This window comes from Zosterops lateralis (assembly GCF_965231275.1).
Source record: "Zosterops lateralis genome assembly, chromosome: 1".
NCBI lineage: Eukaryota > Metazoa > Chordata > Aves > Passeriformes > Zosteropidae > Zosterops > Zosterops lateralis.
In genome coordinates, this window is record NC_139762.1 from 48265086 (window position 1) to 48326033 (window position 60948).

At 40.6% G+C, this 60948-nt stretch overlaps 1 protein-coding gene and 1 long non-coding RNA gene across 4 annotated transcripts; one reads left to right on the top strand and one right to left on the bottom strand.

Annotated features, from left to right (window-relative positions):
• Positions 1-31618: 31618 nt before the first annotated feature.
• Positions 31619-52783, bottom strand: HERPUD2 (HERPUD family member 2). Of its 3 annotated transcripts, none has more exons than XM_083880803.1 (8): positions 52582-52783; positions 46717-46794; positions 43169-43282; positions 41030-41184; positions 35346-35468; positions 34721-35044; positions 33420-33507; positions 31623-33094 (listed from the first exon to the last, which is right to left on the bottom strand). In XM_083880803.1, exons 1-8 carry the CDS (start codon positions 52726-52728, stop codon positions 32933-32935), a joined length of 1191 nt encoding a protein of 396 aa, XP_083736929.1. In that variant the 5' UTR covers positions 52729-52783; the 3' UTR covers positions 31623-32932. The 3 variants fall into 3 exon arrangements, with proteins under 3 accessions (XP_083736930.1, XP_083736929.1, XP_083736928.1); XM_083880802.1 differs by having other exon boundaries at positions 31627-33094; positions 33420-33534; positions 52582-52782; XM_083880804.1 differs by lacking the exons at positions 43169-43282; positions 46717-46794 and having other exon boundaries at positions 31619-33094; positions 33420-33534.
• A 294-nt stretch (positions 52784-53077) lies between these two features.
• LOC310920768 lies at positions 53078-59928 on the top strand. Its single transcript, XR_014592031.1, has 4 exons — positions 53078-53411; positions 53764-53909; positions 56181-56292; positions 57873-59928. It is a non-coding gene; the product is annotated as an uncharacterized lncRNA (long non-coding RNA).
• Positions 59929-60948: the final 1020 nt, after the last annotated feature.

Below are 60948 nucleotides of genomic sequence, written 5' to 3' on the forward strand. Positions count from 1 at the left end.
GATGTACAGCTTTGTTACTGCCTCTTTGACACTGGCCCATCCTGGTTGAACAGGGGTATTTTTTTCACTCAGAAACTTGGTTTTTTTGCACATTGTTCCCACCTACACAGTCATGGGAGGTACCACAGAGATCTCTCCACTGTGGAGAGGGCTGGAGCAAGGGCTGCACTTTCTCTGGGATGTGCCACTATTTCTTTTGGCTCCTGGTCCCCTCCATCATCCCGAGCAAGAACTTTTCAGAGGATGCATCAGCTGTGGCTTCTGGGATGTGCTTAGGTTTCCTTGCCATTAAAGAAAACAGGGAGGAGAGGGGATCCCTGCTCTACACAAGTGGTTGCAGCCACTATGTACCTCCAAATATGGAAGCATCTAGTAGCTTAAAGGCTGCAAGAGAGAAGCATATGTTTTATAACAATTTAGACATGAATGCAGAAATTTGGCTTTTTAGAAACACTATAAACACTATTCTGTGCTCAGTTGTATTGCTGCATGCAGCCTTATAGACAAGGAAGCTCTTTAGTGTCTGATAGAGTAAGAAACTGGAAGTGTTGTTAGCCAGTTAAAAGTAGGTTGGAATTTCATCCATCCCTAGTTTTCTTGAAGGCAACATGAGTTGTAAATAACTATAGTTTGGGAAACATCAATATTTCTATCAACTGCTACTGACCAAGAATTCAAACCAAACACAGATATTCCTAATTTCCTGCTACAAGAGGTGAGTGGACTGTCTGTGTCACAGATCAATAATCAGCAGAGACATCTTTAAAAGCAGTAGTGCTAAGTGAATCTTCCCCTGCTACACTTGGTGTCTTGACAACAGTTTTGTGGTAGTCTGGCATTTGCTGAAGGTTGGGTAATTCCCCTCCCCCTTGCCCTGAACAGATTTCAGTCTTCTTTGATTTTCCATGCACGAGTGGCCAGGCTGAATGAGCAGATCTGTTATCAGCTGCAAGGAGTCTGGGCTTACAGCTGTTGACTGATAACTCTCTGCAAGCCCCCCTCCTGTGCACCAGGTCTTGCTTCTCTTTGCTTATGCTCCTCAGGGATCCCAGGCTGAAGTTTTGCTTGAAGGAGCCTCTACCCTGGCACTTGCTCCTTTCAGCTGCTTCCCCTCTCCTGTGCAACAGAGACAGGGTTCAATGATGCACAAAGCACTGGGCTGCAGGGCTGGATTCTGCCAGGTGAAGACATGGAAGAGCTATGTGTCCTAAGGTAAAACCATCAAAATATTTTTTGCCTTTTTTTAGCAAGAACAGTCACTACACACAACTAATAAAGCAATCAATAATACAGCTTACACTGCTAACATCTCTAGCAGAAGAGCAATGTGTTTCAGATGTGCAGCCCGTGACTTCTCCAAGACAATGCATTGCCTTGGTGGTTTGATTTCCCAGATTCAAAAGTCATATTTCCAAAACAAAGATCAACAGAACAATTCTCTGAGAGAAAGTGCAGTGGTAAAAAGCATCTTACTCACACACACAAAGCCAAACCATTTGTTTTTTATCAGGGGAATAGTTGTCAGCAGAGACCCTAGAGATGGTAAATTGAATTTTCTGTTCTGCATATACTTATTAATGGGAACTCAGTGTTAAGTCAAATAGTGCCCCAAGATGGCATGAAGTTGAAAAGCAAGTTGTTAACAGGGAGAGGGGCTGAGGGTGCTTTCCCATTCGGAACATGCTTTTGCATTGCTTTTTCTTCAGACTTGGAGGATTAGGGTGATAAAGAGATAGGATTTGCTAGGAGTATTTTAGCTGACTAATGCATGGAAACAATGCAGATTGCTCTTATCCTATTCATGAATTAATCACCAAGGTTTCTTCTTATTTTTCTTTATTTCCCTATAAAATGGTTGGGAACTGTGCTGGTAAAGAAAAATATACCAAAAATTTTCCCAGAACTGAAGTTACCTATATAACTTTTATACTCAACTTTTGACACAAAGAAGGACAAATCCCCACGTGGCCTTTGGCATACTTGAAAACTTTGTATTTCAATGTCACCATTTTAACTGCATGTTAGTAGTCAAGGTTACAATGAAAACTGAAGTAGTAAATTGCACAACATATCCTATAGACAGACAGTAAGTCATAGAAAGGCTATGTATATATTTCAAAATATTTCTTTGAAAACAAGAAGTGAAAGTAATATGATGACATTTTAGTCTAAATTTAAATTGCATACTACAGGTAGCAAGTGTTCACGATAAAAATAATTTTGACCTGGTCTTACTGAATCCAGTAAAATTTCCATAAGATTCAGGAGGAATAGAAGAATTCTCTTAGCTGTTCCCCTCTATAAGTTTGATTGTCTTTGATAAGTGGATTAGAGCTGATGGTTTGCACTTCGTTTCTCCTTTATTTCAGGTACCATCTCTGAAGCACAAAACATTGCTGCTGTATCAGAGTTGGCAATTATTTACTTCATAAGGAAAAACCCACACTGATTGTCCAAAATGAAAGCATCATCAACCTTGTATAAACCTCTTCTGCAATCAGTGAAGGTAAAAATACTTCTCTTTAAATGCTGTTCCACAAGGGATCAGGTGTGTCACACATTGCCACAGAGATGAGACAGGATGAGCAGGGACCCTGCATGTGGTGGGCATGAGCTGCTTCCCAAGCTGCAGCCAGGTCTTCTCACCATCCAGTCTGCGTTGTGCTGCTCTGAAGATCATGCCTTGAGGAAAGCTTCCCATGCTGGTTTAGCAGCATTTCTTGGACTGTTCACCCATCATAAATCCCTAACTTGCTTGTCAGGAGAAAGGCAACTGAAATTAGAGGAACACTGAGAGCCTCAGACCACCTACACTGCAATCAGCAATGCCTGCACAACTAGGGTGATGCAGCTTCTGAGACCCTGCACAGCCACCAATACCAGTGAAAAAGTTTTCTGATTTACAATCTTCATTCCAACCCTGGAGCTTTGCCAATGGCCATCATATCCAAGAAGTTTTCTTCCAGCCAGGTGTTCATTTCACAGCTCTCCTGTGCTGCAAGAGCTGTCTAGTGCAAAGCTGACTGCACATTTTTTATTTCTTTATAGATAAAGCTTTCCACTCCAGCAATATTTATATCATGATCTTCTTGCTTTTCTATTTACAGCCTTGTGCTTTGTTCTTACATAGCATCTGCAAGGCATTGACATCCAGAGCTTTGCACAGGAAAGACCCCTCATGATCCATCTGTCTCTTGGGTGCTGTCCTGCTCCACTGGAGCTTAATGGGGCCTTTGTGGGTAACATCATCTGGAGACTACCAGAGAGCCTTGGACTGCAGTATTTAACACATCACAGTCCAGAGGACAGCTTTTTCTAGTTCACTCTGAGCCAGCAATGATTTCTATGAACAAAAAAATGCTTCTCTGCATAGCAGAGGTTGCTCCAGTTTCCACTATTGTGTTCAGATTTGTGACAACTGCTCTGCTGCCCACCATCAGTGCTGGAAGTGACATACATTTTGGGGTTGTCATTGAACACCAGGTGACACACACTTAAAGAGTGGGAAGAATACTTGTTTTCTCTATCCTCTGACCCTTGACTCTCACTAAAAGAATCATAAGCGGCAAATAAATTCACCCAATGTGTTACACTCAAGCCAGAAGCAGCATCACAGATATCAGATGAGCACTGCTCGTGAATAAGATATCCATGATATTCAACCTCATGCTGCTGTGGCTAGATATAAATAATGGACCTAAAAGCAGTTTCCTTTACATTGCTCTAGTTCATGTACCAAACCTGTTTCCTTCTTGTCTTGACCATTGTTTAATCAATTCAATCTTTACATAGAAGTTTTTACATATTTTACAAAGGCACACCCCATAGGTATACCATGAAAACATATGGGTCTCTGAAGTCGAACCCCTCAATTCTATCTGCTCTTAGGATATCTTTTCTTCATGTTTCAAATTCTTCAAACTCTTCCCCTAATATCTCCTATCCATGAACCTTGCAGGTGCTAACAACAGCTGGGCAGCCACCAAAGGCATATTTCACATCAGTCATCACTGTTCCAAACGTTTTCAGAGGGGATTGTTGATGAGGCTGCAAGTCCTTTTCAAGATGACCAAGAAATATGATGGCCCTCTTTGTATCTTTCAGCCTCAAGGAACCTCTTTGGTGAGAGCTCAGCTATGGGGAGGTCTGCAGTCCCTGAGAAAGCCTTGAAAGCCTTAGTCTGGGAAGGTTTAAGAAAGCAATATTGTTTCCAAAAGAAAGTGCAAGCACATAGCTGGCTGATGCCTTTGTGGCATCATTGCCCTAAAAAAAGAGACACCACAGATCACTCAGCATTTCTGTTCCTTGCAAACACTGACATTCTGAGGGTGTTTTTTTCCTCTGGGCTGAAAATTAATGACTTTGATATACTATGCCAAAGGAAGAGACTGCTTGTTTTTCATGTGAGAAACATTTTATTTCTGCATAATGCAGGATCTTACCATGACTCCTGGAGTTCCCAAACACCTCAGGAAACCCTGCAATACCCCAGCTGCTCACATGCAGCCCCTCAAAGCCAGAGGAGATTCACAGCAGTCTCTGCCCCAGAGTAGGCACCCCACAAGCATGCCACCCCATCCCTTACTGGGAACAGAGGTCTTGAAGAGCAGTTTTTCCAATCTAGAGAGTCCATAGAAATTTTGATATAGCAAATAGTCCAGCCCAAAGGATGGAGAGGCCTCTGGCTTTCTGACATCCCAGAGAGGCTTCAAGAGCAGAGCAGAGAGGTGTTCATACCCTGTTGATTCAGGGCCACAGAAGGCAAGGGCTGCCACGGGATGTCTCTGCTTCACCCCACACAGAATTGATACCCAAAGAGTCATAACTCCCTACAGTAATAGAAAATAGGATCTCAAAGCTGCATGTCCAGAAAAACAAACTTCCTTCTTTGGAAGACACAGGCTGTATTGATGGTTCTGTCCTCATGGATGTATGAAAGGGCTCAAAAGGCATTTCTGTATTCCTCTCCTTGTGCCTCAACAGTAACTGGAATTTGTTCCACAGGGCTGCACCTGCAGCACAGGTACACCTCTCAGGGGGGGGTTCTGCCAGGCTTCGCATCCTGTTGGTGCTAACAAGAAGATAGTAACTTTCTCTTCAGCAGCAGATTGGATGATGACTGTTAAAGATATGTTGGGGCAGGGGGAATTCAAAGCCAGTGTCACACTGGCTCGGTGTATGAGGGCTAAATTAAAGTTATCAGCCACATACTATTCTAACTCTTAAGAAATTATGAGATTTTTTCAGCAGGCCACTTCATTATATGTTTTGGGGTCAATTTAAATCTTATTTTTGACACTAGTGGCAGACCAGATAGATCAAGTACCAGTCTCCTGTTAGCAGAATCAAGGACTATACATTCTGTTTCCCAAACAGAGCACTGAACTTTCCCCCTAGACCTCCATGGTTCAGTTAAATGGAATAAACAAATAAGGACCTTTTAGCTGACTAACTGGAAAGTATTTTTTTCTTTGTAATAAAAATATGCTGAGCAAATAGTGGAGACATAAAGGAAGTCTTTCCAGAGCAAGCTCTACATACTTATTTCATCTTTTGTTTGACAGAGATAAGCAATTTAAAAGATCCTATGGCAGAGCAGCATAAAACAGAGGACCCGTCATTGATCTCAGCTGTCTATCCTTGCACCTCTGTCATCAGTCACAGTGCTCACACCACAGGGGTAAACACCCATAGACTTGGCTCAACCTTCGTCCTGCCCCATGACCTGCTCTATGCTAATGTTTTCCTCCTGCTAATTCAATTATCTCATTCTCTGTGCCAGGAAAGGCCCATTATTCTGTGCTCAGAGTACTAACTTCATAGTGTCTACAAACCCAGTCAAACATTGCTGGAGGAGGCCAGCTGCTTTCAAGAGCCAAGAACTCACATGGGAACAATTTTGCTTCAAACAACAGAGACCAAGGTTATGCTCACCTGAGTGCTGGGGAACAAATGGTTTGGGATAAGGAGGAAGGATTGGGAAAACACTATTCTTGCTCGTGCCACCAAGTCATGTGTCCCAGCACAGGCAGGCTGCAAAGCAGCAAGGATTGATGTGGTCCAACAAGGAGACCAGACTCTGACTCTCGTACTATGCTAAAATCACCCTTTGCACATTCCAGGGAGTTTTGTATGCGCCTTGAACATAGAGGCATTTTGACACACTCCTTTCTGTTGTTTACAGGATCACATGAGCCTCACAAGCTCTTGACATTTTACTGTGAATCCTGTTGAAGTCAGCATCTTCACACATGTGCCGTACAGAGCAAGGGACCCCTGCTACAACTCTGCCATGTAAAAAGCAAAGCTATTTAATAGGCACAGGGGATAAAGCCTTGCAAACATACTGGTCTTTATTCCAGCTTTAGAAAGAAAAAAAGCTGCTTCAGATACCACTGAATTCTTGATGAATGAGCTAACAGGCTGCAGGAAAACATCTCCTCATCAATTTTCGATTTTTTAATTTAAATGTCTGTACCTACTTGTAGGCATAAAACCAAAGAAGAAGTTAGTACATTCAAAAATAAGACTAGTTTTCTAGTTAAGTCACAATAACATCAAAAACCTGAAAACAAGCTTCAAAGCAAGTAAGGAAAATACAGTCCAGAAGTGAGAAGTACCACAAAATGCCAAGTTATATCTTACAAAGCACTAACCAGAAGTCTTTAAACCTTCAGACGCCAGCTTATCCAATGTACCATTCTGCTCTTCCCAACTCAGGATATGTGAGGATACTTAAGGAATGCAACCCAGATGTTTATGTGTTTTTCATATTTAAGCCTTTCTGAAACACTAAACCAGTCAGATGGGTAGAGATTTTCAGACACCAGATACCAGCCTGTTAATTACAAAACAGATAGGCTTGTCTGGCTGAGCTGGGAAAAGTGGGGAGCAACCACTCATGCTAAAGAATACTGAAATAGAAGATTCAGAAGGTAGAAGTACTTGACAATATTTTTTCCTTCTGTGCTTGACTTTTAAATTGGATTGCAGTCCTCCATCCCCCGATCCAGGGAAGATCCTGTTCCCAAGTTAATTCTGGTAAGGTAAGTTCTGCTGCAGTTCCCAACTGGTGCGGTCCAGAGAGGAACCACAAAGTCCATCAGCCATTGGGGCAAACGTGTAGCCAGGGGGGATGCCGAGAAGGTGGTTAATCTGAAATTCATATTCCAACACATTTGACTTATTTCTGGGCTCACAGATGTGGACAAGCCAAAAAAAATAAAAAGCCAGTGAAAATAATTACTGTCATTATTTCTTGGCAACCACTCTCCAATGTATATAATTTGGCACATTTTTGTATGGTACATGCCTGCAGATAGCTTTAGAGGTATTACTGGTGTTTGGACATGTGGAAGTAAACCAGATGCCTTGGCTTGGCCCCAGGTTCAGGTTTTTCCCCAAGTTGCCCATTTCTAGTAAACGTTGTTACCAAAAGGGTGTTGGTGATCTTACTGTGACAAGCACAAGAGAAACAGACTACACTCCAAAATACAGAAACCTCCTTAGGACAATGTTCTCCACTGACTGAAGCTGTAGATTCACCTCAGTGTTGCTTTGGATCCATTTCTGTCACAATTGATGGGTACAGAAGCCGAGCACAGAGTCTGACCCTTTTCTTTCATCTGTCAAGAGGCTCCACTCCAGCGCAATCCTTCCTGATGGAAGCACGCTGGAGCCAGCTCTCCTCCAGAGTCCAGTCCCTGCCTTCCCTCCCAGTGCATGGAAGGAGACAGACACTGCATGGCTGTGTGTATGCTTTCAGACTGGGAGTCCAGAACCTCCCTTTCCAGTGTTAAATTAATTTTATATAGCTACTGAACACCCAAGATACTCAAATTACTGCTCTATCCCACAGTTTTCCCTCCCTCCTTTCATCTCAGCTCTCTACTTCTTGTGGGATCACAGTTCCTGCTAGAGGCTCTATATGCTCAGATAATGCAAAAACAGAACAAAACAAACCCCAAACTAAGCTGGAAAAAAAAATCAAACCAAAATACAACAATAACAAAAAGAAAAAAAAAAGAAAGATTAAACCACAGAAAAGTTCCAGGATTTCCATTCCATTTTCCATTACCTCTCTTATTGTCCTTAAAAGTAAAGTCCTTATCCCACTAGGCAGGTAATCCACAGCAAGGTAACTAAGAATACAAAGTGCTAACACATGTAGTTAGTGCATGAATTTGGGGGGGTTGGGTGGTGGGGATTTTTTTTACTTGATTTTTGGGGGGCTTTCTTTTTTGGAAAGGCTAAAACCACACAATTATTTTTCTTTCTCATAATAATCACTGTAATAAGAGCACAGCTCAGAAAATACTGAATTGGCATTTCTAAAGCCGCTTGGCTGCCCCGTTTTGCACTATCTCCTTGGCACTGGCCTAGACAGCCCAAAGACATAGTATGTGTTGCATCACATGCTAATAGCCAGAAGAGCAACATTTATACTACTTTATATGAATGAGACATGAAGAAAAATAAAGTGTCTTATGGATAACTCAACAAGCTATTCATCTAACTGGGCCTAATTTATTTGATCTCTAATAACAAAATATTTCCTCCTTTATAATTTCATTCTTTAAATTCGCCAGATGACAGAAGAATATTGTAAGCAGAAATTCTGTACTAGAAACCACATTCCAGTGGTATTGAGAAATCACTTTCTTGTGGTGGAACTAGAAGCCTGTTCTTGGAGCTGCAAGGATTTCTATTTCTCTGTGATAGTTTTCTGTGTGGTTGAGATGTAGTGTACACTACAGAACAGGCCTTATTTTGGATGCCAATGAACCTCATGGGTAGTAAATCTTTTTTCTTAAGCAATTAAATTTCTGACTTTAATCTTTCATTCTCTTGATAGAAGTGGTTTCCTGGATCAGGCTGAATGCCAGAAAATAATCTGCAAAACAAAGGTTGCCCCCAGCTCTAAACTACATTTAATATTTCTTTTTCACTGCAATCATCTCTGCTGCTTTCTTTTTAAAAACTTTGTTTTTTGTTTCTTCACTGTAATGTAAGAGATCAACTCTCACAGCTGGGAAAGAGTGAGCAAGTTTTGGGACATGCTGTCTTAAGAGACCTGAAGCATCTACACACAACAAATCTTGCCCTTTCTACTATTCACTGAGGCAAAAGTGTGAAAGCTGGAAGAGATATCCCCAGTCCTCAATGCCTTACAGCTGCCCTCAAAATCTGTCACAAACAACATTAATCTAGAAGTCCACATCCATCACTACTTCACCCTGTCTAGCCTCTCCTTGCATATCTAGGGGGAAAACCCACCAAATGCTGGCATTCCAGTTTATCCCTTCTATGTGTAAATGAAAGATTATTTTTAAAAAAGAAAAATACTAACTGCAAAAGTAATAGTATCTCTATTAACTAGAGGGTCCTGAAACATTTTATTTAAGCAGTGAAATGACCTAGAAAGTATTTGTCCAGTAAGATACCAGTGTTCCCTATTAAGCCTACATTCTTTATCTGTAATGAGGCTACTGAGCAGGGGCAGGCGTGCATTACCAGTGGTCTTGCCACCAACAGGGTGGGCTCTTTCCCTTAGGAGGTGTCTAAAAGGACCATACTTTGAAGTAACACAGAAGACTGGACTGGATTGAGACATGCATAAAACTGTGAACCTGAAACCTGCCAGAGAGTTTGGATGTCCAACAGTACATTTTGCACCAGCTTGGGCATCTCTGCCTATCAACATGGAAAAGACCTTCTGGTTATGGTGATTGGTTCTTAGCTGGACAGCTTCAGAGACAGCAATGAGACTTAATGGAGGGCATCAAAGCACTCGAGCTCTCTAGTATAAGTTGAAAAGGAATATTACACATACCATAAAATGCATTATCTATTCCAATCATGTCTTGCACAAAATAAATACTTATTTCTTAATAGAGTTCTCCATCATTTTAAGAAACACCTAGAATGTTATGGGACTTGCCATTTGGAAAGTTTTCACTTAAAACACCACCTGTGAGATACAACTGCTCTCAGATTGAATGTAGCTTCTACCCCTTAATACAGTTACAGGTTGGATTTTTCCAGGTCAGATCTAGTGAGTGCCAAGCTGTATTTTTCCTTCTGCTTCCATTGTACAATAAACCCTGCAGGATTTGTGGGTGTTCAGCACCTAAATCTGATCCTGCAGACTTTTAAGATCTTGTTTGAGCCTTTAACCCTGGGATGATAAAGTAAGATGTCCAGGATTATTTAGTCCATATAAACAACCTGCAATTCTTCTTTATGGCCCCTTGTGCAGCCACACATATGGATTCATATTTTGTCCAGTATCACAAAAGGACAAGATTAACAGTCCTGCACCCACTGTGGACTAACAAAAATCCTACAACACATTTCAAAACAACTGCAGAAAAACCCCTACCCTCTCTGGTGCCCTTCCGAGACTACTCAGAAGCAGTGTCAACATCTTTCTCTGCCAAGTATCAGTTTATGCAAAATATTTTCATGACTGAAAACAACCAGGAAGATGACGGAATTTCTTTCTAAATCAGAGACAGGGAGTATCTCATCAAACTTGTTTAAAGTCACTGAAGGGTGTCTGTTAGCACTGTTGACTGGATAGGCTTCTTGCTGAAGGAGGTGGCAGAATTAGCTCAGTAGGCTTAATTTATCACAAGAACAGCCTATTGACTTTAAAAACTCAGCCACTGACAGAAGACAATTGTCATATTTGCTTAATAATTTCAGAAAAATAAGTAGCTGTCTTGAGTCCTTTCAGGTCTGAGAAACTGAGCAAGCAGCCACTGAGCAGACAAACTCGTTGTCCAGGACACAAAACACCTTTCACTTTGCTGTGCTCCTACAAATTGGAGCCAGGGCGTGATGTAATACAATCAATATGCCTGACACAAAAGACACAGAGAGGACAGTGAGAACTGCAGACTGAGTGTGTTTTAAGAGAAGCATGTTTCCAAAGAGGTCAAAGAAGTAATTGGGTGGTAATACAATTGTGTGAGATGATATTAAAGCCTATGGTTATTAATTTTATTACATTTTGCTGCAAGCCACAGAACCAACGATCTATCTAGGTTGAAGTTTATTTTGTTAAGTTTAGAAATATACAGAAAATGAACATTTCAGTGCCACCTTTGGCTTTCCTACCTAGGGCAGAGTTCAAGACACTCTAGACTAGGCTTCAAACCTATTGAGCCTGCAGGAAGAGTAGGTCCCTAAACATACTGAAACCCCAAAGCAGGGTTACTCCAGTATTAGGTTCTAGCTTAAACGTAGACTCTTCCTACACATCCCTAAAGGATTGCTGTGTTCTTACAAAAGCAGCTCTCAGACAACTGCTGTGGTGTGCTCCTGCAAGTTTCAACCCTAAAACATGCCCACACTACATTTGGCAGGAGATTGCATTTACTCCTATAGAAGACTTTCACAAAATTCATCAGACAAGGTAGTCCTGGTTTCTAATCCTTCTGATTCTTGACACTGAACTATTCAATTGCGAGCACATGTGATCCATTTTACTACTAACTACTAGTACAGCCTCTCCCTGCAGCAAAACAAAAAGGAAAGTGATGGAAAGAATTGTGCTTAACTAAATTAACTACAATCTAGAAGGAGCTATATTTAATGACTGGTGCTTCTGCTGCTTGACTACACTAAATATTCAACATATTTGTAGAAACCAAAGCAAGATGTAAAATGTGACTCCATTTCACTGATCTCTATAAAAATTTAACTTCAGATTAACCCAGACTTCATTTTCAAACATGTGTCCACCTGTCCATTTATAATTGCATATCAGAATTACCTGTATCTCCGAGATTCTTATGTTCAGAAGGAAGATATGGATTAAGTGTGAGATTCTTCAACTGAATGTGCCTTTGAGCATTGCAGTCACTAGAGGTTCTTCAAAGCTAATTCATTCCTTGACTTTATGGATTGGTTATGGCTTGAACCTCAAAGCAAAAGAGGTTCCCCATGGATTAAATAAACAGCTACTTCTTCATACGGCAGGAGGTCCATCTTGGCAAGTCTGTGCCCAAATCACGAGAAAGGGCATCACCCAGCCACTGACTAGGACAACTTATGGTCTACCATGGTACCTGCCTTCAGCCCAGCTCCCCAGGAAAGCTGAACCACAAGTTATCCTGCCAGCATGAGCTTGGCAGAATGCACTGGGGACAAAAATTCTAGTCTAATTTTTCCGAAACTCACTTGCTCTTATACAGAAGAAGGTGAAAGACAGAGTTCATGCCAGAATTAGACTATTCTTATTCTGTTCTGAAACATCACAGTTCCCATCTCAAAGCACCAGGTGTAGTGGTACAGATCATTTGACAATACCCAAATACCCACTCAACACATTTGGGGCACTCAACACATTTACTTTCCCCAAAACAATCAGAAGTTTCTCCCCAGATGAGGCAGTAAATGTGCCTGCCCACTTGTAATCGTTGCCTAATTTGTTGTGCTAATTTGTTGTTCTGTCTGAGAGCACTATTGCTTGCTAAGACACAGCCCTAACAAAATCCACTGCTGGTAAAAGCCTAGTGAAATCACCTGGCACAGATTTACTAGAGTGACACTTTGCTTTTTACTTCAGTGCTTTTCCTAGATAAATTTGCAAGGGAGTGCTATTTCTGTTACAGATGTCTTGATTGCAGCTGTGTTTGTGTATCTTGTCACTCCAGAAGGATTTGGCCTCAAGAACAGTCACGTCTCCAAAATCCTAAACAAGCTATATGGTTAGACTGACAAACTTTCTATAAGCCCTAATCAGGTCAAAACCACAGGCACTGATGGGGAGCTCCTGACAGTGAATCCCCTGACCACTGAGCTCAGTGGAGCAGAGAAAACGGACAGGTGGTGTTGAGCCACCTGTGTAGCCAAAGAACCAAAATCACACTTGGCTGTACTCTATTCTACCATTGACATTACATGGATTTACTTAGATTGCTTGTTTCAGGTGGTATCATGACAAGGAAAGAAACTGGTGGACATGGCGGATCGAGACAGAGATTAATGAGCAGAAGTTTTAACATGATCACTTATTCTCAGCCAGAATGCTAAAGCTAAATCTTATTTCCATGGAGGTCTCCATTTTATTCCCCTCACAATCCCTCTTGTCCTCTAAAACCCACATACATGCCATTAGGCAATAAGCTTAAGGATATCAAACAGCAGGCAATTAATTTTAACAACTGACTCAGTCTTCCTTTTCTTTCAGCAGTAGTTTGTGGTCTTCCCAAGCAGACTTTAGAAGAGAAATAGAAGAAATTGAATACATACCAACTAGAAAAACATAATACACCCCTAAAAGCATAAAACCCAGAAACTGAATGTGACTACAGAACCTGTATTCAACATGTATTCAATGCTTTACCATTCACAGGCACTTTCACTCACTGCCAGCAAGGAGTAGAATGGTAGCAGACATTTGCCAGCTTTCATATATGTGTCTCCTGTTCACTCTTAATTAAATACCCTTTTCTTATAAGTCATTATGGCAAATGCCAGGACTTTGGCATTGAGCTGGGGCTCAGTATTCTGGACCTCAAGAACCACGTTCAAGTTAGAGTAGCTTTCCCAAGGCTGTGCAAGATTATTTTCTTCTTTAAGGGTACCATCTAGAGTTAGGAAGTGCCTGTTGGTCAACAAGATAGTCTAAAATTGTTATCAAAAAGTAGAAAGTAGCTATTGGAAATTATTTGCCATTATTAGACCCAGAAAATCCTCAGCAATCTACATTCTAATAAGACAGCAATAATTCTGATGTAATCTGAAAAATTAGAAATCTCTACAGACTACACAGCTTTGTCTTCTAACCCAATGGATAAGATGTAACAGCAATGTTTTTAACAAAATCAGTGGAAACTACTGCTGGAGTTTCAGGAAGGTATTATGCATTGTAACGAAAAAAATTTGTCACAATTTCCAGTAATCCTATTGCTTTTTTTCATATGGAGCCAGTTATTACAAAGTATCTTGTTCATCTGAAGAAGATACATTTCCATCCCCAAAGGCTTTGTCTGTAATACAAATAACTAGGAATTGCTGGTACTCCAAATGATGATGCACAAATTAGTACTTTCTATCTGGCATAGATGCAACATCATTTAGAAAATAAAGGCTAAAGAACATGCTTAGCAAACCTGCAGGCATCCAAAATCCCCATACACACTGAAGTAAACCAAGCATCTCTAATGTCCTCTCTCATCACTCAAGAGGGACATGTGAAAACTTCACTCAAAATATTTGCCATGGCAACAAGAAGAACATTCACCTTCTGCTCCTGATGGGTGGTGATTTACAAGCCCAGGGTGGCAGTCCCGTTACCCCACACAGAGACAGGCTCCAAGTTAGGCTTGTGCCAGGCTGAGCTCCAAGAGGACTTTCAGTTCCCTGCACAATGGGAGGTCAAAAGCTGAACTAAATAGAGGCTGTTCTTGGCAAGAGAGCACTGAACTACACGGGGGAAATAGGTTAGAAAGAATAATCATCAGTGGGTGCATGGTGTTTTCAAACCAGCATTTCAAATGTTGTTCTTTGAACTTGGAAGTCAACCTGAAACAAAAGTACATGCTGAGCAACACTCTGCAAACAGGCTGGGATTCATAAGTTACCCAAACCCTGTCACCAGGGCCATCAAATTTGATGTTCTGGGAATAAGAGCTAGGCAAGCACCGCTCTACTTGTGCAATGATTTAAGGACAACAAGCAGCACATACAAGCAGCTTTCCTGAACCCTGATGTTGGACACAGAAGTGCACCACCAGCAAAACATTTACGCTTGTGTTTCAGGGGGGCAAGTACTGTATATGCACACCCACTGAAAAATAACAGCATGTCTCTGGAAAGGACTCTTGCTAAGGCAAAACCTTTTCTCTCAGAGATCAGTCCTTGATTCTCCTTTCCCCCCAACAGAGAAGTCAGCCAACTGTTTGGTGTGAAAACAAATTCTCCCAGTGTGGCCACAAGCTGAGCTAACACAAGAAACATTTCCTCTTGCCCAGCTTCTGCAGATGATGGGACTTGGTCCCAGGGCATTGTATTTAGTTTCAGTCTAGAGCTGCAGATCAGCCCAAGGCTGGGAATCCCACCCTTGCCCTGTTATGAAGGAAACAGTGTTGAAAGGAAAGCATTTGCCTCCAAGAGAGAGGATTATTTTTGAGGACTAAGCATTTAGCTGTTTAGGGTACAAACCAAGCAAAGGAATTTAGCCAGAAGTCAACTAGGGGAATAACACACAATTTCTCTCTCTAAAATGTAATGATTTTCTAAAGTAAGTTAGAAGAGGAGCAGCAATTTGGTGGTATTCTAAAAAGAGGCAGCTCATATTTTAACAGAGTAATTCATATCTGATGAAGTGTATATGCATTTATTTACCTTTGTCTTGGTACATAACTCAAATCCATCTGGGCAGCATTCCTTCTGGGCAGCAGCTCTGCTGTGGAACAAAAAACTGTGGTGTGCACACACACACAAATTAACACTGAAAATAGTCACCAAATTTTGGGCAGATATAAGCTACGTTCAAAGAGATCCAATTTAATGCTATTGCTTCAAAACTAAAGGACCCGTTCTTCAGTGTCCAGATAAGATCACCTAAAAAGAATATGTGGTACTTCCACAGCATTGCTATGCAAGGATACACTGGTCCTTAGGGCAACACAGCCACAGACAGCCAGATCCTCTCCCTCACTGCACGATCACTCACACAAAGCTGGAGCACCATACTGATTATTTTTGCAAATGACCCTGTTACTGGGGAGAAAAAAGAAAACCAAACCAACAAAGAAAACCCACACGAAAACATCCAATTCTCCTTTCCCCATCCTTTTCACTTTAGAAGCAAAACATACAACAAGTTTGAAGATTGTGAAGCTTTCTGGGAGCTTCAAAGCACTGTGGCTCTGACAAAAAAGGTGCCAAGACAATATAAACCCAAAACTTGGATGGTATTAGGTGCCTAATGGGATACTCAAGAATGTCTGACTGTGTTACGCCTACACTACAGTCACCACTGTAACCACAGCTTGGTGCAGAAGTACTTCAACATAAAATTCAGCTGAGTAACAGAATTTCAGCATTTGGACTTTGCTGAGCTCTGACCTAAACTCTGCTGGTTCCTGGATAGGCAGCTTACTATTCAAGAACAGCTGCCATCTACTTCAAATACAGCAGCTGTTACAGTCTAAGAATAACATAGATGGGTCTCAACCAAACTTCTGTGAAGCTTTGAAGTCCAGCTTTGAGATCCAACTGGGAAAATAATTGGCTCTGAGAAGAATGATTATTTCTGAGGATAAAACATTTAGCTGCTAAGAGTACAAAATGTACAGTAATCTATGCAGATCTGTGTGCTGAACTAGGAGAACAACATCCAACATCAGGAAGCAACATAGGCTACCCATCTGTACAGTAAAGCTTTAGAACATCTACTGAGGAAACCTACATTCAAACTTTTTGAGAGACAGGCACCAAACTGTGCAGCCCTTCCCACGTGTTAATTGAGTTGAACAAGCAGAAAAAATAATTAAGGACAGAGAAAAAGTAATGGAGCTTGTGCTTTCATTAAATCTAGCCACTTTTTTCTTCCCACTCTCCTTCAAATAGCTAAGATTTCCTCTCCCAGTATCCTGGGACATGTGGTGGGAAAAATGGGACAAATCAATTCACACCTCTGAAATTATGCTACTGTACCCAACACCCACATACAGAGACTCACTGGACCAAATTGAGAGGCCCTGTTAGTGCTGGGATTTGCAGGCAGAAATCTTCATCGCTCATTCTCCTGGCACCCGACAGGAGCCTGGAGCTTTCAGAAGTTTATTATTCCTGTTCCACAGCACAGAGTATTTCACTGATGTATTTAAGCAACCTCCAGTTAAAAGGCAGAACAAAACAAAACAACCAGATACATGCTTATCACTTATCACTGGCAGGGGTGTGATGTCAAACAAACCCCAGTCAGCTCTGTGGGAAGGTCCAAGCCTGCAAAACTCAAGGGAAAGGCAGAAGGGAACCACTCAGCCAGTGCAGCACAGGCAACACAACTCCCAGGAGAGGAGGCAGCCCAAACAGAGCTCTCTAGAGACGTATTTTAGCAGCTAGCTCCACTGAACCAAAGTGAATGGCCACCAGCACAGCTTTGTAAGCTATTCTTTCCAAAGTATGAAGTTTTTGCTAGCTAGTCAAGGCATCAAGATGTGATGGGAGGTAGATATCCAAATGCCTTCAAGAAGTCTAAGCAAGTGATTCTGGCTTAGGGATGCTGACATCTCTTTTCCCTCTCAGCTTCAAAGATGTTTTGCTGCACACAATCTTTTCCTCTTTCCCATCACTGAAACTTGCACTCCCTTCTCTCCTATCAGCATCCATAAAGGCAGATCAGTTTTTCACTTACCTTTTAGCTACAGATCACTTGCCTTGTCATAATACCAGTCCACCCAAAACACAAGAACAGCATCCATTAAAAGATGCATCTAGCTATTTCCACCTATCCTTTCTTACACAGCACTCCTGTGTTTTACTGCTGGTTCAGGGAGCTTCAACAAGCTCAAAATTTGTATTTATTAACACGGTCCATAAGGACAAGGATCTTCCTAGCTACTTACTATTCACACTTACGCTAGCTCAGACCAAACTGAGTTAGTGTAAGTGCAAATTGCAAACTTAAGAACACTAAACCATCTTCCACAGCCCTTCCTGGGCTCCTGCTAGGCCTGTGCTAATTCATAGCAGCTACAGCTTGGAACCAGCTTTGTCCAGGTGATGCTGCTTCAAGTCAGCTTATACTGACATAACAGAACTCAGTAGATTACATTAGTTTTTCTGACAAATGTGTTTCTTCTTCTGAGGAAAAAGCACCGTCAACTTTAAAAGGTCTTTCCCCTGATTGGCTAGGGAAAAAAGACTAAAAATCCTGCAGTATGGGGACCCCTAAGGGAACCAAAGAAAGCACCAGTACCTCCCCTAGGACAACATGGTGTTCCCCTTTACTGGGAACACCATGTGGAAGGAACTGCTGTCTTTCCTTACAAAGCACTAAGAAAAAAATTCCAAAGCCTCTCTGTTTCCCAAAAGAAAAGGGTTATCTTCTTAAACAACTACTCAGAGGTAATGATATATCAGAATCAATCCCAAATGAAGAAAACAGTTAAATCTACACCAAGGCAGGTATTTGCTTCTCACTGAAGTCAGCAGGATCTAAGTGTGCAAGTTTCTCTGAAGTTGACTAACAGGACGACCAAGCCCAGAAACACAAACCCTTGAAAGCCTGGTGGTTTGGATCTATGTTTGTAAAGCAACACATACTTGCACTGCCCTGAGCACTGTCCAGCCACAAGGCTGTTATGCAGCTGCCAACACAGTGCTCTAATAAACTGAAGAGGGGTTTTGAAATTTGCTTGGATACAAATTGGGCCACAGCTAAAGGACATCATCAGAAGTTTTGCTTAGCAAGGATCTGGATGACTGGGATTTAATAATGGATGATTAGAAAAGCATCGCTGCATTTCAACAGTTTGAATAGTGCCACTAAAGTCCCAGGGAGAGCAATTCAAGTTTGTGTGAACCAGTACCAAATGAAAACTATTTTCATGAGTTGAGGATTGACCAGTCAGCTTTCACATATAGTATGAAGCTTTACATTTGCCATGGTGGATAATGACTGATAGAAGAAATTCTCTGTATATTGAGAAGTTACTTTTCCTCTCTTTTTAATTTTTTTTTTATTTATCCAAGGTTACTTGTGGGAAAAATTAATGGTTAGTCAAACACATATTACTTAGTTGCAAAAATAATAAAGAAGTTTTGTAAAAGGAGACAAATGAGACTACCAAATTGACTTGAATTTATTTGACTTGAATTTTCGCCTCATATGGGAAGGCATATGAATATTTATATACTGTAAAGTCAAGTGTCTAGCCACTAAAATAATGTCATCAAAGAACCATCAGGAGAAAAAGTCTTTTTATTGGAATAGATTTTTTTTCTTCTGTGGTTCTTTCTTCTTGAAGTCTAAATAAACACTTGGGCTGCAGCCATATTTCATCTGTTGGAAGTTTGGGGAGGTGGCAGGGCCCTGTGTTAAAAGAGAAAAAGTTTTTCTCTTTGGTGAGCAGCAAGAGTAGGGCCCTGAGGAATCGAAGGAGAGGCTTCATAGTCCAAAATAATCACCCATTCAGACTGATTAAGATGAGACACTGTGGGAAGCCATTTCCAATGCTCTCCAGATGCAGCCAGAGCAAAGCAAGTAGTTGTAAATACACTGCCAAATGGACCAGAGACCTTCACCCTTGCATGATATAGACCACAGAACACAAGATAGCAGTGTCCAAGGGAACACCACCTGAAGTCCTAAAGCTGAGGCATCTCAAGCTTTTCACTGGAAATGAATTAACCACCAGTACAAAATGTTTGCCTACACGTTTTAGGCAGCCATGTGGTTCTGCAAAGTCTCCCTCTGTAAGGAGTAGATCTCACTCTCCCTCTCTTTGCATTGCAGCAACAATTAGAGGCACTCCAAAATTCAGAGGGATTGGCCTCTAGCCCTTCTGGGCAGTGTTTGCACACCCAGCTTCAGAGGAGCAGTGAGCAACAACAGAGAAGTACAGGAGAAGAGAGGACTGCAGGGCTGTGATTTCCCAGCCTGGCTGGGCTGCATCTCCAAGGTGCCCAGGACATGACCTGGGAGATGCTGCTGGCAAGCCACAGCTTTGGCAAAACAGCAACAACTGCCACATTTTCTTGTAATTCCAGATTGACCCAGATAGTACCACTCATGCCAGCCAAAACCTTGCTGCACCCCAGCTTACGTTTCAGGTGAAAGGAGAGCTCGGGAGTTGGAGCTGTTGTGGACTTTTGTGTAAGATGACACTTGGACAAATGACATTTTTCTTATTGAAATTTCTTCTTAATTAAAAATTTCAATAGGAGTTTTCCCTCCTAGTGTCATAAATGTTGCGAAACAAACTCTTCCAGACATCAAAGCAAGAGTGATTGCTTCTGGGTTTCAGAGCAAGCCTGAAACTGGATCCAGACCAGTACTTGCAGACATACTTTTTCATTTTTAAGAGCCATTGCCCAATGGCTCTCACATTCCTCCCAGTGGCCAGTCCATTGTTTATGAGCATCCTCAATAAAGCTGCTGTAAATCATTTACACAACCCTCAGCCAGCCAAGGCTGAGATGGTACCACCAGGGCCACATGAACATCTCAAGCTATAGCTGTGTTACTTTGCACGTGATGTGAAATGAAAAATAAAGCCCTGAGCATTCCAGTCATACCAAGTGTGCTCCCGATAGCACTTTTAAACAAATCTCCAGTGTTTCAGGGACGGAGCAGAACTGGAGTCTGTCTGCTTCGATTTAAATCTGTCCCTGAATGATGTCCATGAGTTAACAGGGAGAATTATAAGGGAAGGAACAAATAAACATTACAAAAAGAAAAAGAAAACCAGACTTTTTAAACAGTCAGATGCCTGCATAGTTCCCAGGCTAAGCATCTGTGTGTTAAAGAAAAAAACCCAATCATCTCAACAGTGCACAAGATCTAGCAGCTCCGAGGCTGTGTAACCTATCTGGGAATCAGGTATGGATTTAAGGGGGTGAGGGGAGGGAGAGAAGAGAAGCATAATCCCTGACTTGTTCCCATGGTCTGTGCCTTGCAGGGCACTTGGTCTCAGGCCATACAACAGGGCTGTCTGTAGGCACACCACACACACACACCATGTGGGCTGGTGTACAGGTTGTCCTCTCCAGAGAGGTGAGAAACTACCCTGGAAAGTGCTTTTATCTGTCAACAGGGGCAATACACCTGATGCTGTGGTCAAGGGTAAGGAGCTTTAGCTACTGTAGATGAAGGAGAGGTCTGGCTGCTACAGGCTTTTAGTACCATTTCTGCCTTTGCTTTCTACTGCGGCCAAGGGAAAGATTTGTGTCTTTTCTATGTATGTACCTCAGCCAAAGCCATTCTAATTTTAGGACAATGGCCCCATGAACCCCTGTTTGTGTCCACATTTATGCTGCTACAGGACAAACAGAAAGTCGACCCTTTCTCCACCAGAAGCCCAAGTCTGCAGCCACCAATCACAGGCTGGTGTTAATGTACAGTGCTCAAACATAGCAAGTGACAGTAGGTCACTTTAATGGTATCTAACTTGTCCCACAAAAAGCCATCTAGGTTCCCATTTGGCTCAGATATTGTATTTATGTGGTTCAAATTTATGCCCACATTTAATGCAGGAATGTTAGAGATTGAGTGTAATTTGTGTTTGCACTTCTAATAGCTATGGAGAAAATATTACACAAAGACAATAAAAGGAAAAGCTTTCCCCTGTCTCTCTCCTCAAACTCCTCTTCAGTTTAACCCAATTTTCCAAGTCACTTAGAGGCCTTTAAATAAAATGAAATCCTAACGATGTCGCTGCCATGAATAATTAATTGTACCAGTACAATCTCTCAAACAAAATCCATTCTCATTAGATTAGAGGTTTTCTCAAGACACACGAGTTCATTATGGCATTTTTACATCCTTCTTGTCTCTTATGTTTCTTTGTCTTTCCTTATCTGTGTCTTTTCTTATTTGTGCCTGAGACACAGGACTCCATCACCTCAGTAGCCTCCAAAGCAACATTCCAATACCAGGGAAGAAAGAGAGCTCCTATACAACCAGTCACACAGTGGCAGGAGTTTGAGAGCCCTGTCTGCAACTTATGTGCAGCCCAGTGGGGTGGGGAGTTCACTGGACACTCCTGTTTCCAGAATCCAAGGACTCTGTTTGAAGGTTTACCCCACTCTGCTAAAAGCTCTAAGCAGTATGGTGCAAGTTTAGTGTGAAATCTTGTTAAAGCCATTCTCGTGTTTTTTAAGATATAGGAGGTTAAAGAGCATTGCAATTCTGAAATTAGTAACCAGGCATCCATCTTTTTCTACCCAGCTTTCTACTCAGATTATTAAGGATAACAGGTGAATTAAGGATAGAGGATGATAAGCATTGCACAAAAGAAGTGATTTGTCTATGAACATTTTGGTAGGCAAGACTTCCAAGACACTGAGAGCTGCATTTATCCAAAGACCAAGGAAACTATTTTAAAGTATCTTAGGAGTCATTCACAGTATCCTTAGTAATAGCCTTTGCCACAAAGAATAAATCTTCTGATCAGATATGACCCAATTTAAACTCTGGCATCCGATATGTTTTTTTCTTAGGCCTCAGAGTCCAGATTCATCCAGTGGAATTTTCTTCTTTTGAAAGTGAGGATAGTATAAGGAATGAGAGCTCCCTGAAGTCTTCAAAGCAACTATTATTATTTTTTTGGAAGAGGCAAAAAAATAAAGTTGAGATCATCAAGAGTATTCAGGAATCTGATTTTATTTTTCACAGACGCATTACTTTCAGTGCCAAGGACAGATTCCAAGTCTGATAACTATGCTTCATCTCTTACATGTGCCCTGAGAGTTCAGTAGGATTTGGAATCATAAAGTAGCTTGGATTGGAAGGGACCTCAAAGATCATCTAGTTCCAACCCCCTGCCATGGGCAGGGACACAGACTATGTTGCTTAAAGTCCCATCCAACCTGACGCTGGACACAGCCAGGGATGGGACATCCATCCACAACTTCTCCAGACAACCTGTTCCACTGCTTCACAGCAAAGGATTTCCTTCTCATATCTAATCGAAACTACTCTCAGATTAAAGCCATTTCCCCCTTGTTCCATTGCTACATGCCCCTGTAAAAAGTCCCTCTCCAACCCCCTCATTGGCCCCTTTTAGGTACTGGAAAGCTGCTCCAAGGCTCCCCAGAGCCCTCTCTTCTCCAGGCTGAAAAACCACAGCTCTCTCAGCCTGTCATCATAGGAGAGGTGATCCAGCCCTCTGATCATCTTTGTAGCCCTCCTCTAGATCTGCTCCAAAAGATCCGTGACATTCCTGTGCTGAGGACCCCAGAGCTAGAGTCAGTACTCCAGGTGGAGTGTCACAAGAGCAGAGGGGAAGTATCACATCTCTGGACCTGCTGGTTGTGTATGGCACTGCTGCATCAATGCATTACTGTCCTGCTACTGTGGATGCTTCCTCACAAACTGCAAACCCTGGAAGAACATGCTGGTAATAGGGTGCTGGATCAGAGAACTGAAAGGTAGCTCCCCTGTAACAGGATTCCTTGAGCACCACCTTACACCTACCTGTGTCTTCATCCCCATCACTCTTCTTGGGAAGATATCACCTCCATGGTCCTTCACACCAAAGAGCTTTTCTTCCTGACAGACTTTATCTCCTCAATGTTTTCATAGGCAACATTCATCGTTTCTCCATTTTCACCTTCTTAGATGATTTATTAAATCAATTCTCCTGGTCATCCGGGTGTCTCTTTCCTCCACACCACTCCACTGTGGAGTGAAAATGAGAGTGGAACTACAAACAGCAATATACATTAACCCCTTGAACAGTGGAGTTAGTCATTCCTACTCTTCTGCCAATTCCTCATTTGAAGTACCTTAAGACATCAGGATTGTAGATTTTTTTTTCCTGGTTACTTTGCACTATGATAAACATCTAATCATGCACCAGGTCCTATATACTCTTCCTTTGCTGTTTCCAAGTGCTGTGCTTTTTGTTTGTAAAAGTAATTCTTGTTATCATCCTTTTCATACTGCTGGTGCCTCATAACTTCATGTCAGTGCCAAGTTTCACTGGCACTCCAGAGCCTGGTCACAGACGTGCCCTGGCTAGGAGGACTGTGACCAGGATATGTAACCTTCCACTGGAAAAGCCCATGGGGAAAAGGGATGTTACCTGATTACATCTCACTGCCCATGGTAATCTGTCTTTAGAGGCACTGCTAGTTTTTATGCAAGATCATTAACTGAACTATTCAGTATGAATTCTTCTCCTCAGGGCTTTGTTTAAAACACATCTCCAGCCCTGTAATCCCCCTGTCAGCAAAGTTTCCCATTATCTCTTTTTTTATCTAGCTTTTGTATTCGTCCCTATCTTAACCATCTAAACTAATAAATTGTCTCAAAGGACCAGAAAATCTGGTCTGCCAGACACAAGGTTTCATGTTCCAATTGTCTCTCCAGCACTTTCTTACAAAGATTTTGTCTTTATTCAGAGTTGAGGCAAATTTTGTACTTCTGATGTCAGCAGCTCCAAGACACCTCTGACAACAAATCCTTGCATTCATTAGTTCCCCTTGATCCATTCATTCCTACCTGCAAAGTTTGCTCTCCTGAAACAAAGCACTTTAGTTTTACTTAACAACTTTTTGATTTAAAATAACTCCATGGGCATTCAGTCAATCCAAACAGTTTGGTTTGATTTTGACAATCACTTCTTTGGTGCTGGAGTCTGTAGTACCGATATCTGATTCCCATTATGACTAGTGAAGAAATCCAAAAATTACTGGGCACAAGACTATCTGGATCCTACTAGTGCCAGACACTGTTTTCCCACCTAGGTTTTACAGATGAACCCATTTATAAATCCAAGGCTGAGTATCTGCAAGCAGGACTCAAAGCATTATACCAGCAGTTTTTTTCTTTCACCATTCTTCCCATAAATATTTAATCCAAAGTGTGTCCATTTGACAAGTGTTATGCCCTTTTCCTTTTTTGTCATACTGGGAATACTGGGAAAAGAGAATTATCATCACCTTTAGTTTTATTAATCTGTCCTGAATAGTGCACCTCTTTGAACACCGGATTTTCTTTTATGATCCCTGTTCCCAAAGTGTCAACCCAGCTTCCTTGCAATCCCACTGAGGTCCTTCACCAGTAGTTCTTATGACTTTATTGCAATGTTAATTACATGTTTGTGTTAATACCCTGCTCGCCTTGACATGATGGTTGTCTTTTTAAAAAAAGGTTTATATATTTTTACATTATACTGCATATACATATGCCTTGGTGGAAAATCTTGACAGTCTAGGACTCATAATTCCTCTTCTACACATAAACCATCTTGCAGTAGATTCTGCTGGTGTATGTGAAGAGGCTGTACCAAACTGAGCAGTAGCTCCTTGGATATACATGTGACTGAAGGTAAGTGCTTGCATGTCTGTGTGAATATACAGAGTGAGTCAGTCTGTTATCCCCACAAGGAAGATCACTATAGCTATTAAATTACAATGGACAAAAACATTAGTGTGGCCATTAAAATCAAAATCAAATTGATTTTTGAGATGATCGTTATCCATGTATGCAATTCCAATTTTTCCTCTTAAAAATGGAAAATTCTACACGGGCAGAAGGGCAGTGCAATAAATTCTATAGAAAACTTAGAAAATCATGATAATTCACCCTTGATGTTCTTTGACCTAATTTCTTTATCTTCCAGCACAAGGGCTAGAGAATATGAAGTGGCTAGAGAATATCATCTGCATTGTGGATACCAAGGCAACAGGCTCTCAGCTTAAGGACAAAGTAAAATCTCTTGGCATCAGCAAAGCTCTCTGAAACCTGTTTCAATGATGCTAATTGTGCTCTCAAATATCTGATTTGAAAACTCACTTGTCTTTGTGATCTTACTATTGTTGGTACTGTTGGGACACTGCAGACCCTCAGTGATGGACAAGTACACCACTTGAAATGAAAGTTAGCTTGGCTGACAAAAAAATCTGGTATTATTTCCCTTCAATAAATATTAGAACTCTACCTCTTCCTTTAACAGGCATTCCTGAATGTTTACCAACACACAGAAAAGAGGAAGAGACCTTCCCAACAGTTTTTCCTCACAACATATTCCCTGAGCTTCACCATCTGTTTTTTTTGCCACAGCCCATCTTCTCGCTACATCACTCTCCCAAAAACAAAGAAATGCCAAAACAAGAAAAGCAAACTTTAACTGTATGGTTATCACACTAATCTATGACTCACAGTTTACACATGGAAGTTTCCTTAAAGTGCAGTCACAAAAAGGGGACTGAAGTCAGTACAGAGAAAAATGAAAGGAAATTGGGATCACTGTAGACACACAAATAAGCCAAGGAAGAGAGAAACTGAAGGATATATGATATTATATATTTCATATACAAGTAAAATTATGCATGCCCGTAATAGCTCAGATAACTTTGGGGCCAGGTCTTTGTGCAGTGCAAACAGGCCCAAATCCATCCAGCTTATTAACTGGTTCATATGATGTGCAAACACCAAATGAAGAAGAGGGACAACTGTTTTAGGGTTCTGCCTACATTTTACTCTTACATGTTTCCCTCGAAATTCAAACCCAACATGCTGTCCAGACCAGTTAAGTGCATTAAAAATGCACATTCCCAGTCCCTGGACGGGACTTTGGAACAATAACCGTGGTCCCATGAGACAGAATCTTTGACAGCAATGTCCCCTTAATATATTGCTGCTGAATAGTGTTTTCATGACACATCATGCTGCCCCCCTCATGCTGGGAACGAGACCAGAGAACTGATCCAGCCTCTGAAACCCCTTAAGCGCGACTACCTCTACAATCTTCTGCCCCTGCCTAGTGCTGTGACACTGGGTAATGTCGCCGGTATTACAGAACTGGATCTCTGCAGATCCTGTAACATAACTCAGTAAAGGGCCTCAAAAGTCCTCGGGCCAAGGGCATAGAAATTCCAGCCCTCACTAGAGAAATGCAATTGGCAAAGCAGCAATAAGAAGGTATCAGTTGTTCTCCACAGCAGCGCCTGGGAATGATTCAGATGAGTTAAGACAAATGTTTGCTTCAGCAATTAAAAAAAATACTTGTTCTAAAGTGGAAATGGATCCATACATCATAGCTTATTTGCTAGGAAGACCCACAATGTCTTTTGCATTACATCTAACTGGTAGGAAAATTAATTTAAGACATATCAAAGCCAAGTCATGTATAGCCATTTTAATTAACAGGATTCACACTGTAACTTACGTATTGCACTGCATCCTTCTGGCCACAGGGCAAAAAAAAAAATTCTTTTAAATCAACAGCATTGGAAAACTAGCATACAACTCAATAAGCTGATGATCCCACATTTCCCAGAGCCTACTCTGTGTCACATAATCTGGAGGCTGGGTGTTTTCAAACAGATGAAGACAGCAGGGTGCCTAGCTTGTTACAGCACTGCCTCACCAAGAAGCAGCATTACCACAAACATCTGAATGGGAACAGGCAAGCTACAGACACGGCTGTTTGGAGGCATGTCTGGAATATGAAGCCCTCGAGCCAGAGTAAAGCTACAACAATGGGAGCGATTTAGCAGCTCCCTTGCAATATTCCTCCATGTGTCAAGCAGGACTCATGGAGTGAGCGAGCCCTCACACCAGCTGCAGGAGCTCACCTCTGCTCAGGGAGGGCCTGCTTTGAGCGGGGGATGCTTTTGTGAAGGGAAAGCCCCCCAGCCTTCCCTGGCACCATCAACTATCTCCTGAAGGAGAATGCCACACTCCTGCTAGCAAAGAGTATTGGTAACAGTGAGAAGAAACACCTTTTTAAACACACAACTCGGCTCAGCCCGTTCACTAACCACAGTGAGTGACCTGCTGCCGTGGGCCCGGCACACAGCGGGCTTTCCTTGCACAGGGACCGAATCCAGGAACTTGCAGCCCTGTGCCTCCGCCCGCAGCAGCACAGCAGCGAAAGGCTGGCCCGCAATGGAGCCGCGGCAGCCCGAGCCGTGTTAACCCGAGCCCCGGCAATCCGAGCCCCGGCAATCCCAGCCCGGCATCTCGGTCCCCTCAGCCCCCTCAGCCCGGGCGGCAGCGCCATCTAGCGGCTCGTTGGAGCGGCGCCGCCGCCCCGCCCTGAGGGCTCCGGCCCCGCCCTCAGCACCCCCGGTTACCCCGTCACCCATGACGTGCTCTTATTTTGTCCATTACTCATTTCCTTAATTAGCTCTGCCTGACAAATTAGAGCGTCAAGTGGCTCACCGGCTAGACAAGCGGCTCACTTATTTTTACAGCGGCGTATTTTTTTCACGTTGCTGTGGTTATTTCATGGGTACGGTTTGACCTTGCACCGAGTTATTAAACAAAACGCTGCAAGAAAGCCACTCAAACAGGGTAACTTTAACACAGACACCAGGTTTTGGCTTTCCTTTCCAACCAGCAGTTAAGGTCAGCACTCCTTCTAAAGCCATAAAGAAAATATGTGTGCACATGCACAATAAAAACCCCTCATATTTTAAAACTGAACACATCCACAACCCAATTTACATCCATCTCATGAACTCCTCACATATAGCTTCTCCCTCTTCAGACTTCTACAAAGCTAGGGAAAAAATGTCAACAATCTTTCTCTAAGTTTTCCCCTGCTTAAACACACCTCACCACTGTGTGAGCAAACTCCAGGTGGCAGCTGCTCTTACTCCAAAATTTACCAGTAATTTTGCAGTTTATTCTTAGGACAGCAAAAACTATGCAAGAATCATCCACCAATATCACTGACACACATTAAAGGAAAAAAAAAATATATAAATCTTTATTGTTATACAGCAACATTTCCTCATGTGGCTTAATCAAAATCTAGAACAAGCACAAACTGATCTTGATACCAAGTGGAGAAAATTTGTCTTGGTAAAGAAGTGGAAATGCTGCTTATGTACCATGGGAATTCTCCCACTGGACACTTTGCTTGCCTCTGCAAATACAAAAGAAGGTAGCCAGTCCTAGCCTCATTATGGATAGTTCCTTCAGGTCCAGTATGTGCTTCCCTCCTCTACAATCAGTGCTACAGGGTTGATTGTCCTGTAAATAAGTCTACACTGCTAAGCATTCACATCAGTCACCTGGCTTCCTCCAAAAGCAAGAGCCTGCATAGACAGCCACAAGTGAATAAATCCAGCCAAGAGAAAGAAGCGGCAGATGAACATATCTAACATTCTTGCAGAGCCACCATCACGCAGAATGGCCAAACGCTCTTCTTTCAGGAGTAGGAATTGTGATAAAATCTAGACATTGTATTATCTTGTTAGTTGGACAAGCAGCAGCTTTGAAACAAAGGCTTTGAGTGATGAAGTAACTCATTCCCAGTTTACAACAGAATCTGAAGGAAGAGTACCTCACCCACAGGAACAGCCACGCTGGCATTAACTCCCTTAACTTGAATGCCAGCAGCATCAAAGCTTTCCCATCACACCCTGGAGGCTTTGGCAGCTGGCTGGCACCAGAGGAACAGCAGGCCCCCAACCTTACCAACAAGGGTGCACCCAGCTGGGCTGCAGTTGGGTCTGCAACAGCCCACCCAAACATATCCAAAAAATAGGTCAGAGTTCACACTCATTGGGATAAATTCTGAACTGCTTTCGGTCAACAGCAAAGGCTGCTAAATATGAATTACACTAGAAAACTTTCAGTAGGTACAGGAAACAAGCAGCAGAAACATGACTAATCACACCATCTGACGGAAGCATCAGTCATTTTACGTCAGCTATTATGATTACAAACGTCACCAACAATGGTTTGGGTTTTTTCCTTCTGCTGCAGCAATAGTAAGAAGGTAGTGTTGTCCTAGATTGAAGCAGGTGGTAACTTCTCTGTGAGTTACCTGAATTGAAAGACAACAAGGAACAACTGGAAAGTTAATTCTGCCTCTCAAGGTCTCCCAACCAAACAGTAGCATGAGCAAGAGATGCAAGCAAGCTCACAACAGGAGAAAAAAGATCCCTTTGGCCAGTATTTTGTACCCAAGAATTCTCCAGTTTGACTTTGTTACACTTGTGTCCTAGTTTCAGCTGGGATAGAATTAATTTTCTTAGCAGCCAGTACTAAGAAGTGCTGTTTTAGACTGAGTGTGAGAACAATGCTGATAAACACGCCAATGTTTCTGTTGTTGCCAAGTAGTGCTTACCCTAAATCAAGGTCTCCTCAGTTTCCCATGCTCTGCCAGGAGCAGGCACACAAGAGGCTGTGAGGGAATATGGCCAAGACAGCTGACCCAAACTGGCCAAATGGGTATTTCCAAACATAGATTTCATGCCCAGGATATAAAATGGGGGAAGCTAGCCCAAATGGTGTCAGGTACAGCTCAAAGAGGGCTGGTCATTCATCAGTAGGTGGTGAGCAACTGTATTGTGCCTCATTGTTCTTGGGCTTTCTCTGTATCCTTTTTAGGAAACAGAATTATTATATTTTATACAATTGTTAGCATTATTCATTGTATTTCAATTTATCTCAATTATTACACTGTTCTTATCTCACCCTATGAGCTTTACTTTTTTTCCTGATTTTTCCTCTCCGTTCCATGATGGAGGGGAGAAAGGGAGAAGGGAACAAGCAGCTGCCAGCTGGAGTTAAAACAGGACAACTTGTTAAGCTAACAGTGCCACTGCTAAACCATGCCTGCAAGCTGGGCTTTAGAAGTCAATGCACATGTATTTATGGATACAGAGCAATTGCAAAGTGTTTTTCAAAGCACAATATTAAGAAATCATGCTAAGGAGTAGCTATGTGTTGCTCTTTTCATACACCTGCTCCATCAGCATTGCTGATCTAATTTGTGTCTTCACAGCAGAAGTCTTATGGATGGAATATACTTGTGTCTGTTTCTGATATGAGTGTCTCTTACATTAACACACCATGAAGGTATTGCACATGCTGCCATAGACTTGCTGTTAACCTACATTTAGAAGAATATAAATGCATCTGTCATTTCAGGTCTTCCTGAAAGATAAAGGAAGTAATTAATTTTAATCTCTTTCTACATTCAAAGTTGTGAAACAGGTCAATTGGGGCACATCCTATGGTGCTTTAATCCTCATGCCTTTTCTAAAAAGTGCACCTTTCCTACCTCTGCTTTCCAATGTATTTACTTGTGATCACCACTTTATTTTTGCTTCTGCCAGTAGCTTTGCTCTGCGTCCAACTCTGGTAATGCTTCTTATCTCATTGTTATTTCTCACTCTCCTCGGTGACCATAATTTTGCTTTTCCTTGCTTGTATCTTGGTAAGTTGTGGAGGCTGAGAGATTCAATGACCTCAAGATGATTTTATTGAAGTTGTGGCCTCTGTGACACATCACTTCAGGTCTGTGCTCTGGTTGAAGCTCTCAGAACATCCCCCTCAACATCCAACCAACTGTCAGAATTTCCCATTTCACTATTTCAACCTTGTGAAACCTGTCAAATTCATCCTTGTCTGAATACAAGCCAGCAGTGACAAATATACACATTTTAACCATACCAGGGCTAATAGCATAAGAGCAGCTTTCTTAACCTAGCCTGCTAACAGCAGAGCTGACACCAACTGATTTCTACAACATGGAAAACAAACCAGCCTGAACACCATGGGTAAGAAGCAACATGTGGCTGTTGATAGCTGGATACTGGCAGGTCATAACTGCACAGCTTACAGGCATGCTAACACAAGGGCAAAATGAAAAATGGTAAAGGAAAAAAACTTTGGTAAAAGTGAGAGGGAGAACACAGGTCAAACAGATGAAACTTCTTCAGTGTATTCCAGAAATAAGGCCTATGATATCCAAGACTGCCATTTGTGATACTCCTTTAAAAATGTACGTTCTTGTAGCAGCTCTTAAATATTAGTCAAGTTAGATCCATGTGCCAAACTAAAAGGTAACATTCCATGGACAAGGTGTACATAAAGAACCTAAACTGAGAGCAGCTTTCCACAGAAGAAAACATCATAATTAAACATGACTTATTCATCCTCATTACCTATACAGCAAATAAAATAATTGATGCTTTTAAGATTACATTTCTATTTCTCTTCTGATAAACCTGTAAAAACTTAAAAGGTTTTCTTTTGGTTTAAAACTTTGCTGCATAGCAGTTTAACAAAAGCAAGCGAAAAACAAATCCCTATTTATCACTCATTCAGATTATTCAAGAGCTTTGCCCTGTACTTGGAAGTCAAATAGGCTTTCCTTTGGTAGCAGTGTAACAGAATCTTTGCAGACATTTTTAAGTTGGAGAGCACATGGTAACTTCAGTATTAAGAACAAAACCAAATGTACCTTCTTGACTATGATTAAAAGCTAAAGAAAGCAACCTGACGTAACACTGTGCTACTCTCTCATGTACCATTTTCATTTTCTCGGTTTTAATTAGGTTAATGAAGTTCAAGAATACAGTTTGCTGTTGAGATCATTCTTGTAACTGTATAGACGCTGCTATAAACACATCACTTCGGTCAATGTCAGTAATGCCACCATGATAACTTTATTACACTCTCAAATTTATCATATCCTCATCCTTAATGAGGCACAATTTAGCCATTTGCATTCAAATATGCATATAAACATCCAAAAGAGTTACCATAACAGTTTTATTAAAAAACCTAATGTACACATTTTGCCCCAGCACAGCTATATTTTCCTTAAAAAGTACTGTATGTATCAAACATTTAAGGTTTATCCCATCCCTGCCAATTGTCTTTGAAGAGCTGTCAAATACCTCCAACTTCAATGAATGTCAGTACAGTCTCAAGAAAAAGCTCTCAGCTTTTTAAATGAAGAAGCTTACTATTTTCTGACATGAAGGCAACATGCCAGTAACAAGTAACCCTTGTGTTTACTGCATTCTCTCAGGAATTATTAAAGTTTCAAATCCCATGTGAGAATTCATAGCCTGCATCAAACTAACACAAGACACATTATTCAGATAAATACAGAGCATTTGGAACGGTTTGTCAATATTCATATTTTTAACAGCTCTTTAAAGAGGTAATGGTGCAGATTACGTACAAGCTCTTTGCCTCAGTGTAACACGCATTTGAAATTAAAACAAAACATGGAAGACCAATATCTTTACATTTTATTCTTCAGAAAAAGAAGAATCTTAAAGAAAGCATTTAGTAGTCCACTTGTGCTTAACATATTCAATGCATGAGAAAGCCAAAAGAAAAAAATACACATTTTTGTACAACATGATCAAAAAGAAAAATTATAAATCTTCAGAAATTGCACTGTATTTAGAACACTCTCTAGTATCTGCTCCACTTCTACGTATGGCTACTGAGGCTGCCTGACACAGTTCCTTTTCCACTTTAATTGCCAACCTGTGGAGGCCCTTCAGGGATCAGTGATGTGAAGAAGGTTGTGATAAAGGACCAAGCAGAAGCCATGAATCCAGGCTGCTGCTCTGTATTGGCATCTTCACCTGCATCTTCTCCGTTGTCTTCATCAATCCCATCATCCATAAGTCGCTCCTTTAAAAACAGAAATTGAAACAATTCAACTGCTTCTTTTCAGAATTCTGACATAAGGTAACCAGCAGTATCTTCCTACATTAAGTGACTTCTCTCAGAACAACTTTCTGAAGTAACTAGCATGAAGAAAGTCTGTGATTAAAGTAGAGACAATCAGTAATTGTCAGACTGGAAAAATACAGAATTTAAGCAGCAGACACAACCTGAGGACAATGTTGAAAGCTTTAACCAACTCCATTCCACAGAAGCTTTCTGTCCAGGCACTATAGCATACTTTACAATAAAATACAATAGAGTCTCAAAGGGCATGTCTGCCCCTACTCACCATCTCTTCAAGATCAGGATTATTTGCATGTTGCCCGTCACGGTTCACTTCCACATTATTGGCTGCCTGTTGCTGGCCTCCCTCTTGCCTAAAGGGAAACCATCCAGCTTGGTGTCTATGTAAAAAAGTGGAACAGTTGAAAACCTCTCTTTTGAAAGGAACAGAAAGATTTTTCTTCTACAGCTAACTACCACAGCAAATTCTGTAAGTACTTTAAAATTAAGAAAGTTACATCTATCTTTCTATAATTCATCCTTCTGGATTGAATGGCTATTCTTCAATGTCTGCATTAAGGTCTTGCTGTTCACAGCCCTCAGTTCCAGAATATGTATACATATTCTACATATTCAATATGTAGAATACTTTTTATGGGTCTCCTCCCCATTTTTTAGTACTGAAGTTAAGTAAGTTTTCAAAGTCAGCCTTAATTTTCTTAGTTTAAATTTAACTTTCCATGGAAAAAAGGAATTTAAACTTCAGCTAATGCTTGAACCACATCACCAATGCAAATAAAATAAGCCTCTCCTACGTTTCCGAGCACCTATATTCTGATTTCAACTACCCTACCTGTACAGTCCTAGTCAGGACTGAGACTACAATGTAAGGAAACTCAGTGAATGACATCAGTCCAAAATGCCAAGCATTCTCACTGTTTTCCACTTCTATTTACATCATTAAGGTATCTTCATATGCAAGAGGAAGTGATGGCAACAGCATTGGTATTTCTCAACTAAACACAGAATGTGCCTAGGTCTTTATGATGAGCAGTTAAAAAATTTTTATGTCTCTGTAATTCTACCAGATCTAGTACCCCACCATTATAGCACCACTACCTTAACTCTGTCTAAAAAAAATTACTGCACACAACTCTTAAATTATTTTGGAAATATATATATAATCTTTTCTTTGCAATTTCACATCCAAGCAGTAAGTTAAAGTTTTTGCAAGTACATGGTTGACCTATATGAGCTTTCCTCCTCTCACCCCCACTTTCTAAATTTTCATCCCAAAATGCTACATTTCAACAAGACTGACCTATTAGTATGAGCAATACATAAGAACACTGTGTTTCAGGTATAAGAGGTATCCAACTTACTATAAAAAACATTTTGAGAATTACTTCTTTCTTTACATCGGTTTCTCTACTTGCTTAAATTTACTTTTTTTAACAGACACACACTGCTCCTTTACAGTAGGGTGTAAGTTTTTGCATGTGGATAATTTTTAATTTTAAATAAAATAAACATTAGCACCATACTCCAGATCTCAGATGTGCAGCTATACTCAACTGTTGTACTCACAAATAAACCAGCAGCATGGCTCCCATTACCATGACAAACCGACTGAAAGAAGAATAGAAGTATACAATGCTCAGAAGAATCGCTGCTCTAGAGAAGGTGTACATCCAGTCCAGCCAGTCCCGGTTGAAGTCCTCTTCATTCACTACTGGCCCACCCTGTGCATTCATCTGAACATTTTGGTTTACAGGCCTGTTCTCCTGGGCAGCTACATTTGGCACTGCTGCAGGCTCATTTGCAGGAGCATGTTCTGAATTTGCAGCCTGGGCAACTGCAGATCTCGTTGGCTCAGTGCTGGAAGTCACTTGGGCTGAAACAGCAGCTTGGCTAAAAATTTAAACATAAACCTGGTTTGTCAAAAAACATGCACCACAATTACTAAGCCTGTCTTCTTTGCTACAGTTCCAGATGTAATACATGTCAAAACAAACTGCATTTTCCCTTAGATTTTTATTTACTAAGGCATTAATTTAATTCTAATCCAAGACTGGATTTCATAATTTGCTGGACAAGCCTAAGCATAAAACAGAGCTAGACAAAATAAACACAGACATTTCTGATCCTGAAAAAAACATTTTATATATTCTTTTCACTAGCGTAGCTCAGTACTGAGATAATGCAGACTTACTATTGCATGTAGTACTGACGTACATACATCTGTTGCCACCATATCATCTGTAAGGGACTGAATGCAGGGTACATAGAAAATCCAGCAGGAACACCTTGGCCTGGAAACTGGTTGCCTATATTGCTAGAAAACAAATTAAAGAAAAATATTCAGCTCTGAATTGTGACATTTAAAGCATGCTAGTATTAAAAAATAATTAAAGTAGCATTTCTCCTCTCATTTGTTTCCCTAAAATAACGCACTGAAATAATATATAGTGAGATCATCCAACCCATTCCAAAAAAAGCACTACATTTTCACAGAAGAAATTAATAAGCAAAGTTATTTCTATAGAATATTTGGGTTTTTACTTAGTATGTCACTAGCTGCATCTCTGGGACAAAACAATGCTGGAATTTTTTCAAGACTGTATTAACTGCAGAAATTCTTCCATACAATTCCTTTTAAGTTCAGAGGTCATCCTTAAAGGTCTACAGGAGCTCTAAAGGGAAAACTTACTATCTTCTATAGCTTTCTTCTAGAAGCAATAGCTGAAAAATCATTGTGATCAGAGACATGAAGAAATAACATAAGCAAAGACAACAAACTAATTTCAGATACAGCTTCTGAAGATTGCAACTAAGAACATTGTAAAGGATTTACTTCCCCCCTTCAATATTTTGAGCATATGTGATTCTCCTCCCTATGGGCTTTTAACTCTGATTCACATGCAAGAGAGATAAAACTCCTGTACTTAAGTTTTATATTTGGTTTTGTCTGCTATTAGATTTCTTATCCTCTCTTACCTCCTAGAGCATATAGCATGTTTTGGCAAGATTTCCAACTCTTTCCCAAAAGATTTTGATGTAGTGAACTGTAGTAAACCAGGACATCTTTCAGGACAGCATGAGAGTATAAAGCATGAAGAAAAGTTTATTCAGACTGCAGGTAGCAAAAGCTGAGACTGCTGTAATTGTACTGCAGACTACACCTGTTCCCTAAGTAAGGCACTCCCTGCAAAGATATCACCAAGAGATTTCATTAGTCTACCAGGCATTCAGATATACACGACATGCCCAGAAAGAAAGATGGGAGGAAGACATTAAAATCTTTTTTCCATGTTACACATGAATAAATATGTCACTGTAATTCTGGACAAGAACCTGCCACCCAACTCCATGACCTCTGCTAAAACTTATGTTCGCATTTAGCCATAACCTGTTTTGACAACAGTTTGGGTGGTGAAAAAAAAAAAAAAAAAAGAAAGCAAAAGTACTTTCCTGATACCAAACACAAACTGAGATAGTCACAGGCATTATTTGAGATTTATTTTATAAATTGAAAGGGTTAATCAGTAGCCCTGCTGATGCTATTTATTTATGCATAATTAACACATTGAAACAGCAATGCCATGAAGCTACTGTTGAAAAACATTAATCATGACTTACAGTTGCAAGTTATAAGAATGTGTTTTTCTATCCCTGGAACTGGCAAATACTTGGAGAGATAAGACTCCTCCAAAATTTGCAAAACATTTGACCTCAAAACGTAAAGATGATTTAAATATCCTACATGAGTGTCATTTAGTACTGTGCTGAGACAAACCTATGAGCAATGTCTCAGTTTCAAGCAGGTAGAGTATCACATGGGGTTCTGAACAGTAGGATCACACTCCCTCCCACCTCAGCCACCAAAAAGCAGTGCTACTCAACTTGCCTGAGTGAGTTCTGAAGGAATTCACCACTTCCTTTTCTCATCAGATACAGATTTTAGGGTTCCTCCTTGTAACTGCTACGTTGACCTCAAAAAACGTCGAGAAGCCTCAGGCTAACAGCTTGCCCTCACAAATACATCTTTTAGAAATATTGCCAGATTTGAGCCTCGCCTTTCTTTCAAACTCTTTCGAAAGCTGCTTTCTTGATGTCTTAAAGCTTAATAGTAGATTAAGTAGCCAGTCAAACAAGACAAACAACAGAAGTTCAGTTATGTCATGTTCTTTTCTTTTACATGATTTCTTTCACATTCAAATATTGTGGTGGGTTTTTAATTTTTTTCCCCAATAGCTTTTCTAGAAGACATGACTTTTTGAGAAGCGAGACTTAATTTTTCAAGACCTGGTTCCATTAATCGAGCAAAAGTAGACTGGCTTACATCTGGCTTTTGGCTTAGAATGCCACTAGTACAGCAGTATTTTGTTTGCTCATCAAAAATCAAAATGAGGCAGATGTTGTCAATTATACAGCTATTACAGTTGCCATGGTATTAAGCTAGCTTATGAAATTCAGAAACAACTCTTTACACTGTAACCATGTATTTCAGTGAGAAGAACCTCCTCAAAGGAAGAGGATCTTCTCAGCAAAGCAAGGCAGCTTGCTGTTCAAGGAAGAACTAAAGTAGCACAATACTTTCTCCTCATCTTTTTCCAAAAGGAGGAGAAAGAGGTAGGAAGCAGAGTATTTCAAAAGAATGGCAGCAAAAGTGTAAGAACAAACAAGCAAACAGGATCTGTACAGGCATTCCAAGACAACAGAAGAACTGCTGGATAAGCCAGAACAGTTCAAATGGTAGAGGTAGCTTCAGAATATTCTGAAAAGACACATAGTGCTCCTCAGGATGGCTAAAAAGCCCAAAACTACTTCTTTTGGTCTGGGGAAGACACTCAAATGAACTAACCAGCACCGGATTTGAAGGTAAGGTTATCACGAAGATACTGCTCACCACTAGTGAAAAAACAAGACTTTTTATTCAGACTTTAAAGCTTAGGATATCAACTACAGGTGGTATTTCAGTATCCTCCCCTATGTTACTTGCTACTTAGAAGAAAATACAGTGAGCAAAGGTGACTGGCAGCAAGGTATTTATGTGCTAGGATATACTGCATGCTGCCAGTATGTCACTTTGCTTTCAAACATTACTGTGTGCACAATATGAAAACATTTCACTAGATGGGCCACCCACACCTGACAAATGATTTCAGTGCCTTGATGTCTCTTGTCTGTTTGCTGCTTCCAAGTGCTCTCCAGTCCGAACTGCAAACCCTGCCAGGGCTGAGCCCATGTGTTCTGTTTGTACCTGTGCAGCACAGAACAGCCCCTGATCCCCAACAAAGTCCACAGGAGAGACTACGCTGTGCTTGCTCCTCACAGCTAAAGACTGACTTGGTACATACATAAACTACTTGCCCAGTCCCACCTCAAGCTGAGATTTTTTGAAAACAGCATTTGCAAAAGCTTAAAAGCAACAGAAAGTTTTAATTTTTCCCCCCGCAATACCTCAACAATCTCAACTAAACGCTGTTTTCCCAAAGTATGTTCAACTTCTACAGTGCAGCTTTAAGCCAGGAGCTGAAAAAACATCAAAACCATAACCGGATCATCTAACATTCACACTACTTATTTGTACAAATCAATCAAGTATTGCACAATGCCCAAGGAAACTGACCCTTACATAAATTTTTGAACACCTTGAGATCTCTCCCCATCAGTTGTGCCTACAGTTCATCATGTGGCTACAATAAAAATTGTTTGCTCATGAAAATAAAAGAAAAATCAACAAAGTAATGCCACTTTCAGCTATGAATCTTCACGTTCCTAACAAGTCTTGATCTGCATATAAATTACATTAAAGCTACATCCCATTGCCCCAAATTATGTTTAAGAGTCAGCTAAAAAAAACAGAAGGCATTTCTTACTGCAGGAATACAAGCAGCAGTGCCCAAAAGCAGATGCATCTGACAAGATTAGTGAAGCGTTAAAAAGAGTTTTTGAAGAAGCAAGCAGACTCCAACAGGCACTGGGCAGAGACTATTTGGAGTTGAGCAGAGCCAATACCCACCAGTCTACAAAGATCTACTTCAAGTTCTGACAGCATTCCATTAAAATAACTTCCAAAAAAAAAAAAAAAAAAAAAAAAAAAAGCCTAGTATTATTTAGGGTTTGTTTATTTTGGCATTTCTGTTCAGATTAGGAATGCACTCCTGGAAACCTCCAGTCTCTTGCTCTTACTACAGTTCTGTTTGCACCACAGAATGCTCTTGGATCACCATCTGGATTCCTTTCGGATTACACAAAATTGAAATATGTGATTTGGGTGCACTGCTAAGCACCACAGCTACAAGCAGGACCCTATTCCAGGTAACCAAGCTAGAAACAGTCCAAGTAGGACTGAAACCCCTGAAATACATACAGCGATGTCAAGTTCCCAGCACTTCTTTCAGTCTACAAAGCCACTCCTCTCAATTCACATTATAAGCTAGACATAGCAAGTAATGGATTTAGCATTTTTTAATTTAAGTTATTCTTTCTTTCCAAGACAGCAATGTCTCCCAAACTGACACAAACTAATTCAGCCCAAAGACTAAATAATGGTTCTGTTCAGCCTATTCAGTTCAACACACTTGACAAAAGCTCACTCAGATTACGTCTATGTGAAAAGCTAATCAGAAAAATGTTAACACTTCTTACAGATTAGTCATTTACACAACAAATAATAAATTGCTTCTGGGATTAATTTACAGTACACCAACAGCAGTCTTGACAGTCAACTTGGTGTCACCTAGCTTTGTCAGAAAGCCAAGTATGACCACGTCTGTGAAGATGCATTTGGTCAGAATAACGTAAGTCTCCATCCGCTCCAAAGGCACTCTCTTCCCACCAGACAGTACTTTTCAGATAACAACAACAAAAAAATTAAATTCAAGATGAAAACTAGGAAGAATAGTAAAGTCTAAGTTAATTCTAATGAGAGCACGTAAATTACACTGAAACTTAATAAACTTTCAACAGCTCTTGGCATCTGTTTTCTTTCCAGCAACAGAAGCAATGTTACTGTTAGCATATTCATATGTTAGAATGTTTCAACATTCTCCAAAGTAGGTTTCCAGAATCTATACAGTACTGGGAGAACACCTTGTCAGAAAGGAAACTTGAAAGTGCTCCCTGAGAAAATGACAGGTATCATCTCAGAATACACCATCCTCCTGTTTCCCCCTTGGAAGAAGCTACTACCACTACTACTGCTACAACTACTACTACTACCACCAAAAACATGTTTAAGCAGCTGCAAAGGTCACATGGGTTAAAATTCCTAAAGCTGCTTTTTAAGCTCAAAGAAGGACCAAATTTTAATAGTTATGTAATAACAGACCTCATCTAGATCTGGTTACCTTTCATTGGTATGTATGAAAATCCTTAAACATTCTGTTGTAGATACACAAGCACTACACATACTCAAAACAACACCTGCATATAATTTCTACAGTTGAATCCAATATGGAGAAATGAGGAATTACATCTCTCATGTGTCAAAAACTAGAAACCATCATATTCTGATAAGAATTTAGTGTTGACTGTTAAAATAAAAGACAGAAAAGACAACCAGAAGTAATAATTCTATCAGTTACATTACTAACTACATCCACTAGACAGACATGTTAAAGGTGCACTTGTCCAAGAAAATTGAGGGCAGAAAGCATAAAGAAAAATATAAAACTACAGCCTGAAAGGGAGCACCAAGTGCATTTCCTGTTTGACTGACTCCTGGCTAAAACCTCTAATTTTCACGTGAAAACTTTTTTAATGTGACTTATGCTTCAAGGTGAACTAGCCAAATCATTTTCCAGACTGTGAAAGAAACATAATTGCAGCTGAACATTTAAAGCACTGTAAAGTGTATCAAAGAGTGGGGATTGCTTCAGTCTCACTTACCCTTGCATTAAATAAGGGAACTGGTGGCTTGGCGTGGGATTGCTGTGTGCTTGTGGAAGATTACGATGCCTCACTCCATCTGCATTAGTGTTCAAAGACGAAGAAGCTTCTTGGTTTGTGGGTGAGGAAGGAGTTGATCCAAAACGGTCTAAATTCTAAAAAATAAGTAAAATCGAGGTTGTGGATCTTTTGCCACAGTTACAAGATTTACTACAGTGTCTTAAAAAACTACTTCCTTTAATGTTTTGTCACAAGTTTTATTAAGAATGTAAACATTGAGTAAGTCTTCTGTGGTTTTATTGGTTCTGGCAAGGCTTAATAAAAACAGAAATTCAAAATTGCACTCGGGTGCAAGGCAGAAAAAAAAAAAAAAGAATTTTTCAGAAAGACTCAACACTTGATAGTTTCCAGAGAAAACCACAAGCCACTGGGAATCATAGTTTCAAAAAGTTGAAGCTAACTAAAACTTAATTGAATATTTAGCAGGAATGAAAATTCGAGAATTTGAGTGGCTATTGTTAACAGAAGTAACTACAACTTCAGGATATGATTATCTTCAGAGACAGTAGCTTAAAATAATATTCCTCTATCCTTATCTTTAGTTACCCCTTCTACTCTTTATCCTCCTCACCCTCACCCTCACTGTGCCAGCTGCCCAATTCAAATTGCTGTGCTCACCTCTGGAAGGGGGCTACAAATGGAAATAGGGAAACGGCAAGGAACTACTCAGGCTCCAAGGAACAGACCTGAAGCTAGTGCCAGACCTCTGATACCTGGCTTCTAAACTGTCACCATAACAAGATTACAATGGGGCCATTGAGATGCATTATTTCAGTTTTAATAAATCCCCAAATCCTGTTGCTAAGAATTACTGTAGTGTTTACTCAGTAGAAAATCCTCTAACTTTGACAACTCAGGAAGTAAAGGGTACAATTACTTAAGACATCTGTATCACATTTGCCCTACAAAGAAAACAAGAAAAATTCACCACTAGACAGTGGGGGTGGGGAGGAGTAAAAATAAAAAACAAATAGAAGGACAAAGGCCATTCAAACTTTGGGTTTAGGCTGTTACCTCCAAAGTATTGTGAACTTAGCACTTTGCATACTGCCTGCTTTAAGCAGTCATTAACGCAGTCATTCAAATACAACCTTTACAACTGATGTACACAGCAATAAAACACTTGCCAAGGAGGCCTCCTGTGCCCTGACTGTAAACAGGGATATAAATACAGCCTTCGAAAAGATGATGTAGCCACAGTCCTCTCTCTACCACTGCTTAAACTGCTCATGTTTCTGACTGTCACACACCCTATCAAAAACAGAATGAAGACAGACAGCTTCAAAGGCCATTTCCCATATTCTAAAAATCCACACACCTCAGATGAAAAGTACCTACAGCGGTATTGTATATATCTCTTTCTGACTAACCTTCAAGGGTTGCTAAGTGATACTGTCAATCCTGGAAAAAGCCAAGAACTACCAAGTTCTCAACAGAAATCATAACTCCTTTAAAAACACAATACAACCAAAGACCATCATCATTTTTGGAGGGTGTGAAGAGGAGAAGCTCAAAACACCATAAACAAATGTGTTATGTAAACAATTTAACTAATAAAAGTGTTAAGAACACTTCCTACTTTTGACTGTTTTACAGACTCTACGACTAACTTGAACTTCATACATAAACACTGTCCAATTCCTGTCAAACAAAAAAACCTGGCTAAGTTTCACCTGTATCTCATGACAATGGCAATATTTTGACTGGTCTCTCTTAAATTTTCACAAAACAAATCTCAACTTAGTTTTTCTAAACTTCTGAACACACTGTGCAATTTCTGCCAAAGATACAGGGATATGGAGAGAAAGTGTACTTTTCCATACACTGTTAAAAAGAAAGAATAGCTTAGAAATAGTGCTTTATCATCTAATAAACATAACTATTACAATTTGAAAAAAAAGTCATCTTTGTTAAAATCAAATGACATCCTTAAATAATCAAGTATAATTATACAAATTCATATGGCATGCTCTACTTTCAACACACCATTTTACAGACAAATATAAAAAGCTAAAAGAAATTATTGGCAAGTTTCCTTAGGATAGAAGGAAATCATGTCCTGCGTATGCAAACACTCACTGAGCTACTGCTGGAAGTTGACGCTCCATGACCTTCTCTACTGGTGCTGGGTTTTGGAGAACTTGGGGGTGTCCGAGATGTACATACCAGGTGAACCATATGATATTCATCTTGCTAAAAATTAAAGAAATTGAAGAGCTAAAGCAACAATACTGGAGAAACTTACAAGTAAAAAAACAGTCTTTAAAAATTCAAAATTGAAAACACTAAAGAAACATTATGCAAAAGAGACTACAAAGCAACACTTAAGTCTAGAACAAGAGAATTCTCTTGTTTCACAACTAATGTCTTCTTAGAAGCTGTCCACAATAACATATGCAACATTGATTTTATCCCAGTTTTCCCTAAAACTGCACTATAGCAGAACCAATGGAAGAACTCCAGGAGAAGCATGAGGAAGTGTATCACAAGCTGTAACTTTTATTTTGGAAAAATCTCACACCTTTTAGGTGCTCAGTTTACCCAAAGTTAAGAATGCTTACACTTTCACTGAGACCTGTGAAGAGTGTTACGGAACAGAGACATCAGGGTACATGAAAAATGTAGGTGCTGGAATTCCCCAAGCAGGCCAAGATAAGAATGGCACAGTGTGCCAGCCACTGTGTTCACCTTGCTCCTGTTTAAGCTTGCCTCAAGCCTGACCTGCAGACATACAACTGAAGGGCCTCCACAGATACTCCACACTCAGGAAATGCTACTCAAAGTGCTTAGGTGAGGCTTGAGTATTCCTAAATATTTGAAAGTGAGGAAGCAAATGCATGCCACCACTTGAAGCCACATAGCAAGGCCATGCCAGTTCTGCAGGAATACACTCACTCCCAATCTGGAAGAACTTCAATCTGAAGCTATTTCACTGTACCAAATTAAAACACTCCCTTACATGGCCATAGCAACACAACAGCTATGGCTGCATATTGAAATTGCACACTGCAGCTTCCTCAGCAACTAAATTTTGAACAAGAGGAGCGACAAAAACACCCCTCTATCCTCTACTGAAATCAGCATGGTGCAGACAAGCTGCCATTTTTAATGAAATGACATTCAGAAAATCTGCGTTTGGAGGGGGTTTTATAAATTATATATAAACGTGCTGTAACAGCCATTTACCCATTTTTATGGTTTTGATCTTTAAGAATAGAGAAAATTAGATAAATGCTTTTATACCCCACTGTGGATTACTGCTAGTATAGTCAATGCACACTCAGTCATTCAAACTCCTCCCCAGGTACTGGCCCCTAACCCCAATCACAGCATCACTGCTACAGTAAGCATAATTTCTTACCAGCCAGTGATAGCAAGGATCAGAAAGCACTGAACATGGGTGATCAGCACTTTGACCACGTCAAAAGCCCTTCACCTAACTAATCACATTCTTCCTAGATAAGAATTTATGGCCCTGGGAAAGCCAAGGGAAGCTAGACATACCACTAGTAAGCCTACAGCCTACAGCTTTATTAAATGTGACAGTTTATAGTAACATTCTTCTATTCACCACAGTGCTAGAAGAGTGCCACAACTTCCAGCCTGGAGGCATTCTGTATCAGTGAAATGACATTGGTTAGTACCAAGGAGCAAGTATCACAAAGCTAGATTGAGCAATTTAGTAAGTCCTCAAATAATATCAGGAATTTATAGACAACCCAGTAAGAAAACTTTGGCAGAGAACAAGACTGAATTTAAGTTTAATCATACTTTTTTTTCCAAAAGCTCTCAAAAGCTTTAGCACAAAAACTCCTCTTCTTCCAACACAAATTTGCTTTGTGCTTAAGATTGGTGGGTTTTCAAATTCACTAATTTTTTTTAACTCCACCCAAGGCCTATAACTGCCATTATGACATTAAAGCATTATGCCAATACTTTAAAAGTCAAGCACAGCCCCTCCCTGGTGAAGACATTAGTTACAAAGTTTCTCCTCTAGCACATAAACAAAGCTTGAAACCTTGTTTTCTAAAACCAGTGTGGTGCGAGTAGGCCAAGTGAACTTAAGGAATTTCGATTTCATTTCATCATTACCGAGCAAAACTAAGCTTTGAGATAAGTTCTATAAGCATTTCCTTGAACATTTAAGCGACACAGGGCATACACTGGTTTGTAATAGTCCAGCTTCAGTTTTCTAGGAAGGCTTAACATAGTAAACTGCAAACATTTTCTTTTGTAAGAAGTTAATCCCATTTAATTTAAATCTATTTCAGAATAAAGATTATAAAGGAACAGCACTGTTAGTCTGCTGAAGCAATACTCAAGATTCCTCTGCATCTGTTTCTCCATCTTAATACTGAAGTTCAGTTGCCCACTCTCACTAAAGCACCATCCATGTTTGGAGACTTTCCTCCACAGGAAGTTGTAAAATGTGACCCAGCCACTCTTGCAGCCTGTAGATTGATTTTTACCTCAATACATTACCACAAAGTATCCTCACCAACAGCCAGGTACTGTATTATTAGAGTTGAGTTACTCTAGTAACCCTAGAGTTATCTACTTCACAGGATTAAAAACTGTGCAAGGACCTCACGTATTTCCCCAATAACAGCTCTTGAGTCATCCTGAGCTGTTTACAAACAATTTACACAATTCAACATAACCCATCATGTTTCCTGTCACCATCAAAATTGAAACAAAAGCTCTTTTAATCTACCCTAAATATCTTGTTCTACATATTTTAAAGACCTTTTCTAACTTAATGAAGTTCTTATTACTAGGTATCATCAATCCAAGCTATCTTGAGCCAGTCTGAAAACCAAGTGCATGTATTCCAAGATTTCCTGCATGAGGTATCACACATATTTAGAGTTGGGATTTAAATGTTGCCTGAAGAATCCAAAATTAAGACTAATAGAGTTATTTGTTCCAATAGGAACCAACAGAATTTAAAGAAAGCATGAAATGAAAAGAGCAAGAACCAACAAAGTTTCAAACATCATGAGGAATGGTTAAGAGGTGACAAATCAAAACCAAGTCAACAGCCTTCCCAGGAAATTTTTTCAGGAATTGAGAATTCTGGTTCTGCATAATTAATGTATTACTCTTGGTCTGCTTACACAAGTGCCATGTTTGACATAAGTTCTGGATTTAAGCCTCTGTGAGAATTTAAATGATGTCCCAAATCAACACAAATACGTTGTATTATTCCATTTATGTGACTGTGGTAACTGTCCAAAGAAGTCAAGGCCAAGTTGGAGCTCTAAACAACCCGGTCCAGTGGAAGGTGCCCCTGCCCAAAGCAAGAGGGTTGAAACTAGAAAATCTGTAAGGTCCCTTCCAACACAAATCATTCCATGATTCTGTGATACACAACATTGCACTTGCTTGGGACTTAGCATAGCCTACTTGCCCTCCCTCCAGCAGGAAACATTCTTCAATCCACAAGTATCATAATCCAACACAAAAGGCATACTTGAAAATACATTTTCCAAATACATATCAACATTATATGGCTATATCTCTCAATACAACAATGAAAATTTGAAGTTACACAATACAAATTTAAATTCCTATTTCCCAAAAATGGGCTTTGATCAAATACTGTATGATGTTGATATAAAGCTTACTTTTCTGAGAACATCTTTGAGCTGGAGATGATCAGGAAGCAGTCTGCCAGAATACACCAGTCTCTGATCCTTTGTAGACTAGGAGATGGGGACAAAGAAAGGAATTTAGCTTTTTTTTTCCTGCTGTTCAGGTATATAGTTGGAGATAAAAAGGAATTTTGTCATCTGCAAATGTTAAGTCCAATCACGAACAGACAGACTAAAAAACATTTCAGAGGCTTCACAAGTCCAACTCACAAATCACTTCTGAGAAAGAATCATGCTACTAAGCACTCAGCAAGAGTGCCACAGCAATTAACAATAGTTAAGGGTAAATGCTTGTCAAGTAAACTTTCAAGTACAATCAAAAATTCCTGTCTTTTAGTGATTTGTTCTTTACCCTGCTCCTAGTCCCAGGCTGATTCTGAAAATACAGGTGGAGAAATGACTGGGATAAAGAAAACTAGCAGAACAACAGAATGCCAATTAAAATACACAGAAGAACACAAATTTCAGTCTTTTTCAACACGGACTTTTTGTTATTAGTCCTTGCCCCCACCCTCAAATCCCCTACAGAAAAAAAACCCCAAAAACAAAAAACCAAACCAAACAACAAAACAAAAAAACCAAACCACAAAAAAAACCCCAAAAAAAACCAACCAAACAAAAAAAACCCAAACAACAAAACAAACAAACAAAAAAACCCCATCCCACCCCCCCAACATCATTAGAAAAAAAAAAGAAGAAAGGAAGGAAAGCATTAAAAAACAAGAAGCAGTAAAAGCATTTTTCTAAGGTAGCCTTCCAACCTGGGTATGCTGTTTTGCCTATTTTTACAGCTTCACAGTTTAAAATAATCTACTATTGTAAACAAAAGATTTTTATTTTTTTAAACAAATTATATACTGTTCATATGATAGTAACTCTGGACTATTCCACACAATAGAAATAACAACAGAATTTATTTTAAAGGAAACTATCTGAGGTACCTATCTACATTAAGAAGTCCAGTATGCTAAAACAAGGAGCTTACTCGGTCAAACAAAATAAAGAAAAACAAACTCTAAATGAAGAAATCTTGCCTAACATCAGTGGACCAGACATGCATTATCAACATGAACTATTTGAAGAATTTCCCCATCATGCAAACACCAAGTCTTACACCTCTCCTCTTCCTATCCCAGCCTTCTGCTGCCCACTCTGCAGTCTTGTTCATGCTAAGACAAATAACTGAGCCTCAGATCTCTGTGATTAGGAAATGCTTTCACAGAAGTGTTGACTTTTTTTTCTTGCAATAGCCTTCTATAGATCCCAAATAATTTAGCAGAATATAGAAATGTAACAAAACTCTTTGGGATTTTTTTTAACCTGGAAAAAAAAAGGTCATATCATTAGAACAAAATAGAAATACTCAAAGTAAATAACGTTAGTAAGTACTTAATAAATCTGAAGCTTTAACTTTTTTCCAAAAGCCACACATGTTTGGTTTTTTTTTTAAATAACCTGCCACATACTGTGCAGAACTGTTTATCACTTCTGTTTAAGAGTAATTTTGTCTATTCTTCTGCACTTTTCTGTATTTTTAACTGGCTGCATTTCGTCCTTACTGTCCTTTGGACAGTATTTTTATGTCTCCATAACATGGGGAACTACTTATTTGCAGCTCAAATTGATAAAAATACTGCAATACATTCAACAACAATACTGTACTATTTCTATTTACATTTAAAACAACAACAAAAAAATGCCTGACTCATGTCAGTAACTTCTTTTGAACTATACCATTTTGTGCTCCCTTCAAGCAGGAACAGGCTGCCAGCAGAATGCAAGCTTGCATTTTGTATTTGGGAAAGGCAAGAAAAATCAGAATTCGAGCCTCAAGATTAAAGAAAAATTTAATTTCCGGTAAATTGGAAACTTGTTGTTTTAGATTGACCAGTGCAGTTAGAAGAAAAATCTTAAGAATCCTTGTTTCTGGGTCCTGAGACAGATTATCTGGAGATTAATAAGAACAGATAAGCACTTAAAATAAGGAAAGCCCAACAGCAAAAATCCCTCAAACTTCAAATCTTTAAATCATCATTCGGCATAGCACTGGAGTGTTGTTTTGCCTGTCTCACTTGTAATGGACCTTTCTACACGGTCACTTTCAATTGTTCTCTTCAGTAGCTCATGAACCAGTCCCTCTTCCACCCCCTCTAATTAAAGTATCTTCTCGAACAAGATTCAAGTAACTTTTAAATAGGAATATTTTCCAGAGGTGAAACTTGCAAGGTTAAAACGGCCCCTCAAAGCTGACTACATGGCCTTCAGTAATGCATTTCAACCCCCTATAAAACCACGAAAGAAAAGGTTAAACATATGTTGAATACTGTTAATCACATGAAATGAGCTTTTATTTTTTTTAATGCAGATGGAAGAAGAGGTAATAAATATGAAAACACAGTAGTTCACATATATGCCAAAGTAAATGGAAAAGGCATTCCACTTATCCTCTGCCAGAGGAAATTTCACTACCACACCTCCTTCTTCAAGGAACAGCACGCTCACTGCTAGCTGAAACACTGAACTGTGATGGAAAAACACCTCAAACCACATAATTAGAGCAGCCCCATTTTCAGAAGAAAGCACATGGCATCAAAAAAAATTATTCTAGAACCTAGAGTTGGGAGATGGGAGACAGTCTGCAGACCAAAATCCAAAAGTTACGTATTCCAAAGAACTCCAGAGCTACTGGGCTGGAATTTTTTTCTCCATTTTTTGTGCAAGACTTCTTTTGCAATGCTTAGTCCAACCTGGCTGTGCTCAGCACATTACCAAACTCCAAACCTCAGACAGTGTAGCAGTGTCTTGTAGGAGCACAGGCAATCCCCCAGCTATACAGCTGTAACTACCACACAGGTATTATTGTAGTTCACTAAGCCTCTCCCCCATTCTTCCATAGGAAATAAAAATCCAGACAACCACATCTAGTTAGAACTGTAGGCAAATGCTACATGACAGGTACTGCAGGAAATGAGAAATAGCAGTTTTAAGTTCCTGTTTATGGGTGTAATCAATGCAGCAGTTAAAGCACTGACGGTGGGATCTGCCAGACTGAGACACACAGGCTGGTTCCACAACAGCCTTGTGTTATTCTATGCAAGTATTTCATTCAGAGACATGGTAACTGCAGTACTCCATCTGTGAAAACTGCTCCAGTCAGGGAGAAAGAGTATTGACAGTGTGAATCTTAGCAAAGGCCCACAAACTAATTTAACACCCTTCTGAACCTATTTAGCTTATTTAAATACTTCCTTTGCAAAGTATATCAACTTTAATAACAACTAAACCAATTTAAATCTGCCTGTATTGGAAATTTGTATGTATTCAGGCAAGTAATTTACACAAATTAATCTGGAAAAGTCCTAAACAACACTGCCTCAAGACCTAATTTCTCATTTGCCTATTCTAACCACCTCACTTTCTGAAAACATACTCTTAATATATTGTAAATTTAATTAAGACACTTACAGTTATCATCAGTTTACTAACTTACCAGGACCTATCATATTGAGGGAACAGAGAAATGCACATACAAGAATGTGGCTCAAGTCACAGAGAAAACTTGAAACACTATGTACAGCAGTGACAGCAGGTGATTTGCATTTTACACCCTTAACTTCAAGAACACTGCAAGGCCTGTATAGTATCTGTCCCCCAGTGTATTCCCACCACCTTAAAATAGCATTATAATAGAAATTATTTCCAGGACCTATCATATTAAGGGAACAGAGACTCAAACTTTTAACAATGATCTGGTTTAAAAAGAAAAAAAATAATAAAAAGGGAGGGGAGGGCAGCTCCTAAAAGCAAAAGGACTTGCACACATTTGGAAAAAGCAGTGAACTCAACATCAAAAATATATCAAGCCACTACTTATTTGCAGCTCAAATTGATAAAAATACTGCAATACATTCAACAACAATACTGTACTATTTCTATTTACATTTAAAACAACAACAAAAAAATGCCTGACTCATGTCAGTAACTTCTTTTGAACTATACCATTTTGTTGCTCCCTTCAAGCAGGAACAGGCTGCCAGCAGAATGCAAGCTTGCATTTTGTATTTGGGAAAGGCCAGAAAAAACAGAATTTAAGCATCAAGATTAAAGAAAATTTTAATTTCCTGTAAATTGGAAACTTGTTGTTTTAGATTGACCAGTGCAGTTAGAAGAAAAATCTTAAGAATCCTTTTTTTCTGGGTCCTGAGACAGATTATCTGGAGATTAATATAATTTTTGATTTTACTATGAATTGGAGCCATCCCATTAAACACCTTTCTCCTCTCCCATGCTATTACTTTAATTTGAAAGGTCCTATGAAATAAAAATCCTGTGTTCAGTTACTAGTTTAATTGCAAATACAGTAAATCCCAATTAAACTGGAATTACTGAGATAATTCTCATAAAAGAAACTCCCCATTCTTTAACCCAGAATGAATTTGGGTATGCTGAACTAGTAATTTAATACTGAGAGGCATGTTGAGGAATCTATTTTTAACAGAAGAAAGATGTTTCAGGAAACTGAAATTTAACACTATACTACCGTTTAAAGCCCACAGTGCCACATGAAAACCTCTTGTTCATTAAGGTTCTTTCCTTTCAGGAGCTCAATTTAGCAGGATCATTCATAGCATGATTAAGAAAACTAGTGTTTAAACACAAACACGTCACCGGAGGAAATTGTAGTGAGGAGGAGGAAGCAGCAATCAGCTGGGGCGACACTTTTGGTTTTCACAGCAGAGAATTACTAGCAGCAATAACTATATTCACAAACTCTCACAACTGTTTAACAGATGTCAATGTACCAGTAAACACAGCCCAAGTTGTAGGCTGCTTTTCTTCTTTCTCCAAAAGGCAGAAACCCTTTTTGAGACAAAGCTACTATTTTACTTCCCTCTGGCAAAAAAAAAAAAAAAAAAAAAAAAAATCAACAACAGTAATTCTTCTATTGAACTAGGTGAAAAACCATTTAAAATATAAATACCACCTTCTTCTGATGTTTTCTAAAGCCTGGTTGTAGGCCCCACATGCTGCTGCAGTTCTCATAGTTCTCTGGAACAATTTTTTAAATACACTGTCCTGCATTCTACACATATACAGTATTATCACCTATTGCCTACGGTTTTTTTCATAGCCGCATTTAATTGCCACATTTAGAATTTAAGAGGAATTCAGAAATAAACCGTATTACCCTCAGAAACAAAAAAAAGCTATAGGTACTAAGTTTCAAAATACAGTCACAGCTGTCATACAAGTTTGTGTAACACCTGACAAGAATTTTCAGCACAATCTCAAGAAAAATGGCTTTTCAAAGAGGAAATAATTTTGGAGGTTGTTCAACAAATAATATTATGAATAAATTTATTGTTTCAAATAATATTATGAATAAACATCTATCTGCTCCACACCTCAGTGAATTTCCCATATCGTGTTAACCTTAAGTATATCACTTATACTTTAGAACAGACAGAACCCTTAGCCAGTGCTCTCAGATTTACAAAAATTAGTCTCAAATTCAGTTAACTGAGATACTTAAATCTCAGTTCCTCCCCCAAAAAAAGATAACTGAAGCATTAGTAAGCATCTTTAGCGATACTGCCTTTCAGGATGCCACACTGCGATCTTGTCACACGATGTAAAAGAGCAGCTTCACGTTTGTTACACCAACTTCCCTAAAAGCAGAGGGACGGCCATCGCCTCCACGCGGGTCACTCTTGGACAGCAGGGCTCTTGTTTGTTTATTTAACAGGGTTTAAAGGAAGTCTCGACCGCCTGTCCCCAAGTCGCCGCAGTGCCCAGCCTTACCGACAAGCGAGGGAAAAGAGCTGGCCGACAACTCACCGGCTTACTGGGGTACACCTTGGAGAGGTGGCACTTCAGCTTGCCCACAGTCCACTCCAGAAAGCAGCTGATGGTCTGGTCGGTGTATTTCTGGTTGGGGGCCTTGATGATGAGGGTCACCGGGTGCTCCACTCCGCTCTGGTCCATGCTGCCCGCGGGCCCGGCCCTGCCCCGCTCTCCTCCTCCCCGGGGACCCGCCGCCGCTCCAGCCGCGCTCGGCGCTGCTCCCGAGGGCTCGGGCTCGGGGCGGGCTCAGCGGCCGGGGCCGAACTTCCCGGGGGAGCCGGGGGAGCCCATCGCCGCGCTGGCGCTCCGGGAACCGCGGCCACAGGGGATCGCAGCCTGTCCCGCACGCCCGCGGGAGCGAAGGGAGAAGGAACAACGCGGCAGCCGGAACGCACCCACCCGGGCCAGACCGAACCAAACCTCTCCACCCGCGGCACCGCCTCGGCCTCCGGCCGCTCCGCCGCGTAAAATGGAGACCGGAAGCGGCGGCGCTGCCCCCGCCCCGCGCCGCTCCCGCCCGGCGCCACCGGGGGGCGCCCAAGGGCCGCCATGGCGGGCGGGGCCGGGCCGGGCTGAGGCGACCCGGGCTGGGCTGGGCAGACCCGGCCGCCGTGCTCCGTGTGGGGGCTCGCCCCGCTCCGTCCCCGTGAGGGTGTTCGCCCCGCTCCGGCCCCTGGGCTCGTTCACAAGAAGGGTCTCAGCGACTGAAAAGCTGAAGCGCTTCTCAACATGAGGGTTAAAGCTTTGCTGCCTGCGTGTCTTGCCTCCGTCACCACTGCTGCGTGGGAATGCCGCAGTGTAGTTATGCCAAATAGCCTTGTGAGGTCAGGAAATGTTATTTTATAACCACATTGGAGGCCGCTGAATCACAAAGGATGATAAAATCACAGAATGGTTTGGCTCGGAGGTGATCTTGAAGACCGTCTGGTTCCATCCCCCTGGCCGAGGGCAGCGGCCCGGGTCACACAGAGCCCCCTCCGGCCCGGCCTTGGGCAGGCCCGGGATGGGCACCCACGGCTCTCCTGGGCCGCCTGTGCCACTGCCCACCACCTTCGCTGTAAAGATTTCCTTCCTCCTGTAGTTAATCTAAACCCACTCTCTTTTAATATCCATCCATTCCCCCTTGTCCTGTCACTACCTGCCCTTGTAAATAGTCCCTCTCCATTTTTCTTGTAGGTTCCCTTCAGGTGCTGCAAAGCTGCAATGAGGTGACCCCAGGGCCTTCTCCACGCTGAACAAACTCTATATCAGCCTTTCCTCATAGGAGAGCTGCTCCATCCCTCCAATTGTCTTGGTGGCCTCCTCTGGACTCGCTCCAACAGGTCCATGTCCTTCCTGTGCTGGGACCCCAGAGCTGGATGCAGCACTGCAGGTGGGATCTCACCAGAGCAGAGCAGAGGGGCACAATCCCTTCCCTCACCCTGCTGCCCACGCTGCTTTGGATGCAGCCCAGGACATGTTTGGCTTTCTGGGCCGCAAGTGCACATTCCTGGCTCATGTCCAGCCTCTCATCCACCAGCACCCACCAGTTCTTCTCTCCCAGGCTGTTCTTGATCTGTTCATCCCCTGGCCTGTGTGGATACCAAGGGCTGGCCCAACCCAGGTGTGGCACCTTGCACTTGGTCTTATTAAATGTCACTAGATTCCCATGGGCCCACTTCTTGAGCTTGTCCAGGTCCCTCTGGATGGCATCCTGGCATCATCCAGCTTGGTGTCATCTGCACATTTGCTGAGAGTGCATTCGGTCCTTTTGTTTATATCTTTAATGGAGATATTAAATAACACTTGTGTCAATATGGACCCCTTATGTTGCTCAAGAGTTCGGTCTAAAACCATAAAATAATTTTCCGAATTTCCACGTTAGCGCTGCAAACTTTTAATCATCACTGTGGTTTTTCAGTTGCTGGGAAGAAAATACTTTAAAGGATAACCATCAAGGTGGATGGATAAAACAACAAGGAATAATGGGACAGTTTGGTTCATGATACTTCTGCTAAATTTCTACAATAAAAGTTGGCCTCATTAACTTGACAAAAATTTAAAAATGCTTATAAAAACCCGGTTTTTCTCTTCAACAAACAAACAGTGTTTCCTTCTATTCCCTTCTGTCATCAAACACACTGTGTAGCTACAGAAGGCTCAAGAGTTTCAGGCAAGTTTGATTTTTCCAGTAGATAGTGTCCCTTTAATGCCAAAGAATCAGACCTTTAATTAAGCTGGAGTGAGGCACGAAGAAGTTTGCTGATGAAGGGAGGACCATAAGGAACTCCAGCTTCTGAAAGGAAAGATGAAAAGAAAAGCCTGAAGGAATATCATTAGCCCCTAGGACCTAATTCTCCTGTTTAAATAAAACACGGATGCAGACAACTAATGTTAGAATTTGCAAAAACAGAGGAAACAGTCCTTATTTTTATGTTTATTGACTTCTAATCACCTTTCTCTACAACCACGCCTTTGCAAACCTCATGTTTGAGATGAGGCATGAGACCTCAGGTGTGTTTCTACAGCATCTGTTGTCTTTGAGATGACTTATCAAATTGTAAATGTGGACAACTGGTATTTGACAGCACCTTCAGCTACAACACTCGACATGTTCATACCAGCTTCCCAGTTCCCTCCCTTGTTATTTAAGAACAATTGTTTGCTCTTGAAATTCTGAACACGCTGTCACTACCAGAGCATGTTACTTGGAATTCCTGGGAATTTCCAAGAATAAACTAGAATTTCCAAATACTTGAAAAATGTTTGTACCTAAGGCAATGCACCAAAATAGATCAGCTAGCTGATCATGAGTACTTGGAAGGATTAATGCACAAAAATCAAGGCAAATAATCCATAGAATTTTTCATTCAGGGTTGTAATTTTATTGCTTGACAATTTGGTGGTCTGTAAATACCCACAGTATTTCTACAGCGCAGAAATTCTATTTTTTTTCTATTCTATTTTAGCTACTATACAAAATTTCAGACTTGGGATGACTGAGAAATCTCCTGAATTAGAACCTGAGAATAGTAAGATGTCTTCTGTGGTGGCATTTTAGAAGCTGCATGGTCTGCCGGCTCTGTGAGCAGATCCCTGCACTTTGCACAGGCCCTCGGGGGGCAGCATGACACTTCCAACAATCTCATTTTAGGACTAAAACTTAAACCTTGTAAAAATAGTTCAGCATTAATTTATGGTCCAGAAAATCAGACTCATAGAATTATAGAATTATTTGGGTTGGAAGGAACCTTGATCATTCCAAACCCCTGCCATGGGGGCATAAATGTCTTATGAATTATTATTGTTATTGTTATTATTATGAAATGTCTTATTGTGAGGTATCATATCACACCAAGAGTCAATTTGGTATTTTAACATGCAAAAAATGATGTTGTTTTTCTTAATACTTGTCTGGCTTGGCGTACCTTGACACATCCATAGTAATCTTTTTGCATATATGTATCATCTGTGATATCTCTGTAGTTCAGAGGAAAAAATGTGCCAAATCTTTAAGAATGCCAAAACTGTTCTTTTTTATAAAGGAATTAATGCATTAAAATGTTATAAAAGTCTGAGGGATCATCTTCTGACTCTTTAAATGTCTAAAACAGGTACCTGATTTGAGAGTTGTGCGTTCTGCAGCCACCAGCCTATCCACAGGAAAATTCATAGCCTATGAGATCCTGCATCCCCAGGCTCTTAACTAAGGCACAGAAGATACAGGTATGATTAAATTATTAGAGTATCTAAAGGCAGCCATGAAGATGGTGACCAGTCTGGAGAGGGAATTCATACAGAGAGTGGCTGAGGTCTCTTGGCTTGTTCAGCCTTGAGGAGACTGAGGGAAGCCCTCATTGCAGCCAGAAGCTTCCTCACAAGGGGAAGCAGAGGGGCAGGCACTGGTCTCTTCCCTGTGGTGACTAGTGACAAGGCCTGAAGGAACAGCATGAAGTTGTGCCAGGGGAGGTTCAGGTTTGCCAGTCACCAGAGGGTGGTTGGGCACTGAACAGCTCCCCAGGGAAGTGGTCACAGCACCAGCCTGACAGAGCTCCAGAAGCATTTGGACAATGCTCTCAGGCACACGGTGTGACTGTTGGGGTGTCCTACTCAGGGCCAGGAGTTGGTCTCGATAATCCTTGTGGGTCTAATTCAGGATATTCTGTGATTCTAGTCCATGCTGATATCCATTATCATGCTGGAATAGGTCAAAATCTCAAGTTATTGGCAGTAAAATACCGTCTCTGTTTCTCAATTATTTTTATTAATTTATTCATCTCTTGATAAGGTAGTATACAGTCTAAAAACTTGGATCATTTCTTTCTTTCATTCCTCTGCAGAACCCAGCAGGGCACAGCTTAGGCACTGTAACATGAAGTGAAATCTCAGCAGTTGCAAGCTGAGTTACAAGCTGAGTTGCAACTAACAAATTCAGCCACTTCTGTTATTTATACTAATAGTAGGGGTCATGTGAAATGTCTGACCTCTATGTGGGATGACAACCAGAAAGAACTTGAGAATCTCTATGCTCAGACACATCAGTTTTCTCCAAATCTTTTTAAAAACTCTGCCTTACCATGAAACAATCACAAGGATTCCCATATTCCTTCTCTAGAGCAAATGACTGAGAAAATCAGTATTTCAGTCCTTGCCAAGATTTTTTCTTATAAATCACAGAATTTACATTTCAGTTAATTTAGATTTGGAAAACTTGATTGATGGGGAAGAAAGAATGAGTTTGTGCTGTTTGTGCTCCTTTCAGTTGTATACATGCAGTCAGAGTGGTTTATTCCTTAAGAAAACTAAGGGAAAGGTCATGTTCACATGGGTTTTCTCACTCTGTAAGTGTGTATCATCTCCTCAGTACTAGCAATATTGCAATTCCCAACAGTACTATAAGAATTTCCATAATGGATTTCTGTCAGGAAAAATGTCTCTGTAAGCCTTTTTGTTGCCGTATTAACAACACCGACAAACCGGTTTGACTGCATCTTTTGACAAGAAGTATGCAATTTGTCAGTGATATTTATGATATTTCTGTAAGCAAACAAGCTGAAATGCATATGTTTTTAAATACAATAATGGGCTTTTCAGTTTTTTTGTCAGGACTTATATGTTTATGTTTTCTGTATGTACCAGTTGATCCTCCCTCTAACCTTTCAACTCGGTGGTCAATTTCCATCAAATGTCACAAGGCGTAGTCAGATATTCCTTGAAGGCTGCAAGAACTACGGGACTATTAAGAGAGAGAGACTTTACAAACAGTATTAACTGATAAGAAAGCTAATAATCTTTCTGCTTTCTAGCCACCAGAGAATTCAAATGGAGCAAACCGAGAGGGAAATACAGAATTACTTGTTTTCGCTTGCAAAACATGCAAAGAACAAGACAGTTTAGGGCCCCACAAGTCTGCAAGGGGTGGCTGGCAAACATTTGGCAACATGGAAATGGGTTTCTGATGCATTCAGCTGGGCTGTGAAGTTTCAACAGTGACTTCTGGGATAAAGTCCTACAAGGCCAAGATTATAACAAGGGTGTGAAAGATGGCTTTATTGGCAATTCCTGAACATACTTTTTATTGTGTGCAATGCTACCAGCATTGTAGTGATGCAGTTGGAGACACATATCTGAGGCATAACTTCTTGAATTGGTTAAATGAAAATGTGATTAATCTGTGATTAATCATTTTGGTCCTGGTGACATCTCCATCACTGAAGAGGAGTAGCAGTTACCTTCTCATATGTCAGTACATTTTCCTTCTCGTATGTCAGGTACTCTAAAAGAGACAGACAGAATGTCCTGGTATTTTATTGTTTTCAAGGAAAATCTAACAGTAAATACACCAGTTAAAGAGCTGCAGGGTTAGAAAGGTTTTAGGTGAGCACTAGCTTTCTGGAACAGGACTTGAATGGATCCTTCTTTATCCTGTAAAACTGCAGTATAAAAGAGCTCTGTATTACATGGTGTCAGATCAGATCTCCAATTTGGTCTCAGATGGACTAAAGTTGTATAGAATGGCTTGGGTTTTATTTGAATTTTTTTTGTGTGCTATTAATTACTCCTAAGTAAGGGTTCAAATTAGACCTGTATTCTCAATAACTTGTCATCCATTTTAAACATTATGATCATTATCAAAGGCATTGTTTAAATGTCAACAAATTGTTTTGCTGCAGAATGCTAAAGAAAAATTATTTCAAATACTTTATTTAAAACATTGCTAAAATGGCCATGGGAAATCTATCAAAACTGGCTATTATCATGCGGCTTTTTTAGAAGAGTATTTGTCCTTGTAAAAAATACAACTTCTATATTAGCAAATTCCTTGTCTTTTTAAATTTTGAATAATTCTAAGACACCACGAAGAAAAATTTGAGACAAATCAGCATTTCTACAAAGAAAGATCTCTTGCAAAGCAGTAAATACAGGAAAGTCTACTGTTACAATTGATTTTTAACTTTCAAAAAACCTCTGACCTTACTGCCCACAAGAGGCTACTGATGAGATCAGTGCTGTGATCCAGCTTCTGCTTCCATCAGTAGCATTCTTTACTCATGTGATGCCCCATTAACATTAAGAGACCTATCAGTCTGCCCACAATGAAAGAAATTGCAGTCAGCTCCCACAAAGACACTGATAGGGTAGCTTATGATAAAATGACAGTAAGACCTGAAAAATTGTTTCTCTCTCTAAATGTTTCCTTGTTTTCTGCTACTCACTGGACTTCCTCTTGAGGCCTATAAGAGCTCTGGAGCAGGGAGGATTCTCCACAGTGCCTCTCTGAAGCCCAAGCAACGAGCTGGTTGTGCTTTACGGACATATATGAAACGTGGTAGAGGAAACTGTCTGCAGGAACTGGGGCTGCTTTGTGCGTCGTGGCACAGCCCCTGCTGCCCCACAGTTCTGGGTCCATAACTACAGAACCAATAAACCTGAAAGGATCTCTCATAATTTGAGAACAAAGTGATACTTAATTAAAATAAGAAGAAACAAAGTGTGGCCCTTTTTTTCTTAGTTCTTTTTACGACAGCTATAATTAGTCTGTGAAACTTGCTATCTAAAGATACTCCCAAGCCCCAGTTTTGAGGGCAGTCTCAGGAAGCATTTGATTAGGGAGGAGCATAGTTCATGGAAGGAAAAGAGTAACTTGTCCCCCAGCTGAGAATAGATCAAGTGCAGACTGAAAAGGTGCCTGTTTCATTCTCCATAGCATACAAGCTATATTGAATCATTGCCAATAAGAATATCATCCCTTTCACCTCCAGGAAACAGTAATGGACTCATCTGAATCAATGGCAATGTAAAATTTACTGTCACTGAAAAGATCACTCCTTCCTATAGTCTTATTTTTTTATTTGAGTGTGTTCAGGGCTAAGGAACAAAACAAAACAAAACAAAAAACAAAACAAACAAACAAACAAAAACCCCAAGAGATTTGATGGTAGCCAGAATTTTTCATGCTCAAAGGAGAAGTTTGAAACCTGATAGGTTCCCAATTTAGATTACAGGGGCTCTGTCAGATATTTTTAAATTGTTTTATCTTTTCTTGTGTAAAGTTTGTGTCAGCACCTCTAATTTCAGCTCAGGACGACACAGGCAGAAAAAGGGATGCAGGCACCTCCTGGCACATGCTCAGATAACTGGCACCTGCATGGTAAGTGTGACATGCTCCAGATACCTTAGATTTTTATTCACTTTAGTACAGCTGATCTTTGTATGTGTGCTGACCAGTTATCAGGACAGACATCATTTGATCTGCACTACTGCACATCCACTCAGGTTGCAGACATAAGACCAAATTCCTGGTTTTATGTGTCAACAAAATTTAGGGGGTGAGGGCAAGAAAGGACATGCATGGAAAGAACTAAGATATGGAGGTCAATGCCCAGCTTTTCATGAAAGAAGGGATTGCTCCTCCACTAACCACTACAGGGCTGTCTGTCGCCGAGTGCCTCCCCAGCTCCTGGGACGTGGCACAAGGGAATTACAAGGGCAGAGCAGTGCAGCACTGCCAGCTCCAAGCCCTCTTCACCATGCTCCGTGCCCAACATCTTCTCTCAGTGGCACCTGTGGGACAAGGAATAGAATTAGGAGCGTGGTTATGGCAGGATTGTCTGGATGAGAACAAGGCGTGGCGGGCTCAGTCATGAAAATGCTTGGAATTAGCAAGGCAGCTCTTCCCTGCTTACAGCTCTGGTGTAGCCATTACCTCCTGGCAGTATAACTTACCGCAATGCCCTCGGGATTTCTCTCTCCCTCTGTGCCATACACTCTGTGCCAGCGCTACACAGGTGAAAATAGCCACACAAGTAATTCATTAATTGGTGGGAGAGCATGAAATGCTGAGAATGTGCCTCTGTGAAGGGGCAGAGGAAAATTTTTCAA

What these genes read in the sequence shown, in the direction of transcription:
- HERPUD2 (XM_083880802.1), bottom strand. Translation starts at nt 52,728, where the DNA reads ATGGACCAGAGCGGAGTGGAGCACCCGGTGACCCTCATCATCAAGGCC. An exon ending in CAACTTCCAGCAGTAGCTCA is followed by an intron (nt 41,185 to 43,168) that starts GTGAGTGTTTGC and finishes CTTATTTTTTAG; the next exon opens with AATTTAGACCGTTTTGGATC. An exon ending in ATCCTGATCTTGAAGAGATG is followed by an intron (nt 33,095 to 33,419) that starts GTGAGTAGGGGC and finishes CTGTTTTTAAAG; the next exon opens with GAGCGACTTATGGATGATGG.